General features: G+C 46.4%; 2 protein-coding genes and 1 long non-coding RNA gene across 3 annotated transcripts; all 3 read left to right on the top strand.

Annotated features, from left to right (window-relative positions):
* Positions 1-23456: 23456 nt before the first annotated feature.
* On the top strand, positions 23457-24322 carry LOC139831123 (uncharacterized). Its single transcript, XR_011745727.1, has 2 exons — positions 23457-23645; positions 24118-24322. It is a non-coding gene; the product is annotated as an uncharacterized lncRNA (long non-coding RNA).
* A 12056-nt stretch (positions 24323-36378) lies between these two features.
* LOC127302539 (probable glucan endo-1,6-beta-glucosidase B) lies at positions 36379-37931 on the top strand. The gene is made up of 2 exons (XM_051333004.2): positions 36379-36518; positions 36605-37931. Exon 2 carries the CDS (start codon positions 36691-36693, stop codon positions 37729-37731), a length of 1041 nt encoding a protein of 346 aa, XP_051188964.1. The 5' UTR covers positions 36379-36518; positions 36605-36690; the 3' UTR covers positions 37732-37931.
* Positions 37932-67433: 29502 nt separating this feature from the next.
* On the top strand, positions 67434-69069 carry LOC127302538 (probable glucan endo-1,6-beta-glucosidase B). The gene is made up of 2 exons (XM_051333003.2): positions 67434-67663; positions 67898-69069. Exons 1-2 carry the CDS (start codon positions 67534-67536, stop codon positions 69010-69012), a joined length of 1245 nt encoding a protein of 414 aa, XP_051188963.1. The 5' UTR covers positions 67434-67533; the 3' UTR covers positions 69013-69069.
* The last annotated feature ends 3020 nt before the right edge of the window (positions 69070-72089 follow it).

Genomic DNA, 72089 nt, shown 5'->3' with positions numbered 1-72089 from the left:
CCCTCTTCGTCTCTCCTTCGGACTTCTGGAAGCTTCGTGAGAAAATAGGCCCCTGGGCTTTGATTTCGTCCAATTCCGAGAATATTTCCTTACTAGAATTTCTGAAACCAAAAACAGCAGAAACAAAGAATCGGCACTTCGGCATCTTGTTAATAGGTTAGTTCCAGAAAATGCACGAATATGACATAAAGTGTGCATAAAACATGTAGATAACATCAATAATGTGGCATGGAACATAAGAAATTATCGATACGTCGGAGACGTATCAGCATCCCCAAGCTTAGTTCTGCTCGTCCCGAGCAGGTAAAACGGTAACACAGATAATTTCTGGAGTGACATGCCATCATACTCTTGATCATACTATTTGTAAAGCATATGTAGTGAATGCAGCGATCAAAACAATGTATATGACATGAGCAAACAAGTGAATCATATAGCAAAGACTTTTCATGAATAGCACTTCAAGACAAGCATCAATAAGTCTTGCATAAGAGTTAACTCATAAAGCAATAATTCAAAGTAAAGGCATTGAAGCAACACAAAAGAAGATTAAGTTTCAGCGGTTGCTTTCAACTTGTAACATGTATATCTCATGGATATTGTCAACATAGAGTAATATAATAAGTGCAATAAGCAAATATGTAGGAATCAATGCACAGTTCACACAAGTGTTTGCTTCTTGAGGTGGAGAGAAATAGGTGAACTGACTCAACATTGAAAGTAAAAGAATGGTCCTCCATAGAGGAAAAGCATCGATTGCTATATTTGTGCTAGAGCTTTGATTTTGAAAACATGAAACAATTTTGTCAACGGTAGTAATAAAGCATATGCATCATGTAAATTATATCTTATAAGTTGCAAGCCTCATGCATAGTGTACTAATAGTGCCCGCACCTTGTCCTAATTAGCTTGGACTACCGGATCATCACAATGCATTGTTTTTACCAAGTGTCACAAAGGGGTACCTCTATGCCGCCTGTACAAAGGTCTAAGGAGAAAGCTCGCATTGGATTTCTCGCTATTGATTATTCTTCAACTTAGACATCCATACCGGGACAACATAGACAACAGATAATGGACTCCTCTTTTATGCATAAGCATATACCAACAATTAATAATTTTCTCATTTGAAATTTGAGGATTGTTGTCCAAAACTGAAACTTCCACCATGGAGCATGGCTTTAGTTAGCGGCCCAATGTTCTTTTCTAACATATGCATGCTTAACCATATGGTGGTAGATCTCTCTTACTTCAGACAAGACGGACATGCATAGCAACTCACATGAAATTCAACAATGAATAGTTGATGGCGTCCCCAGTGAACATGGTTATCGCACAACAAGCAACTTAATAAGAGATAAAGTGCATAATTACATATTCAATACCACAATAGTTTTTAAGCTATTTGTCCCATGAGCTATATATTGCAAAAGTGAATGATGGAATTTTAAAGGTAGCACTCAAGCAATTTACTTTGGAATGGCGGAAAATACCATGTAGTAGGTAGGTATGGTGGACACAAATGGCATAGTGGTTGGCTCAAGTATTTGGATGCATGAGAAGTATTCCCTCTCGATACAAGGTTTAGGTTAGCAAGGCTTATTTGAAACAAACACAAGGATGAACCGGTGCAGCAAAACTCGCATAAAAGACATATTGAAAACATTATAAGACTCTACACCGTCTTCCTTGTTGTTCAAACTCAATACTAGAAATTATCTAGACCTTAGAGAAACCAAATATGCAAACCAAATTTTAGCATGCTCTATGTATTTCTTCATTAATGGGTGCAAAGCATATGATGCAAGAGCTTAATCATGAGCACAACAATTGCCAAGTATCACATTACCCAAGACATTTATAGCAATTACTACATGTATCATTTTCCAATTCCAACCATATAACAATTTAACGAAGGAGAAACTTCGCCATGAATACTATAAGTAGAAACCAAGGACATACTTGTCCATATGCTACAGCGGAGCGTGTCTCTCTCCCATAAAGTGAATGCTAGGATCCATTTTATTCAAACAAAACAAAAAACAAAAACAAACCGACGCTCCAAGAAAAAGCACATAAGATGTGATGGAATAAAAATATAGTTTCAGGGGAGGAACCTGATAATGTTGTCGATGAAGAAGGGGATGCCTTGGGCATCCCCAAGCTTAGACGCTTGAGTCTTCTTGATATATGCAGGGGTGAACCGCCGGGTGCATCCCCAAGCTTAGAGCTTTCACTCTCCTTGATCATGTTGCATCATACTCCTCTCTTGATCCTTGAAAACTTCCTCCACACCAAACTCGAAACAACTCATTAGAGGGTTAGTGCACAATATAAATTGACATATTCAGAGGTGACACAATCATTCTTAACACTTCTGGACATTGCATAATGCTACTGGACATTAATGGATCAAAGAAATTCATCCAACATAGCGAAAGAGGCAATGCGAAATAAAAGGCAGAATCTGTCAAAACAGAACAGTTCGTATTGACGAATTTTAAAATGGCACCAGACTTGCTCAAATGAAAATGCTCAAATTGAATGAAAGTTGCGTACATATCTGAGGATCATGCACGTAAATTGGCTTAATTTTCTGAGCTACCTACAGGGAGGTGGACTCAGATTCGTGACAGCAAAGAAATCTGGAACTGTGCAGTAATCCAAATCTAGTACTTACTTTTCTATCAACGGCTTAACTTGGCACAACAAAACACAAAACTAAGATAAGGAGAGGTTGCTACAGTAGTAAACAACTTCCAAGACACAAACTAAAAACAAAGTACTGTAGGTAAAAACATGGGTTGTCTCCCATAAGCGCTTTTCTTTAACGCCTTTCAGCTAGGCGCAGAAAGTGTGTATCAAGTATTATCAAGAGACGAAGTGTCAACATCATAATTTGTTCTCATAATGGAATCAAAAGGTACCTTCATTCTCTTTCTAGGGAAGTGTTCCATACCTTTCTTGAGAGGAAATTGATATTTTATATTACCTTCCTTCATATCAATAACAGCACCAACAGTTCGAAGAAAAGGTCTTCCCAATATAATGGGACAAGATGCATTGCATTCAATATCCAAGACAACAAAATCAACGGGAACAAGGTTATTGTTAACGGTAATGCGAACATTATCAACTTTACCCAAAGGTTTCTTTGTAGAATGATCAGCAAGATTAACATCCAAATAACAATTTTTTAGCGGTGGCAAGTCAAGCATATTATAAATTTTCTTAGGCATAACAGAAATACTTGCACCAAGATCACATAAAGCATTACAATCAAAATCTTTAACCTTCATCTTAATGATGGGCTCCCAACCATCCTCTAGCTTTTTAGGAATAGAGGCTTCGCGCTCTAGTTTCTCTTCTCTAGCTTTTATAAGAGCATTTGTAATATGATGTGTAAAAGCCAAATTTATAGCACTAGCATTAGGACTTTTAGCAAGTTTTTGCAAGAACTTTATAACTTCAGAGATGTGGCAATCATCAAAATTCAAACCATTATAATCTAAAGCAATGGGATCATCATCCCCAATGTTGGAAAAAATTTCAGCAGCTTTATCAAAGGCGATTTCAAAGTAGCTTTAGCAGTTTCAGGCAGTTTTTCGCGCTTTGCATTAGAAGTGGAAACATTGCTAACACCAATTCTTTTATTAGTATGAGTAGGAGGTGCAGCAACATGTGTAGCATTAGCATTACTAGTGGTGGTAATAGTCTAAACTTTAGCTATATTCTTTTCTTTAGCTAGTTTTTCATTTTCTTCTCTATCCCACCTAGCACGCAGTTCAGCCATTAATCTTATATTCTCATTAATTCTAACTTGAATGGCATTTGCTGTAGTAGTAATTTTATTATGATGATTCTCATTAGGCAAAACTTTTGATTTCAAAAGATCAACATCAGCAGCAAGACTATCGACTTTAGAAGCAAGTATATCAATTTTCCCAAGCTTTTCTTCAACAGATTTGTTAAAAGCAGTTTGTGTACTAATAAATTCTTTAAGCATGGCTTCAAGTCCAGGGGGTGAACTCCTATTATTGTTGTAAGAATTACCATAAGAATTACCATAGCTGTTGCCATTATTATAAGGATATGGTCTATAGTTGTTACTAGAATTGTTCCGGTAAGCGTTGTTGTTGAAATTATTATTTTTAATGAAGTTTACATCAACATGTTCTTCTTGTGCAACCAATGAAGCTAACGGAACATTATTAGGATCAATATTAGTCCTATCATTCACAAGCATAGACATAATAGCATCAATCTTATCACTCAAGGAAGAGGTTTCTTCGACAGAATTTACCTTCTTACCTTGTGGAGCTCTTTCCGTGTGCCATTCAGAGTAGTTGATCATCATATTATCAAGAAGCTTTGTTGCTTCACCAAGAGTGATGGACATAAAGGTACCTCCAGCAGCTGAATCCAATAAATTCCGTGAAGAAAAATTTAGTCCTGCATAGAAGGTTTGGATGATCATCCAAGTAGTCAGTCCATGGGTTGGGCAATTTTTAACCAAAGATTTCATTCTTTCCCAAGCTTGAGCAACATGTTCAGTATCTAATTGTTTAAAATTCATTATGCTACTCCTCAAAGATATAATTTTAGCAGGGGGATAATATCTACCAATAAAAGCATCCTTGCATTTAGTCCATGAATCAATACTATTCTTAGGCAGAGATAACAACCAATCTTTAGCTCTTCCTCTTAATGAGAAAGGGAACAATTTTAGTTTAATAATATCACCATCTACATCTTTATATTTTTGCATTTCACATAATTCAACAAAATTATTAAGATGGGCAGCAGCATCATCAGAACTAACACCAGAAAATTGCTCTCGCATAACAAGATTCAGTAAAGCAGGTTTAATTTCAAAGAATTCTGCTGTAGTAGCAGGTGGAGTAATAGGTGTGCATAAGAAATCATTATTATTTGTGGTTGTGAAGTCACACAACTTAGTGTTTTCAGCGTTGGCCATTTTAGCAACAGTAAATAAAACAAACTAGATAAAGTAAATGCAAGTAAACTAATTTTTTGTGTGTTTTAGATATAGCAAACAAGATAGCAAATAAAGTAAAACTAGCAACTAATTTTTTTGTATTTTGATTTAGTGCAGCAAACAAAGTAGTAAATAAAACTAAGCAAGACAAAAACAAAGTAAAGAGATTGAGAAGTGGAGACTCCCCTTGCAGCGTGTCTTGATCTCCCCGGCAACGGCGCCAGAAATTTGCTTGATGCGTGTGGTTGGCACGTCCGTTGGGAACCCCAAGAGGAAGGTGTGATGCGCACAGCGGCAAGTTTCCCTCAGTAAGAAACCAAGGTTTAATCGGACCAGTAGGAGTCAAGAAGCACGTTGAAGGTTGATAGCGGCGAGATGTAGTGCGGCGCAACACCAGTGATTCCGGCGCCAACGTGGAACCTGCAAAACACAACCAAAGTACTTTGCCCCAACGAAACAGTGAGGTTGTCAATCTCACCGGCTTGCTGTAACAAAGAGTTAACCGTATTGTGTGGAAGATGATTGTTTGCAGAAAACAGTAGAACAAGTATTGCAGTAGATTGTATTTCAGTAAAGAGAATTGGACCGGGGTCCACAGTTCACTAGAGGTGTCTCTCCCATAAGACGATCAGCATGTTGGGTGAACAAATTACAGCTGGGCAATTGACAAATAAAGAGAGCATGACCATGCACATACATATCATGATGAGTATAGTGAGATTTAATTGGGCATTACGACAAAGTACATAGACCGTCATCCAACTGCATCTATGCCTAAAAAGTCCACCTTCAGGTTATCATCCGAACCCCTTCCAGTATTAAGTTGCAAACAACAGACAATTGCATTAAGTATGGTGCGTAATGTAACTAGTGACTACATCCTTGAACATAGCACTAATGTTTTATCCCTAGTGGCAACAGCACAACACAACCTTAGAACTTTCTGTCACTGTCCCAGGTGTCAATGCAGGCATGAACCCACTATCGAGCATAAGTACTCCCTCTTGGAGTTAATAGCAAAAACTTGGCCAGAGTATCTACTAGTAACGGAGAGCATGCAAGATCATAAACAACACATAGCATAACTTTGATAATCAACATAACAAGTATTCTCTATTCATCGGATCCCAACAAACGCAACATATAGAATTACAGATAGATGATCTTGATCATGTTAGGCAGCTCACAAGATCCGACAATGATAGCACAATGGGGAGAAGACAACCATCTAGCTACTGCTATGGACCCATAGTCCAGGGGTAGACTACTCACACATCACACCGGAGGCGACCATGGCGGCGTAGAGTCCTCCGGGAGATGATTCCCCTCTCCGGCAGGGTGCCGGAGGCGATCTCCTGGATCCCCCGAGATGGGATCGGCGGCGGCGGCGTCTCTGGAAGGTTTTCCGTATCGTGGCTCTCGGTACTGGGGGTTTCGTCACGGAGACTTTTTATAGGCGGAAGGGCAGGTCAAGAGGCGGCACGGGGGCCCCACACCACAGGGCCGCGCGGCCAAGGGGGGGGCCGCGCCGCCCTAGGGTGTGGCCCCTCCGTGGCCCCTCTTCGTCTCTCCTTCGGACTTCTGGAAGCTTCGTGAGAAAATACGCCCCTGGGCTTTGATTTCGTCCAATTCCGAGAATATTTCCTTACTAGGATTTCTGAAACCAAAAACAGCAGAAAACAGCAACTGGCACTTCGGCATCTTGTTAATAGGTTAGTTCCAGAAAATGCACGAATATGACATAAAGTGTGCATAAAACATGTAGATAACATCAATAATGTGGCATGGAACATAAGAAATTATCGATACGTCGGAGACGTATCACGCCACCACCACCGTCCCGGCTGGACGAAGTTCGGGCAAAACTGAGCACCCCGCTCACGCCTGGCGCCGACCCCACCACCATCGAGGCGGATTTGGAGGCGCACCGCCAGCTCCTCCTCAAGCAAACAGAAGAACTGGCTGCTGCTAAGCGCCAGATGGAGATCACCCAGCGCGAGTACAACCGCGCCCACGGCCTCACTCCAGGCAGCGATGATCCCAGCCGAGCCGGCCAGATCCGCCGCCGGGGCCGCGACCTTGGCGCCGAGATCGCCCGCGACGGCGCTCCTTCGCCGACTCCGTTCGCGGAGCAACCCGTCTACAACACCCCCGACAAGAACATGCGCGCGGCACAAGCCGCCGCGGAAGAGCTGAACCACCTTGAAGGCGAAGAGTTACGCCGCCAGACCAAGCGGGTAACTGAGCTGCTCAACGCAGCCACCAAGCAGGCGGCCGACCCCAGGTATGTCAATGCCCCCAGAGCTTCCCACGCTCGTGGCGCTGCAGGCAACGACAGGGAAGGCGCCAGGGACACGGCCGAATCCGCCTCCCCAGCACCAAGCCGGCACCGTGACTCCCGGGCCACACACGCAAGCTCGAGCCGGCCGAGCCACCAGCCGAGCGGCAGCAGCCGCAGCCGGCCTCCTCCAAGCCGGAACCAGGAGCAAGACTCCGAGCCCCGCCACCAGCACCGGCCGGCTCCGGAAGCAAGCGGCGCACGCCAGCCGGCACGCTCCCGGCTGGGCCCGCGCATCGAGCCCGTCGACGCCAGAGATCGCCTCGATCGGCTGGTCGAATCCCGCATCGCGGAAGAGGAGGCGCCGGCTTGCCCCAAGTGCTTCGGGCCCCGCATCGCCAACGAGCCCGTGCTCGACGGTTTCCAGCTCCCCCGCGACACGCCCAAGTACGACGGCACCGCCAAGCCAGAAGACTGGCTGCAGGACTACTCCACCGCAGTCGGCATCTCTCGAGGCAACAAGCGTTGGGCGGTACGCTACTCCCCCTGATGCTGGTCGGCTCCGCCCGCACCTGGCTCAACAACCTGCCAGCCGGCAGCATCAACGGCTGGCTGGATTTCGAAGAGGCCTTCGTCAGCAACTTCACCGGCACCTATCGCCGGCCGGGTCGCCCTCAGCAGCTTGAGATGTGCAAGCAGGGCCCGGACGAGCCGGACCGCGCATACCTGACGCGCTGGTGTGAGATGCGCAACTCCTGCGAGGGTGTGCACGAGATCCAAGCCATCAGCTTCTTCATGGGAGGCTGCCGGCCCAACACCATGCTGTGGCACAAGCTGCGCCGCAGTGACCCCAAGTCAATGGCCGCCTTGATGGCCATCGCGGACAAGTACGCGCTGGCTGAGGAAGCCGGCAAGGTGCCGGCTGATATTTCACCGGCCCCAGCAAGAAGGGACAACAACAAGTCGGCTGAGCACAAGCCGGCAGACGACGCCTCTCATGGCAGCCGGCGGGACAACTACCGCGGCAAGCGTCACAGCGATCAGCCGGACCGCCGGTACGGCTCCGCCCACGTAGCCGCCGTGGCAGACAACGCGGCAGGCGGCAGCCGCCGCCAGAAGCAAGACCGGCAGTGGAAGCCGAAGTACACCTTCGAGCAGATGCTCGACTCGCCGTGCAAGTATCACAGCGGCAAGAACCCCTCCAACCACACCACCCGCGACTGCCACTTCATGAAGCGGCTGACAAGCGGTGAACCTCTCCCGCCTCCACCCCCGCCGCCCCCAGCCGGCGGGCCGGGTGGCCAAGCCGGCACAGAGAACGCCAACCTCGAGCACCACGAGGCTAACCAAGTGCACCATGGCGGCCGATACTTGGCCCAGGACGCCGCCTACATCATCTTCACCTCCGAGCCCGAGGACAAGACGAGCCAGCAGAGCCGTTCCCTCGAGGTCAACGCGGTCATACCGCCGGTCCCCCAGTACCTAAAATGGTCAGAGCAGGCCATCACCTTTGATCGCCGCGACACACCGGCTGTCCTGCCGAAGCCGGGCAGCTACGCCATGGTCCTCGACCCCACCATCGGCACAACCTGGCACAGCGTGCGTTTTTCGCGCGTCCTCATCGATGGCGGCAGCAGCATCAACATCCTCTACCGCGACACCGCCCGCAAGCTAGGCATCCAGGAAGCCGAGCTGCGTCCCACCCCCACCGTCTTCCATGGCATCGTGCCGGGCCACTGCTGCCAGCCGATCGGCCGGATCACGCTGGAGGTGATGTTCGGGAAGCCGGATCACTTCCGCACCGAGAGAATCGAGTTCGAGGTGGTGGACCTCGTGAGTCCCTACCACGCGCTCCTGGGCAGGCCGGCCCTGACCAAGTTCATGGCGGTGCCCCACTATGGGTACCTGAAGATGAATTTGCCTGGCCCCAAGGGGGTCATCACCATAGCCGGCGACTATCGCCGCTCCATGGACTGCGCCACGCAGAGCTCCAAGATGGCCCAGACGCTGGTCATCGCCACCGAGAAGCAGCTCATCCACGACGCCGTCGCCCTCGCCAAGGCCGCGCAGACAGACATGCCGGCTGCAGGCAACCCGGCTGGGACGACTCACTTCCAGCCGGCCGACAACACCAAGAAGATCCTGCTGGACCCGGCGCAGCCGGACAAGTACATCACCATCGGTGCCGGCTTGAGCAGGAAATAGGAAAGCGAGCTCACCAGCTTCCTCCGTGAGAATCGGGACATCTTCGCATGGACTCCAAAAGACATGCCGGGTGTGCCGAGGGAGTTGGCTGAGCACCACCTCCACGTCCGGCCTGAAGCCAAGCCGGTGAAGCAGCCTCTCAGGCGCTTCGCCGAAGAAAGAAGGAAGGCCATCGGTGAAGAAATCGCCCGGCTGCTCGCAGCCGGCTTCATCATGGAAGTGCTGCACCCGGACTGGTTGGCCAACCCGGTCCTGGTCTTGAAGAAGAACGGCTCCTGACGCATGTGTATCGACTACACCAGCCTGAACAAGGCGTGCCCGAAGGATCCCTTCCCCCTGCCGCGCATAGATCAAGTCATAGACTCGACTGCCGGCTGTGAACTGTTGTCTTTTCTAGATGCCTATTCAGGCTACCACCAGATTCCTTTGAATCCGGATGATCAAATAAAGACTTCGTTCATTACCCCGTACGGGGCTTATTGCTACACGACTATGCCGTTCGGCTTGAAAAATGCAGGCGCCACCTACCAAAGGTGCATGCAAAAATGCTTGCAGGATCAAATCGGCAGAAACGTTCACGCATATGTGGATGATGTCGTTGTAAAGACCAAGGAGACGACTACCCTCCTTGATGACCTGAGAGAAACCTTCACCAATCTGAGAAGATTTCGGATGAAGCTCAACCCGGCCAAGTGCACATTCGGTGTGCCGTCTGGCCAGCTCCTTGGCTACCTCGTCTCCCAGCGAGGGATCGAAGCCAACCCGGAGAAGATCAGTGCCCTGGAGAAGATGGAACTGCCGCAGTGCCTCAAGGACGTCCAGAAGTTCGCTGGCTGCCTGGCTTCCTTGAGCCGCTTCGTCAGCCGACTGGGGGAGAAGGCACTGCCCCTGTATCAATTAATGAAGAAGGCAGACAAGTTCGTCTGGTCACCACAGGCGGAGGAAGCCTTCCGTGACTTAAAGCGCGTGCTCTCAACCGCGCCAATCCTTGCAACACCGGCTTCAATGGAGCCGATGCTGTTGTACATCGCAGCCACCAACCGAGTGGTTAGCGTTGTCCTGGTGGTGGAGCGCAAAGAAGCCGGCAGGGAGCAGCTGGTTCAGCGCCCAGTCTATTACCTTAGCGAAGTGCTCTCCCAGTCGAAGCAAAACTACCCCCACTACCAGAAGGTCACCTACGGCGTCTACATGGCGGCCAAGAAGCTCAAGCATTACTTCCAAGAGCACCCCATCAAGGTGGTTGCCACAGCGCCCTTGGTGGAAATCATTGGTAGCAAAGACGCAACCGGCCGGGTTGCCAAGTGGGCTCTGGAGCTAGCCGCCCACACCATCCTCTACGAGCCACGCACAGCCATCAAGTCGCAGATCCTCGCGGTCTTCTTCGTCGACTGGGCCGAGATGCAGTACCTGCCGCCTGTGCCGGACTCCACACATTGGAAGATGCACTTTGACGGGCTCGAAGATGCGCAACGGCCTAGGAGCCGGCATCGTCATCACCTCTCCCAAGGGAGACCGGCTGGACTACGTCCTGCAGATCCACTTTGCCGCATCCAACAATGTGGCGGAGTATGAAGCGCTCATCCATGGGCTGAAGCTGGCCAAAGAGATTGGCGTACGCCGCATACTCTGCTTCGGCGACTCTGACTTGGTGATACAGCAAGCATCGGGCGACTGGGACGCGAAGGACGCCAACATGGCCTCGTACCGCTTCCACGTCCAGCAGCTATCCGGCTTCTTCGACGGCTATGAATTCCACCATGTGCCACGGGCAAACAACGAAGCGGCTGACGCCTTATCCAAGATTGGCTCAACCCGGCAAGCCATTCCGCCGGGTGTTGCCTTGACGATTCTCAAGAAGCCGTCCATCATACCGTCACCGGACTCGGATACAATATTCGTGCCGGCTGACCCGGGGGCTGCTCAGCCAAACCCGGGGGCTTCATCGCCCAAGTCGGGGGCTAACAAGACGAACCCGCCGGCTGCCATGCCGAACCCGGGGACTTCTCAGTCCAATTATCCATGAGATATACATGTTACAAGTTGAAAGCAACCGCTGAAACTTAATCTTCCATTATGTTGCTTCAATGTCTTTACTTTGAATTATTGCTTTATGAGTTAACTCTTATGCAAGACTTATTGATGCTTGTCTTGAAGTGCTATTCATGAAAAGTCTTTGCTTTATGATTCACTTGTTTACTCATGTCATATACATTGTTTTGATTGCTGCATTCACTACATATGCTTTACAAATAGTATGATCAAGATTATGATGGCATGTCACTCCAGAAATTATCTGTGTTATCGTTTTACCTGCTCGGGACGAGCAGAACTAAGCTTGGGGATGCTGATACGTCTCCGACGTATCGATAATTTCTTATGTTCCATGCCACATTATTGATGTTATCTACATGTTTTATGCACACTTTATGTCATATTCGTGCATTTTCTGGAACTAACCTATTAACAAGATGCCGAAGTGCCGGTTCTGTTTCTGCTGTTTTTGGTTTCAGAAATCCTAGTAACGAAATATTCTCGGAATCGGACGAAATCAACGCCCAGGTTCCTATTTTTCCCGGAACCATCCAGAACACCCGAGAGCCGCCGGAGGGGAGCCACAGGGGCCCCACACCACACCTGGCGCGGCCGGAGGGGGCCGCGCCACCCTATGGTGTGGGCCCCCCAGAAGCCCTCCTGCGCCGCCTCTTCGCCTATATAAAGCCTCCGTCGCGAAAACCCTGATGCGTTCGACGAAAACCACAGAAACCTTCCAGAGCCGCCGCCATCGCGAGGCCAAGATCTGGGGGACAGGAGTCTCTATTCCGGCACGCCGCCGGAGCGGGGAAGTGCCCCCGGAAGGCTTCTCCATCGACACCGCTGCCATCTCCATCGCCATCTTCATCACCGCTGCTGCTCCCATGAGGAGGGAGTAGTTCTCCATCGAGGCTCGGGGCTGTACCGGTAGCTATGTGGTTCATCTCTCTTCCATGTACCTCAATACAATAATCTCATGAGCTGCTTTACATGATTGAGATTCATATGAGTTTTGTATCACTATTCATCTATGTGCTACTCTAGCAATGTTATTAAAGTAGTCCTATTCCTCCTGCACGTGTGTAAAGGTGACAGTGTGTGCACCGTGTTAGTACTTGGTTTATGCTATGATCATGATCTCTTGTAGATTGCGAAGTTAACTATTGCTATGATAATATTGATGTGATCTATTCCTCCTACATATGCATGAAGGTGACAGTGTGCATGCTATGTTAGTACTTGGTTTAATCTGTTGATCTATCTTACATTATAAGGTTACTTAAATATGAACAAATTGTGGAGCTTGTTAACTCCGGCATTGAGGGTTCGTGTAATCCTACGCAATGCGTTCATCATCCAACAAAAGTGTAGAGTATGCATTTACCTATTCTGTTATGTGATCAATGTTGAGAGTGTCCACTAGTGAAAGTCTAATCCCTAGGCCTTGTTCCTAAATACTGCTGCGTTACTACTGCTTGTTTACTGTTTCACTGTGTTACTACTGCTGCAATACTACCACCATCAACTACACGCCAGCAAGCTATTTTCTGGCACCGTTGCTACTGCTCATATATATTCATACCACCTGTATTTCACTATCTCTTCGCCGAACTAGTGCACCTATTTGGTGTGTTGGGGACACAAGAGACTTCTTGCTTTGTGGTTGCAGGGTTGCATGAGAGGGATATCTTTGACCTCTTCCTCCCTGAGTTCGATAAACCTTGGGTGATCCACTTAAGGGAAAACTTGCTGCTGTTCTACAAACCTCTGCTCTTGGAGGCCCAACACTGTCTACATGAAAGGAGGGGGAACGTAGACATCACTGGACGGCTCCACAGCCGTCACATTCCTCAAGGAAATCATCGTGAGGTTCGGCTACCCCCATAGCATTATCACCGACAACGGCAGCAACTTCTCCCAAGGCATCTTTTCTCGCTATTGCGGGGAAATGGGGATCCGGATGGCCCTAGCCTCTGTAGCGCACCCAGAGTCCAACGGACAAGTGGAGAAGGCTAACGGCTTGGTCCTAGCCGGAATCCGGCCCCGGCTGGTGGAGCCACTCGAGCGAGCAGCCGGCTGCTGGATTGAAGAGTTGCCCAATGTGCTGTGGAGCCTGCGCACAACGACAAACCGCTCAGTCGGCTTCACACCATTCTTCCTCGTATACGGGGCCGAAGCCGTCCTGCCGACTGATATCGAGCACGACGCACCAAGGATCAAGCTCTACACAGAAGCCGAAGCCAAAGAAGCTCGCGAAGATGGAGTCGACCTGGTCGAAGAGGCCCGGCTGCTGGCAGCGTCCAGATCTACCATCTACCAGCAAAGCCTCCGATGCTATCACAGCCGGAAGGTCCAGCCCTTAGCATTCCGAGAAGGAGACCTAGTGCTCCGGCTGATCCAGCGGACAGCCGGACAGCATAAACTGTCATCCCCATGGGAGGGTCCCTTCATCGTGAGCAAGGCAGTAGGCAATGATTCCTACTATCTCATAGATGCCCAAGAGGCTAAGAAAAACAAGCCGGACAAGGCTGACGAGGAGACTAAACGTCCCTGGAATGTCAACTTACTCCGCCCATTTTACACTTGAGATCAGGAATGTATGTATCCCGTGTATCCCTTTTGTAAGTTATGAAAAAGCGCGCACCGAGAGCGCCGTTTCCAACAAGTTTTTCGCGTACTCTACTTCATTTCGCCAATTGGCTTGAACCCTCTCACGCGGCCGGCTCAGTAACGTGATCCGGTTTCCGACAGTCGGCTTCCGATCCAGCTACAGACCGCAACCCGGCTGTCCGGCTGGCGGGAGTAAGGCCTAGGGAGCCGACACGCGAAAGACGGCTAAGGGAAAGAGTAAAAGCGAGTTGACTTGCAACTTTTCATAAAAGTGCCGAATTGCCGAATTCAGCTCGTTCGACTGTCGGCCTCACCCAGCGGCCCGCTCTTGATCCGGCGACGGATCGCAAGTCGGGCGTACGACCGGCAAGAGCACAACCAAAGAGTGGGGCGGACGGGAAAAAGCGAACAAGTCGAAAGAAAGCAACTCGGCACATAAGTGATTAACAAACACATTAAAAGTGTGACATAACGAAAGGACGATAATATTCATACATATGCACCCGGCATCCCGGGGATTTAATAAATTGTCTTGGCAAAAGGAACAACAGAGACAGGTAAAACTAAGCAGCGGCTGGAGAAGGACCAGCCGGAGGAGCGTCGGCGGAGCCGGCTGCTGGGTCGTCTTCAGGCGCGTCTTCCGCCTCCTCATCCTCGGTCTCGTATTCACCATCAGACTGAGGGTTCGGGTCCGCGACGAAGAGGCCCTTGTCGACGAAGTCGGCGATGGCGCTGGCTCGGGCAAGCCGGGCGGTCTTGTGTTCGGCTAGGAGCTTGTCCTCCACGCTGGCTCACCGGTACTCGAGCTGCCCCAGGTCCACCTCGTTGTACCAGGAAAGGACAAAGGACAGCGCCATGTCGGCACCAGCGCGCGTGGCAGACTCCTTCCAGTCGAGGAAGCGATCCGGCGCCCGCTCCATCAGGGAGACGAGGTTGGAGATGTCTTGCGGCACCGCCTCCGCGGGCCACAGCATCGGGACCAGCTCCTCAGCTGCCTTCCGGAGCTCCCAGCCAAGCTTGGTGATGGGCTCGACGCGGGCAGCCATGGATGCCATATAATCCTCCATGGTGAAGTACTCCGAGCTGCCCTCGCCAGTCGCCCGCCTCCTGGTCTCGCGCGCAACGCCAACGGCTGCTAACGCCGCATCCTGCGTTTCCGGGAAGGCCGCTGCAAGAAGAAGCACGTCAGAAATCACCGAAGCCGAAATAAGCTGAAAAATGCAAATTTTCGAAGTCCTAAAGTAGGCCAGGCGGCAGCCGGCAAGAGCCGACTGCCCCCAGTCCGAAGAGGGAAATTCCGAAAGACAAAAGGAAAAGCCTGGTGACAGCCGGCAAGAACCGACTGCCCCCAGCCCAAAGATGGAGATAGCGAAGAAATCAGAGTTTCGGTCGCCAGCTGCCAACGAAAGCCGGCAACCTACAGCCGAAAGCCGGCAAAGGGAGAGGAACAAAGAAATGCACTCACCCGACAGGCCGCGGTCGAGCGCGCCAATCTCGTCGACCCAGCGCTTGGCAGTGGCTGACAGCTCCATGGTCTTGGCGGTGACCTCCTCCTGAAGCGCAAGCCACTGCTTTTCCACCTCGGTCAACCGCCGGCTCAGATCCTCCACCTCCTCCTTCTCGGTCGTCTTGAGGAGGGCAAGCTCCTTGAGGTGGTTCTCCTCAAGCCGGCGCAGCCGCGTTAGCTCCAGCTCAGCCACCTTGAGCTTGGCGGCTGCAGATCGGCCCGCCTCCTCGCTCTCGGCGCACTGGGCGCGAGCAGCCCGGAGATCCGCCTCCAGCAGCGGGACCTTGGCGGCTTCAGCTGCAAGGCAGCCGGAAAGAAACGTCAGCCAACCAAGACTAAAAAGAAAGAAGACATCGAGTCGGAAGGAGAAAGATCTTACCCTTGACGGCCTCCAGCTCGCGGGCCAAGTCGGCCCGGTCCAGCTTGGTCTTGTGGTAGTGGGTCACGGCGCGGTTGTACAGATTGGTGCGCCGATCCGCCACAGCCTAAGGAAAAAAGGAAATCAGTCAACTAGGCGAAACCCGGACCGGCTCCGAGCAGCCGGCCCACGCCTCGGAGGGCTACCAGGATAATAACCAAATCGAAAAAACAGGTGAAGCGCTTACCTTGCTGGCTTCCTCCACCTTGGCGACGTTGGCCGCGGCCTCGGCAGCCCTGGCCTTGAGGTTGGCCTGCAAGCTGGAGAAGAACATCTCCACCGATGCTTGGCCGGGGTTCCCCTCCCGGCTGGTCACCTCGTAGGAGTCGGCGCGGAGCCACGCCTGCTCCATAGTGCCAGCCGAGCCAAGGCTGGAGTCGGAGGCGGACGGCACATGCAGAAGCCGAGCGCCCTTGGCCACGTGCAGGCCCTGCTGCGGCACCGATGGGGCTCCCGTCCTCACCAGCGCGCGCGAGTTGGCGCCCTCCGTGCGCGCCGGCTCGTCCCTTGCCGGCTCCTGCCTGGCCGGCTCCTCCGTCGTCGGCTCCGGCGGTGGCGGCGCTCCGGGCGAAGCAGATGGCCCGCCGGCGCGGTCACTTCCGGCGCCGAGGTGCCCCCTCCGGGCTCTCCTCCAACACCACCACGCTTGGCCCGGCTCCGGCTCCGGTCGCAGCGGCGCAGCCATACCGGCTCCGGCTCCGGTCGAAGGCGGCATGCCCCGGCCGGCCCCGGCGGCTGGGTCCGTAAGACGAGTCCGGCGCGGGAACATGTCGTCCGAGCGTCGGCCGGCGCGTCGGCTCGGCCCGCGTGCCGCGATCAGGTGCTGAGGCCAGCGGCACGGCGAAGGAAGGCGCCCCTGTGGGAGGCGGAGTACCCGCAGGCGGCGGCGGCGTAGGTGCGCGCGATGGAGGCTGTGGCGTCGGCTCCCTCCTTTGGCGCGGAGGCGGCGACACGACGCGCGGGGTTTGCCGGGAGCCGCCGCCCTGAGCAAACTTGATGGGGGCCCTAGCCGGGCAAACAAGGAAAAGATAAGCATAAAGAGTAAGGAAAGAAAAGGAATCAAACAAGAGAGAAAGAGAACTCACCCGGCCTGCTCCGGAACCTTCTTCGGCTGCTGCCGGCGGAGCTTCTTCGCCTTCGCCTCCAAGGCGGCGGTGGAGCGGGGGTCGCCGACCCGCTTCTTCCCCTTGGGCGCCAAAGTCGCCGTGGTGCTTGGCGGCCTCGCGCGCAGGGGCACGGCGGGGATTGGCCACGTGGCGGACGTCGCCGGCTCCTCGTCCTCCTGCTGCTCCGGTGAAGGGGACGGATTGTGCTCCCCCTGGCCGCCTAGGCCAGGCGCCTGCAGCAGGTCATCGTCGCCGGCCTGGTCGCCGGCTTGGTCAGTCGGATCGGCGTGATCCGGCGTCCACCTCCTTGTCGCCAGGTCGCCGTCCTCGACGTTCTGGCGGTCGAAGAGCTAGAAAAAACAGAAGACATGAGCAAAACAGCAAGCCGGAAGTCGGCATAAAGAAAGGGAAGTCGGCCTCGCAGCCGCAAGCCGGAAGTCGGCGAAAACATAAAGCTTACCAGCTCGGGTTGGTGGTCCCTGTCGTGGGGCGCCAGCCCGTAGTTCCATTCGTCCGGCACGTTCGCCTTGGTGATGTTGTTCACCCGGCGGGCCACCTGGGCCTTGGAGAGCAGCGCCTTGGACGTCCGGTTCGGGTCGAACCGGCCGGACATGTGCCCGATTTTGTGGGTGCGCATTTGGAGCGGCAGCACCCGGCGCTCGGCGATGGTGCAGAGGAGGTCCTCGGCGGTCAGCCCGTTCGCGACGGCCGCCCCCAGAAAGTCCCAGAGCTGGTTCACCTCAGCGTCCGGGTCCGCCGTGCGGGCGTTGTAGCTCCAGTTGATCCGGCCGACTGGAGGAGCCGGGTTGAACTCCGGCAGGTTGATCCGGTCGACGAGCTGGCCCTCGTTGCGCACGTAGAAGAACGACATCTGCCAATTCTTCACCGAGTCAACGGTTGGAATTTTGGGAAAGGGCGTACCCGGCCGGGTGTAGATCGAGGCGGCGCCGCAGGCCCGCAGGCGGCCGTCGGTGGTCTGCGCCTTGAGGTAGAAGAGCCGGCTCCAGAAGTCTATGTCCGGCCACAAGCCGGCGTAGGCTCCATGAAGGCCACATAGCAGCTGAGGAGGATGCAGGCGTTAGCCAGCAGATGATGCGGCTGCAGGCCGAAGTTGTCAAGGAACTGGCGGAAGAAGGTGGATGCCGGCAGGCCCAACCCGCGATCGAGGTGCGCGCCGAAGACGACGCGCTCGCCGGCCCTCGGCTCGGGCTCCGTCTCCGCGCCGGGCGCCCTCGTGACCACCGACGACGGGATCCGGCGGAGGCGCACCAGCCGCTCGATGTCATCTTCCCTGATGTATGATCCCCTCCATGATCCGCTGGCGGAGGCCATCGTCGAGGAAGAAGAAGAGGAGGACCACGAAAGGCGGAAAGGCGAGGAGGAACCTCGCGACGGCGGCGATGACGACGGCGGCGGAGGACGCTCCGTTGAAACGCGGGGCCCCGTGGCGCCGGCTCGTCGGAGTAGCGGCGGCGGATCGGCGGAGATGCGCTCGCCGGAGTTCGCCAGTGGGAAACGTTCACCGGAGCAGCAAGAGACTCGAACGCGAAGAAGAGAGCGAGCGGAGCGGAAGCGCGAGGAAGACAAAGTGAGGCAGTGGCCGCCTCGGTACCCTCCCCCGCGGCATTTATAGCCGCCCGCGGCGGACGGTTAGCCTCCAAGTGGCGATCGAGGCCACGTCGCCCAGATCTTCGGCGCATTAACTCCCCCCGCGACCGCTGCCGTTACCGGAAACCGCCGCACCACGTCTCCCACGACCGCACCGGATCCGGAGACATTGATGTGACCAGACGAACCGGCGGCAGAGCCCAGGCGTCAGACCGGTCAAGTCGGGTGCAGGACCCGAGGCGGCGAAGATTCTGGCGCGCCGCAAGCCGGAGCCGGACACTAAATTCACCTCGGCCCGAAATTCATCCAGCAAGGCGGAGGCATCATCGAAACTTGCGAGAAAGCAAAAGCTGCATAAGTGTAAATATTGGCCGGCTAGGAGCAGCCGGCCGGAACGAGCCGGATGAGGGCGCAGCCGGCTGAATGGAAATTCTCAGTCAGCCCCTCCAAGTGCCGTCAAGTATATTCAAGAAGCCAGGAAAACCTGCCTAGATCCTTCTGAACGCAGGACCTTCCCAGCTTCGGGGGCTAATGTCGGGGGGAAGACCCCGGGTAGGGCAATGGACGCGGAGCAGCCGGCTGGCCACTGGCCGGCTCGCGGCAAAGGCCGGCTGAGGAGCAGCCGGCTGGCGCCGTGGCCGGCTGGTCCGGAAGTCGGCTGGCTCTAGGTCCTAGTCGGCCTGGCTACGGCCGCCAATGCTGTAGCTGGGCCGGCTTCTACAAGCCATATCCGACTGAGGGTTTGTACCTCAGACCGACTCGAGGCTGGCGAGTCTTGCACTAGAAGGAACCGGGTTGGTGATCCGGGTTCCTTAAGTCCACGCTGACTTCATCTTCCGTAAAGCGCGGGGCACTGTGGAGCAATAGTGCCCCACGCCGGACAGGCCATCATGGTCTACGTCGATCCGTACTGGCTACAGTGGCTGATGGCGACAGGGACACCTCCTCTCCATACCGCTGACCTCGGCAGCCGGATGGGACAGGCCATGAGGCCTCAACGGCTCCTGACGTCATTGCCTCGGGAAGGCGCGGAAGCCGAAGCCGGCCAAGCCGGCCAGTAGACTATAGGGTCTTATATGTAAAGTGTGCCGGTGCCTATATAAGCCGCACTACCCCCTCTCGTGGAGGGGATCGATCATTCTCACTTCATTTCCACCCCTAGCGCTGCCCTGTGAGAGAGACTCTAGTCTTCCTTAGCCTCCCAGGAGCAGCCGGACACAGCTCAAGGAGCAACCTTGTATTGTGTGATCATCATATACACCCTAGCAGGAGTAGAGGTGTTACCTCCATCGGAGGGCCTCGAACCTGGGTACGTCGCCGTGTCGCTCGTCCCCATACCCGCATCCGGATACCGCCGTGAGATCTCTCAGGAACCACCTTCGATTAGCCACCCTATGGCATATGCCGTGACGACACCACGACAGCCATGTCCAAATGTACATGCCATTTTGATTTAAGATGTACCTGCCAAGCTAGGTAGATCCTACTGTAAAAACCAAGTAACTTCCACACAGGGGAAATTGTGACACATATTCTACAGATAACATTTTTTAGACTGTGGTAGACCATGGAAGACAATGCTTGAAACATCTGGAGATAGTTAAGTTTGTGGTAAATAAGAGAGAAACATAGTTTAGAGAATGCCACAAGCACAAACTCGGAATCCATTTTCTTTATAGAGCACGGCAAGGGCATATACCATCTTGTTTATAGAAGGTTTGCCAGAAAAAAAAGCCTACTATCTGAAGATCAACAAGCAAAATCAAAAGGGCAAGCAGACATGATAAGCTACCAAGCAAGATCATCATCCATCTTCTCTAACTGAACACCATTCCATCTAGCAAGTCGATTCATAAATACACAAAAACTTCAGACTACAGTCTACAAGCCTGGGTATTGTGGTACATGATCCAATAGTGCACACAACTTATACATTTGCAGCGCTCAATCTCATACATTAGCAGCTTTGGGATAAATTTATAGAGGATATGGCGATATAATTCTGAAATTCGTACCAATTTCCAACTTCTCTGAAATGTATAGACCTCGCAAGTTATGATTCATGAACACTACAACTCGACAACTACAAAATCCGGTCGATCTTGAGTTGAATCTCGATGTGTGGAATTAAATGTTCACTCCTCGTAGAATAAATATAAACTGAGATCTCAGATCACCAAGTTCTCCCCAATCAGCAAGATGGCGCGGAACTAAAAACAGAAAAAAAAGAGGAGGACAAAGAAGGCCATAGGATAGGAAAAATAAAGAAAGGTAAAACAAAATCTGGAGCTAAAACAGAGGGAAACTGAAACTGTCCACTAGCTAGCCAAGGTTTAGATAAAAGCATCAGGGGGAAGGGGGCACAGCAGGCTAGTGGCACGCGCATGAGAGCCACCGCACCGTAAATCATCTAGAGCGGAGCTTCTCACCTGAATCACTGAACTGCTATACTTATGTTCTGTTTGTAATTGTACTCGTGCTTTGTACATAATTGTATTCAAGTGTTTACTGAGTTGTATTCGATCTTCATTGTACTCGTGTACTCATGCTTTGTACATAATTGTATTCAAGTGTTTACTGAGTTGTATTCGACCTTCATTGTACTCGTGCTCTGTCATAACACAATTACGTGCACTAGCCAAAGACCAACCTTTATGACATTTATCTAATTGTATTTGTGCTATGTACGTAATTGTACTCGTTCTTGTACGTAAATGTACTTAAATTTTCACGTTGTATATGTACTTCGAAATACTTGGATTTTTTCTCGAGATTTAAAGAAGTATGTGCAAGTAGTCGCAAATTTTCACGTTGTATACGTGCTTCGAAATACTTGGAACGAATTGCTACATCGTTTGGCTTTTGTCCAACTGTTACATGAGGTAGACGAGCTTCACTGGAATCTAACGAATGTAAAATTCACTATGGATTCATTGTATAAAGCATTGATTCAACCTTTACAACCGGTAATTAATATTAAAAAAATATGGAAGATGAAGATGTCATTGAACATAAAGGTTTTTGTATGCTACTTTCGTCATGGGGTATTTTTTTTCGCATGCCGTTATTTGTTGAAGACAAAGGTGTCTACAATATGCATATGCGATTTGTTCTACTCTTTTTTCGCTGGTGATTTTTATGTTTGCCCTATGTGATTCGTGAGATGTAAGCACTGAAATTTATAACTTCTTAATAAAACAAGCTGTGTGCATCGACTGATGCAGAGGCTAGGGAGAACCCCATTTCGAAAAAAAACATATTGTAGCATGAAATTTTCTTTTACATGATCATAGCATGAAACTGATGGTGCGTTACTCCAGCATAACTTCTTTGCTGCAACAGACATGTTCCTCTAAGAGAATTGCGCTCCAGCCAAATTTCTCTTGCGTGACTATGACCAGCGGATTTAGCTCCTTCCTGTGCTGAGAGGCAACTGCACCAGAGAGCTTTGGCCACCAAACTGCCATCGATGGTGTGGCATTGGGTGTGAACCGCCCGCTGGAGATGCCCTGCGGGAGCAGAATCGACATGAGGCTGCCGCGTTTCAGTGCTTTCGCCTTGCGCCATGAAAGTTGCCTATCATTCAGGATTGAGCAAACCTTATCTTATCACCTTCTCTCTTGCGTGTTGATCTGATTAGGGGTCAACGGTTTAAATGCAAGGGAGGATGAGGTCGACCGGCACCAGGGGTCAACGGCTTAAATACAGTTGACGGATGAGGTGGACCGGCACCATCGATTGCCTAGTCCGGAAGCAAGGGCACCGGAATGTAGTCGTACTTGGTGGAATGTACCAATCCAATCATGTGGCGGAGAAACCAGGCCAAATACCAGACACAACAAACGAAGGCCGAGCTAGTTCTCTGTTTAAAAAAATTCTAGGATCATAGTTTCAAATTTCAAAAAATAACGAGAAAAATCCTGAATATAGCAAATGATATATGCACTGAATGTCTAAAATTTTGATGTGAAACTCTTTATATTCTGGGCTACATAAAAATGATTTTCACATCATTGTAGGATATATCATTGGTTACATTGATACTTTTTTCATTTTAAAAAAATAAATATAATTTTTTTAATTAGGATAAATAAATGACTACATGTAGCTCGGTCTCACTTTATCCATTCCCGACCGAATACGGGATACATGTATGTGCACACAGGATATATTTGCGGATTACCGAGAGCGGGTATTTCACAACTAGTTGCACCCGCATCTCATTATCGGTTGGTGCACTTTCGAGTTTTCAAAAAAATATGTAATAAAGCATGGACAAGGATTACATTGTAACTTCTGCACGTATAAAATTTCATTCCAAAACATGACCATATGTGACATGTGGAAAAAAGAAAAGACCAAAATAAATAGTATTCCATCACTATTTACACATCATTTTTTTTTTCTTGTGCAGGGCACGCATTATCATATCTATGAGTGATACTTCGCCGATGCATATTATATAACATATTATATATCCAAGATTTATTTCACATTTTTTGAAATTTGAAAATATAAAATCCGACGAGTGGGTGCGGGTGCAAGTAGTGACAAGTTGCAGCCTGTAGTTTCCCCGGCTTACCTCTCTGCAAACCTTGTCCACAAAAATCATGAGGATGCGGTTCTCCATCTGACTGAGCCTAGATTCTATAAATGGGCCGCCTGGTAAACGCCTACTGTGAACAACAAAACCATCACCGCGCCTCATCCTCTCCTCTATACTTCTATAGCAGTAGAGCCCTCAGCAGACGGGATGCATCGTACTATCCTCATTATCCCGGCGCTCCTGCTCCTGGCCGGTGCTGTCTCGGCCTGGCTTCCCAAGGAGCACGACTTGGCTGCTTTCAAGGGCATCAACAAGATCAGGGGCGTTAATTTGGGCGGTATGTCTCGTTAAATTTATAAAAATCCACTGAAGCCTTGTCGTCTCCGCACTACAGGAATAGCGACGTACGCCGAGGGCCGTGGCATACGCCGACGGCCAAATGTCGGGGCCGTCGGCGTATGGCCCGGCACGGCCAGCCAGCGAGTCTCACCCTCGGCGTATCGTAGCCGTCGGCGTAGCGAAGTCTACGCTGAGGGCAGCCCTCGGCATATGTTTGGCCCTAGGCGTAGACAGGGCTACGCCGACGGCCACCCTCGGCGTAGACTATTTGTCAAATTTGTCTAATTTTGTAAAAATCATAACTAATTCATATGATGTCAGAAAAATGCGTATAAGGTATCAAAATGTTCAGAAAAACATCCTCTATCCGTTTATGTCAAAATCATGCATATTTGAATCATGTATATCATGTTAATATAGTAACAATTCAAACACTTTCTTATATGTCATCGTTTTCCCGTTTTGGCCAGATGGCGATTTAAACGAAGTCAGAAAATCCCGCGGAGCCACATGGCGTCATTTTATGTGTCCTAGTAACCACTCCAAAAGACGGAATTGGGTTACGGCAGTTATTTTGGAACACCCTTCACAAACAGGGCTATCAAGTTCGGAGTTCTATGACTTTTAGGGGAAATGAGAAGGAAACGGTCCGTGACACCGCATAGTTTGTCGGAACGGGGCCATATTTTGCACGTGCGTGGTCCCTGGGATGGGAAGCAATGCCACGGAAGCGGATTTCCAATCCGACCCATGGCCGATGGTTTTTTCATTTTCGGGGTGCCAAAACTGGTTTTTTTGTGAACCAGCTACATGAGGCGTATTTTTGTATTGCGTGAGACCTCCGCGTAGTAGTAGGACACCGCCTCCGCACCACATATCACATGTCATATGTGCGTGCTAGCTATCTGGGAATCCCTGCGGCTTCCTGCTGTGTCCCGCTGAATCCGCTGAAAAGTGACCGGATTTGAACTAGGGCTACACTTTCCGTCGCTCAATAAATTCTGGGAAAAATGTTTTTAGGTCTACAACTCATCACTTTATGTGCTAAATTTTTTCTGTTTAGCACGATGGTGAATGGGTGCAACAGCGCGCCCGGTACGGCCATACCGCATCTCCGTGGGGGGGCCGTTTTGGCCGGATGACAATTTAACTAAGTTAGAAAATCCCTTGGAGCCGCATGGCGTCATTTTATGTGTCCTAGTAACCACTCCAAAAGACGGAATTAGGATACAACAATTATTTTGGAAAACCCTTCACAAACAGAGCTATCACGTCCGGAGTTCTATGGCTTTTAGGGCAAATGAGTAGGAAACGGTCCGTGACACCGCATAGTTTGTCGGAACGAGGCCATATTTGGCACGTGCGTGGTCCCTGGGATGGGAAGCAATGCCCCGGAAGCAGATTTCCAATCCGACCCATGGCTGATGGTTTTTTCATTTTCGGGGTGCCAAAACGGGTTTTTTTTGTGAACCAGCTACATGGGGCGTATTTTTGTATTGCGCGAGACCTCCGTGTACTAGTAGGACACCGCCTCCGCACCACATCTCACATGCCATATGTGCGTGCTAGCTATCTGAAAATCCCTGCGGCTTCCTGCTGTGTCCCGCGGAATCCGCTGGAAAGTGACCGGATTTGAACTAGGGGTACACTTTCCGTCACTCAATAAATTTTGGGAAAAATATTTTTAGGTCTAAAACACATCAATTTATGTGCTAAACTTTTTCCGTTTAGCGCGATGGTGAACGGGTGCACCAGCGCGCCCGGTACGGCCATACCGCATCTCCGTGGGGGGCCATTTTGGCCGGATGGCAATTTAAACTAAGTTAGAAAATCCCTTGGAGCCGCATGGCGTCATTTTATGTGTCCTAGTAACCACTCCAAAAAATTAGAATTAGGATACGGCAATTATTTTGGAAAACCCTTCACAAACAGAGCTATCACGTCCGGAGTTCTATGGCTTTTAGGGCAAATGAGTAGGAAACGGCATGTGACACCGCATAGTTTGTCGGAACGAGGCCATATTTGGCACATGCGTGGTCCCTGGGAAGGAAGGCATGGCCCCGGGAGCGGATTTCCAATCCGACCCATGGGCGATGGTTTTTTCATTTTCGGGGTGCCAAAACGAGTTTTTTTTTGTGAAGCAGCTACATGAGGCGTATTTTAGTATTGCGCGAGACCTCCGCGTAGTGGTAGGACACCGCCTCCGCACCACATATCACATGCCATATGTGCGTGCTAGCTATCTGGAAATCCCTGCGGCTTCCTGCGGTGTCCCGCCGAATCCGCTGGAAACTGACCGGATTTGAACTAGGGGTACACTTTCCGTCGCTCAATAAATTTCGCGAAAAATGTTTTTAGGTCTATAACACATCACTTTATGTGCTAATTTTTTTCCGTTTAGCATGTTGGCGAATGGTGCACCAGCGCGTCCGATACGGCCATTTCGCATCTCCCGAGGGGGCCGTTTTGGCCAGATGGCAAGCTGGACGTCATATTTGGATTACTCTAATTTTTAGGTTCAAATGATGATATGGATGTTATATTTAGATTCCTCTCATTTTTCTGATCGATTTATACATATTATTTGTGGAATTTCAGTTTTTCGATTTAAAGATATTAATTATTCCATATTAAATAGAAAAAAACCAAAAAATAAAATTATTTTATTGTTATTTGAATTCAATATTATTATTCATTGTTACTTATATATTCATTGTTGTTTACTTAAGTAATTTTTTGGAATTCAAAAATAAAGAGTTGTGACATCACAGTGCAAGGGTTAATAGGGTTGATAGACTATTATTATCAGTAAGGTGTCAATTCTTTAAGGGAAGCTCATCCGAATGGAACCAAGAAGTTAATCATGCTGAGGTTGAAGTAGTGTGAGGATGGGTGACCGACTGGAAAGTTTAGCCATGATTGTAATTTGACCTAAGATTAAGTGTACTAGAGTTAAAAGTGTATAGGTGAAAGATAAACAAGTAAAAAAAAGGATTTGGCGATGAGGCGTCCGATTGGCAGCCCGGTCGGGCCGGCCCAGCAGCCGGGCGGCAGATAGCGGCCGCGCGGGGGCGAAGGGAGCCCAGGCCGGCGGGGTGACCGGTCGGGCCGGAGGAGGCAGCCGGGCGGGCCGGACCGTGGCCGGCACTGGGCCGGACCAGGCCGCGAGGCCCACTGGATGCCGCCCGGAAGGCACAAGCGCCCGGGCCGGTTTCGGCCGGGTGGGCCGGCGCGTGGCCCGGCCGGCCGGTTGCCCCTCCCCCTTTTTTTTATTTTCTTTTTATTCTTTTCTCTTTTTCCTTTTTCTTTAATAACTAATGCTCCCGAACTCCGATTCGCATGAAACCAATTTTGTTGGAAAGATAACGACGAATAGAACCCCAACATTTTTAGATGATTTTAGAGAGGGAGTCTCCCACCGTCAAGAAACGGTGAAGACGTCCAAACTCGAAAACGCAATAGAAGATGCATGCGGATTCCGTTTTCGATGAACTTGGGCTTGTTGTAAAGCTAGCAACAAGCTCAAGAACCTCACACAGAGAAACACCAAGAAGCAATACGGATATGCAAAGTATGCAAAGGATTGAGCTCCCTAAGACGATGCGATCAAGTTACCCAACCGAAAGCCCCTCTTGATAGTGCGGCTATCTATCCTATAATCCGGTCTCCCAACAACCACCTTGAGACCGGTAAAAGGAAAACCTAGAAAGGCCATACCTTTTCCTTGCGCATCCGCTTGATCTTGATGATAGCTCTTCAAGCTCCACTCAAGCCGGAATGCCTCACTTGATCATCGTCGCTTCGTGAAGACTCACAAATGCTCCCCCATACACCATGATGGGAAAGCTCTATTGATGCACATCTTCACATGTCCATCATCACCAAATGGACGGCAAGCTTCAAGCATGTGATCCACTCAAGATGCTCATCTTGAACTTGCCCAACTCAACCTTGTATCTTCTCATACTCTATCATACTATCTTGAGGTGTATAAAGAATTCTTCACTTGGAATCAAGCTCTCAAGATCTTGATCATTCATTGCTTATCTCATAGGATAGAGCATGGCCAGTATTGAGTTCCACATAAGAACTCCTTCTTCATTTCTTCTTCTTGATCATATCACATATAGATCTTCAAATTTATGATCTTGATGCCAATACACAAGATGTATCTTTATTTACATGGCATCCATACTTGAATCCAACACATGGAATACAAGTAGAACCTATGGAATATTCCTTCATATAAACTCAATGAAAACATTAGTCCATAGGGGTTGTCATTAATTACCAAAACCACACATAGGGGCAATATACCCTTACATTACGTCACCCGTCCAGGAATCCATCGTTACCCTGAGTTCTGGTAAACACTGTTCTTGTCTTTTTCTTCCGTGTAGAATGTGTACCCGTTGATATCATACGCTTGGTAAGTCATGATGTTGGGCGCGGGGCCATGTGACAAGGCCAATACTAGTTTAACCTTGTCAGAATCCATTGGTGGGGGATTAGCATCAATGTGGTCTTTGAACCAGCGCGCGAAAGAGGAGTTGTGCTCTCTGTATATTTCTGCTTCCGTCATCATCGGCTTGCCACTGTTCTCTATCATGGTTTTGTGCTCTTTCAACCAAGGATCGATCAAGTCAATGTGTTGTAGCGCTACTAAGTTGGCCCTGTCAAAGTCGGAAGTCCGACCAGACATGTGCACGTGTAGTTCCTTCCTTCCATTTTTGTGGCCTACTCCCTCGAACCTGCGGAGGTGCTTGTTTTGAGGCAAACCAACAGGGTCCTCGATGTCTAGATAATTCGTGCAGAAAGAGATGCACTCTTCGGTGAGCTAGCCCTGCACGATGCTTCCATCCGGATGTGATCTGTTACAAACGTATCCTTTAATGACCCCATTCATTCTTTCAAACGGCATCATGTTGTGTAAGAATGCCGGCCCTAGACTGATGATATCATCCATGATATGGACCAACAGATGGACCATCACGTCAAAGAATGCAGGCGGGAAGTACATCTCAAGCTCACATAGGATCACCACGATCTCTTCCTGGAGCCTTGCGAGTTTCTTCACGCTTATCGACTTCCGAGTTATGACGTCGAAGAAGTTACAGAGCCCAGTCAGCGTTGCACGGACATGGTCATCCAATATACCTCGGATTGCAACCGGAAGAATCTGCGTCATCATCACGTGACAGTCATGAGACTTCATGCCACTGAAGTTTCGTTTCTTGGGGTCCATGTATCTGCTTATTATCCCGGAGTAACCGAAGGGCACTTTGACTCCTAGAAGGCAATTGAAAAATTGATCGACCTCAGCCGGACTAAAAGTGAAGCAGGAGGGGGGACAGTAATAGTCTGGCTGCTTAATCCTTTTGTGCTTCTGACCGCCGTCCGCCTCCTCCTCCGACTGTCCCTCTTGGGCCGCCGGGATCTGAAGCTCTTCCCTGATGCCCAAAACTTTCAGGTCGTGTCTTGCTTTCGGCCCATCTTTGGCCCGGTCCGGCATGTTGAGAAGAGTGCCAAGCAAGCTCTCGCACACGTTCTTTGTAATATGCATGACATCAAGGCAGTGAGGTGTATCGAGAATTTTCCAGTACGGCAAGTCCCAAAACACGCACCTCCTTTTCCATACACCAATGAGCGGCGTCGTTTCCTTTTTCTTCTTCTTCTCTCTAGGCTTTTGACGAATCTTTCCCGGCGCAGGGCACTCCTTCCAACCTTTCAGTAATGTATCGATCTCTTCGCCGCTCTTCTTACGTGGAGGTCCTCGGGGTTCATTTGTACCATCGAACAGATCTCCACGTTTTCTCCATGGGTCAGTCTTGTGTAGCCACCTTCGATGCCCCATGTAAACTATTTTCGAAGAGCCGGGATCCTTACCAAGCTGCAAAAACATCGTCTCTTCCATGCACCTGACACGAAATATAACCGTATCCGAGGTAGTCCTGCACCGTCGTGATCAATGCAACTCTCAAAGGGAAATATTCTTCAGAGACGGCGTCCCATGTATCTACCCCTTCCTCCGCCCACAACGTTTCAAGCTCCTCCTTTAATAATTCGGGATACATGTTGATATCGTTTCCTGGCTGTGTCGGCCCTTGAATTAGCATACTCATCTGTATGTACTTCCTCTTCATGCACAACCAGGGCGGGAGGTTGTAGATCCATACAAACACGGGCCATGTGCTATGTGTGCTGCTCTGGTTTCCGAACGGATTGAATCCGTCCGTGCTCGCACCCAACCTGATGTTTCTGGGATCTGCCCCAAAACTTCCGAATTCATTGTCTAATGCTTTCCACTGGCTTGCATCCGAAGGGTGCGTCAGCACTGGGTGCTCAATCCACTCTTCATCATTCAACACTGCCTCCTTTCTTTCAGCGTGCCAGCGCATGAGCTTTGCTTCCTTGCGGTCCGCGTAGAACCGTTGAAGCCGGGGGGCGAGCGGGAAGTACCACACAACTTTCCGAGGAGCTTTCTTCTTCCCTTTCTTGTACCATTCAGCGTCACACACAGGACATTTGGTCTTGTCCACGTGCTCCTTGCGATACATGATACAGTCGTTGATGCAGGCGTGATACTTTTCGTGGGGTAAGTCGAGAGGGCACACGATTCTCTTGGCCTCAGCTAGACTACCAGGACACGTGTTCCGGGCAGGAAGGAGATCTTTCACGTATTCCAGAATGTCGTCGACGCTTGTGTCCGTCCATCCGTGTTTCGCCTTCATCTGCAGCACATCGAGCGCTACTCTCAAGCGGGACTCCCCAAACCCGCGACCTGAGTCGTACAACGGAGTATTCGAGTCTATCTCCAGTTGCTCAAGCTTTGATTTCCGCTTGGCGCCTTTCATCTTTTCGAGAAGCAGATCTTGAAGATGAGGGTCCCGCACGACTGAAGCTAGCGGCTCCTCTTCGTCATCGTCAAGGTTACTGTCATCGTCAAGGTTACTGTCGTCGTCAAGGTTATCGTCCTGTGCGACAAACTCTTCATCGTCATCGATATCATGATGCCCTCCTTCTTGCCGGCCATTACCACCTGCTACCGTCGCCCCATTGACCTCCGCGCCATCATCACTCATCCATTGAGTGTGTCCATGCATGAAACCATTAGTGAGCAGGTGCCCCTGCAATTTGCCTGAATAGGGGTCAAACCATTTCACTCGTTTGCATCTTCGGCACGGACACAATACCTCCGTGCGGTTATTGTCATACATGTCGATGATCGCGTATTTCAGATATCTCATCACGACGCTTTCACTCATCTCGATAACCATTATCGCCTGCACGGTAAGATTATATAATTGATTAGAACCATCCATCCGTCGGTAGTTTTCACGGAAAATTTCGGCATGACCTTCCTACACGGTAGGACATAGGAGCGCCAGAAATGTGCCGAAACAGAAACTTAAAGAATCAACATTTCGGCGCAATGTTGGCAACTCATTTTCAACGCCAACACACACAAGCACAAACACAACATATGTATATGCCACACACGAGAGCTTTGCTTCAAATGTCCAACATACGTCGATTTCATTACTCAATTTGTTCATTAATCACCTATTTGTTTGATATATTCGTCGATGAGATCGAGACGACGCGCCGCGATAATGGCGTATGGAAGCCAACTTTCTAGATCTAGATTGAGCGGTCAATGCGCGATAGATAGATCTAGATCTACATAGGGATGTGGGAGATGCATGTAGGAAGGGAAGATTTGCTCAAAAAATATGATTTTGTTTGGTCAAATTGGCTAAATTTGGGGTAGAAATGGGCAAAAATTAGGTGGGTTGGGAGAAGGGTCGGGTTGTGTGGATGAGGAGTGAGTGTAGTGGCTGTGTGAGTGCTGGTTGGTGGCTGTAATAAGTCCCAGGTTACTACCGGTGCACCAGGACCTGGGTGGGCCGGCAGTATATAGCCCATCCAGCTATATCTGCTCTAGACCAGGCCCACGAAGCATTGCCGGCGCACCAGCCCATGAGCGCGCCGGCAATAGTAAATTACCGCCGGCGCGCTCATGGGCTGGTGCGTCGGCAATGCTTCGTGGGCCTGGCCCGAGTTGGGCGAGGTATTGCCAGGAAATAGCGCCGGCGCGTCGGATCAGAAGGTGCGCCGGCAGTGAGCGTCCATCGCCGGCGCGGCGCTTATTTGGTGCGCCGGCAACAAGTTCCACCGGCGCATGCCTATGGTGGTGCGCCGGCACCACTTGCCTCCACCTATAGGCTTTTCCCTAGTAGTGAGGGAGCGTCTACCGGTCCCTCCACTCCTCGGGTTGTATCGTCCCCGGGCAAGACGTCAACTGGGTCTGCTTTGCGCCTCACAAGGTGCGGGTGTTCTTTTGGATAGTGCGCCTCCACAAGACAAGGACGCGAGCGCTGCTACACCGCATTGGATGTGTGCCCTCCCTGGACTGCCCATTCTGCCCCAATCGACCGGAAGATACCTCGCATTTGTTTGTCGGCTCCCCCCTCTGCCCCCTTTGGAGTGTTCTCTCTCCCTCAGGTCTCCCCCATGTGGACGCTGACGTTTCGGTCCTCCTCGATGCTCTCTCAGAAGACTTACCTCCCATGCACCCGGAGGCGCGCAACAGGGTTAGGGTCATCCTGGCCCTCTTGTGGACCGTCTGGAAATCCCACAACAGAATGGTGTTTGATGCGGATTTCATGTCTACTCCACGCATTGTAGCTTTGTTAGTCGACCATCTCCGCTTATGGGTCGTCCGCGCCCCCTCTAGGGTCGACACGAGCGCTCTGCTGACCTGGTGCCAGGCTATCTCTTAGATTTTGGCTCTTACCTCGCCATGTACTCCCCCTGTATCCAGCTCCCCCATCTCACTTTGTTGGGCACGGTATGCCACCCCAGACCTATGTTGTTGGCTTTACGCGCCCCCCTGTAACCCGCCCCCGCATTAATGAAAATCGAGTTCAGGTGGGTGATCCCACCACCCCCCCCCCCCCCCCCCCCCCCCCGCGGTTGTTTCCTCAAATTTTTTTTTGAGAATTAGCCCAAATACTGAGCATATTTCCCTATTGTATCACCTGGAGCCTCGGATAAACAGCCATGTCCAAATGTACATGCCATTTTGATTTAAGATGTACCTACCAAGCTAGGTAGATCCTAGTGTAAAAACCAAGTAACTTCCACACAGGGGAAATTGTGACACATATTCTACAGATAACATTTTTTAGACTGTGGTAGACCATGGAAGACAATGCTTGAAACATCTGGAGATAGTTAAGTTTGTGGTAAATAAGAGAGAAACATAGTTTTGAGAATGCCACAAGCACAAACTCGGAATCCATTTTCCTTATAGAGCACGGCAAGAGCATATACCATCTTGTTTATAGAAGGTTTGCCAGAAAAAAAAGCCTACTATCTGAAGATCAACAAGCAAAATCAAAAGGGCAAGCAGACATGATAAGCTACCAAGCAAGATCATCATCCATCTTCTCTAACTGAACACCATTCCATCTAGCAACTCGATTCAGAAATACACAAAAACTTCAGACTACAGTCTACAAGCCTGGGTATTGTGGTAGATGGGGTATTGTGGTAGATGATCCGATAGTGCACACAACTTATACATTTGCAGCGCTCAATCTCATACATTAGCAGCTTTGGGATAAATTTATAGAGGATATGGCGATATAATTCTGAAACTCGTACCAATTTCAAACTTCTTTGAAATGTATAGACCTCGCAAGTTATGATTCATGAACACTACAACTCGACAACTACAAAATCCGGTCGATCTTGAGTTGAATCTCGATGTGTGGAATTAAATGTTCACTCCTCGTAGAATAAATATAAACTGAGATCTCAGATCACCAAGTTCTCCCCAATCAGCAAGATGGCGCGGAACTAAAAACAGAAAAAAAAAAGAGGAGGACAAAGAAGGCCATAGGATAGGAAAAATAAAGAAAGGTAAAACAAAATCTGGAGCTAAAACAGCTGAAACTGTCCACTAGCTAGCCAAGGTTTAGATAAAAGCATCATGGGGAAGGGGGCACATCAGGCTAGTGGCACGCGCATGAGAGCCACCGCACCGTAAATCATCTAGAGCGGACCTTCTCACCTGAATCACTGAACTGCTATACTTATGTTCTGTTTGTAATTGTACTCGTGCTTTGTACATAATTGTATGCAAGTGTTTACTGAGTTGTATTCGACCTTCAAAGATTTATTAGATAATCGAAAACAAAGGATCTTGAGTACTATTAGAAATTTAGAAGAATTGCGTAGAGGGACCATTGAGAAACTCGAAAAAGCTCTGTACTCGTGTACTCGTGCTTTGTACATAATTGTATTCAAGTGTTTACTGAGTTGTATTCGATCTTCTCATTGTACTCGTGTACTCGTGCTTTGTACATAATTGTATTCAAGTGTTTACTGAGTTGTATTCGACCTTCATTGTACTCGTGCTCTATCATAACACAATTACGTGCACTAGCCAAAGACCAACCTTTATGACATTTATCTAATTGTATTTGTGCTATGTACGTAATTGTACTCGTTCTTGTACGTAAATGTACTTAAATTTTCACGTTGTATATGTACTTCGAAATACTTGGATTTTTTCTCGAGATTTAAAGAAGTATGTGCAAGTAGTCGCAAATTTTCACGTTGTATACGTACTTCGAAATACTTGGAACGAATTGGGCTTTTGTCCAACTGTTACATGAGGTAGATGAGCTTCACTGGAATCCAACGAATGTAAAATTCACTATGGATTCATTGTATAAAGCATTGATTCAACCTTACAGCCGATAATTAATATTAAAAAAACATGGAAGATGAAGTTGTCGTTGAACATAAAGGTTTTTGCATGCTACTTTCGTCACGGGGTAATTTTTTTTTCACATGCCGTTATTTGTTGAAGACAAAGGTGTCTACAATATGCATATGCGATTTGTTCTACTGTTTTTTCGCTGGTGATTTTTATGTTTGCGCTATGTGATTCGTGAGATGTAAGCACTGAAATTTATAACTTAAAAACAACCTGTGTGCATCGATTAATGCAGAGGCTTGGGAGAACCCCATTTCGATAATAAACATATTGTAGCATGAAATTTTCTTTTACATGATCATAGCATGAAACTGATGGTGCGTTACTCCAGCATAACTTCTTTGCTGCAACAGACATGTTCCTCTAAGAGAATTGCGCTCCAGCCAAATTTCTCTTGCGTGACTATGACCAGCAGATTTAGCTCCTTCCTGTGCTGAGAGGCAACTGCACCAGAGCTTTGGCCACCAAACTGCCATCGATGGTGTGGCATTGGGTGTGAACCGCCCGCTGGAGATGCCCTGCGGGAGCAGAATCGACATGAGGCTGTCGCGTTTCAGTGCTTTCGCCTTGCGCCATGAAAGTTGCCTATCATTCAGGATTGAGCAAACCTTATCTTATCACCTTCTCTCTTGCGTGTTGATCTCTTTAGGGGTCAACGGCTTAAATGCAAGGGAGGATGAGGTGGACCGGCACCAGGGGTCAACGGCTTAAATACAGTTGACGGATGTGTTAAGCTTCATGCACTAGCCACTTGAACCAAAAGTCCGAACTGATGAAAAGGGCTAGGCAATCCACATATACACTTCACAACACCCCCACTCGCGTGTGACGGGAGAAGAGAAAGTCAACACGTAAAAGAAGAAGAACTGCATACTCTAACCAATGCAACCAAAAGACCGAACTGATGAAAAGGGCTAGGCAATCCACATATACACTTCACAACAGGATGAGGTGGACCGGCACCATCGATTGCCTAGTCCGGAAGCGAGGGCACCGGAATGTAGTCGTACTTGGTGGAATGTACCAATCCAATCATGTGGCCGAGCTAGTTCTCTGTTTAAAAAAATTCTAGGATCATAGTTTCAAATTTCAAAAAATAACGAGAAAAATCCTGAATATAGCAAATGATATATGCACTGAATGTCTAAAATTTTGATGTGAAACTCTTTATATTCTGGGCTACATAAAAATGATTTTCACATCATTGTAGGATATATCATTGGTTACATTGATACTTTTTTCATTTTAAAAAAATAAATATAATTTTTTTAATTAGGATAAATAAATGACTACATGTAGCTCGGTCTCACTTTATCCATTCCCGACCGAATACGGGATACATGTATGTGCACACAGGATATATTTGCGGATTACCGAGAGCGGGTATTTCACAACTAGTTGCACCCGCATCTCATTATCGGTTGGTGCACTTTCGAGTTTTCAAAAAATATGTAATAAAGCATGGACAAGGGTTACATTGTAACTTCTGCATGTATAAAATTTCATTCCAAAACATGACCATATGTGACCTGTGGAAAAAAGAAAAGACCAAATTAAGTGAATAGTATTCCATCACTATTTACACATCATTTATTCTTTTCTTGTGCACGGCACACATTATCATATCTATGAGTGATACTTCGCCGATGCATATTATACAACATATTATATATCCAAGATTTATTTCACATTTTTTGAAAATTTGAAAATATAAAATCCGACGAGTGGGTGCGGGTGCAAGTAGTGACAAGTTGCAGCCTGTAGTTTCCCCGGCTTACCTCTCTGCAAACCTTGTCCACGAAAATCATGAGGATGCGGTTCTCCGTCTGACTGAGCCTAGATTCTATAAATGGGCCGCCTGGTAAACGCCTACTGTGAACAACAAAACCATCACCGCGCCTCATCCTCTCCTCTATACTTCTGTAGCAGTAGAGCCCTCATCAGCAGACGGGATGCATCGTTCTATCCTCATTATCCCGGCGCTCCTGCTCCTGGCCGGTGCTGTCTCGGCCTGGCTTCCCAAGGAGCACGACTTGGCTGCTTTCAAGGATATCAACAAGATCAGGGGCGTTAATTTGGGCGGTATGTCTCGTTAAATTTGTAAAAATCCACTGAAGCCTTCTCGTCTCCGGCAACAACTACTAACACACAATGGTTGAAATTCCCAGGCTGGCTCATATGTGAGCCGTGGATGATGCGTGACGAGTGGGACAACGTCATGGGTTGAAAGGGGGCTGCCTCCGAGTTCGACTGCATGCTGAACAATTACGGTGGAAGCAAACGAGACGCAGGCAACGACAAGTTCGAGGCTCACTGGAGGACTTGGATCAACGCCGCCAGCATCCAATCAGCCCACGATGTTGGCCTGAACACGATCCGCATTCCCATCGGGTACTGGTCTAACGTAGACATTGTCGACAAGGCCAGCGAGCCTTTTGCCGACGGCAACAGGATGCTCCCCTACCTGGACGCCGTCGTACAAAAGGCCGCTGACCTCGGCATGTATGTCATCATCGATCTGCATGGAGCTCCACGCGGTCAGCAAGAGGACGTCTTTACCGGCCAGAACAACAAGCCAGCCGGTTTCTTCAACGACTACGACTTTGACCGCGCCCAGAAGTGGATGTCGTGGATGACCAAGCGCATCCACACAAACCCCGCCTACGCTACCGTCGGCATGATTGAGGTTCTCAACGAGCCCGTCTCTAGGCATGACAAAAATGGCACACGGTACCCTGCCCCCGGTGAGGTGCCCGGGCTGATCCAGAAGTACTACCCAGGCGCTCTGAAGGCGGTCCGAGATGCCGAAGCGTCGCTGGGCGTGCCTGAAGGCAAGAAGCTCCACGTGCAATTCATGTCCCTGAAATGGGAATCAGGCAATCCACGCCACGACTCTGCCGTGGCCAACGACAAGCTGACGGCGTTCGATGACCACAACTACATTAGCTTTGGCTTTGATGCCCCCCAGGACAAGGGCAACCGGGTCAAGCTCATGAAGAGGGCCTGCACGGACAGTCGGGTCGTGGACGAACAGACGTTCGCCATTACCGGCGAGTGGAGCATGACATCGAACGTGAGCCCCGACGACACAGACTTCTTCCACAAGTTTTTCACGGCCCAGCAGCAGCTCTACGAGAAGCCTGGAATGAGTGGCTGGGTGTACTGGACGTGGAAGACGCAGTTGAATGATCCTCGTTGGACGTACTCTGACGCCACGTACCGTAAACTGATACCCACAGACGCCGCTGGCTTGGAAATGAGTGTGTATCAAGATGTCTGCTCCAATTATACATGATAGAGTCAGACACGTACTTTTTAGATGACGTCTAATTGATACATCTTAGTATTAATTAATGTGCCATCAGTTTTTCCCTTAAGCTAGCATGCATGCAAATTTTATAGTTTGGGATTTGAATTTCTACGAGGAAATTGAAACCTATTCCTGTAAAATCTTACCAGATTTCAATGTTCCAAAATTCCAGAATATTTCAGCCAGATATTCATGCATTATGTATTGATCAGTACGTAATCCATAAGTTCAAGTCTAATAACCTTATACTAAGATATAAGAACCAAAAAGTACTAGTACATAAAAGTCATAATCTTACTGAGCTATAGAAAAAAAATACTAGTACTATCTAGCAAATGAAGGTCTAAAGTTCGGTTGCTGCCAGCAGCAGGGCGTTGGCCTGATGCGAGGGCACCGTGAGGATTTTTTGGTTTGTGTCGATTCCCGCAGGAGCTGGCTTCCAGTCTTCCACCTGTCACTTTACCCCTTGTCGTCCATTTGAATCCCGTCCACGGCGCCATGCCATCCATACAAACCCACGACAAGTCCAACATAACTTTGAACAACACAGGCAGCCTAACACTGGCCTTTGAACAGAATCGTATATCCTGACAAGTTGAGAGGCCGCTGTCACCTCCAGCTTACTTAGTGGGTTCCATACAAAGCTCTCAAATGACCAGGAAACGGAGCAAGGATGGGATGGCTTCAAATGGAAATGTGTTACTACCTTCAATCCATAAAACAAGGCATATAAATTTCATCAAATATCAACATTATCTAAGTTTGATTAAGTTTAGAGACAAAAATATAAACATCTACGTTACCAAATCTATATTTATAGATCCACTATATGATGCATATTCTTGGTGTATTTATCAATTATTATAGATAATGATATTTTGTGTACATCTTCAGTCAAACTTGATATGCTTTAACTTTTGACTAAAAATATATGGCTTGTTTTAGGGAAAGGAGGTAGTAGCTGCCAAGTGTTCAATCACTCAATCTAGCAACTGTTATAAGGATTTGATGGAGAACTGAGATTAGGCATGCAAGTGGACAGTCCGGCGGATATGGTGGACAACCTGCGGGGTTAGGTTTGTGGTGCAAATTAGCTAAAGACTAGTGACATTAGGTGATTAGAGAATGAAGTGATGAGGCGGACAAGCCTCGATGGCTTGGCGGGCGTCGGCCTACATCCCTAATTGAGATACACATGACCAACAAAATGGGAAGCGACCAAGCGGAAAAAAGAGCGGAGGTGGAAGGAGCGGAAGCTGCCGGTGCCCGATCCAACTTGGATGGCCTAAGCCTCATCTCCTTCAAGTATATGCAATGTGGTGTGCAAGCACTACTTCTAGCTCGCTGCGAGTACTTTTTTTTCAGACAAGCTCACTACGAGTCCTAGCATATGTGCTCGCCCACATCGGGCCACTTATAGACCGTGGCCCATGAAGGTGTTTTCCTTGCTTTCTTTATTACTTCCTTTTCTGCGAAAAGGACCCTGCCGTTAAAATAATCATACAACAATACAAAACATTTCAATAAAAATAAAAATTACAACAAATTTTTTGAGATGCTCTTCGTCTTCAACCTTCAGATCGTTGATACGTCTCAAACGTATCTATAATTTATTATGTTCCATGCTAGTTTTATGACAATACTCACATATTTTATATACACTTTATATCATTATTATGCATTTTCCGGCACTAACCTATTAACAAGATGCCGAAGCGCCAGTTCCTGTTTTCCGCTGTTTTTGGTTTCAGAAATCCTACACAGAAAATATTCTCGGAATTGGACGAAACAAAAGCCCACGGTCTTATTTTCCACGGAGCCTTCCAGAAGTCCGAAGAGGAAAGGAAGGGGAGCCAAGGTGGCCCCATACCACCTGGCGGCGCGACCAAGAGGGGAGGCGTGCCGCCCTAGGGTGTGGGCCCCTCGAGCCTCTCCCGACTCTGCCTCTTCGCTTATATATTCTCTCCGTGACGAAAACCCTATTACCGAGAGCCACGATACGAGAAAAGTTCCAGATACGCCGCCGCCACCAATCCCATCTCGGGGGATTCAGTAGATCGCCTCCCGCACCCTGCCGGAGAGGGGAATCATCACCTGGAGGACTCTACATCACCATGATCGCCTCCGGACTGATGTGTGAGTAGTTCATCCTTGGACTATGGGTCCATAGCAGTAGCTAGATGGTTGTCTTCTCCTCTTGTGCTATCATGTTTAGATCTTGTGAGCTGCCTATCATGATCAAGATCATCTATTTGTAATGCTACATGTTGTGTTTGTTGGGATCCGATGAATATGGAATACTATGTCAAGTTGATTATCAATCTATCATATATGTGTTGTTTATGATCTTGCATGCTCTCCGTTGCTAGTAGAGGCTCTGGCCAAGTTGATACTTGTGACTCCAAGAGGGGGTATTTATGCTCGATAGTGGGTTCATGCCTCCATTGAATCTGGGACAGTGACAGAAAATTCTAAGGTTATGGACGTGTTGTTGCCACTAGGGATAAAACAACGATGCTTTGTCTAAGGATATTTGTATTGTTTACATTACGCACAGTATTTAATGCAATTGTATGTCGTTTGTAACTTAATACTGGAAGGGGTGCGGATGCTAACCCGAAGGTGGACTTTTTAGGCATAGATGCATGCTGGATAGCGGTCTATGTTCTTTGTCGTAATGCCCTAATTAAATCTCATATTAGTCATCATGATATGTATGTGCATTGTTATGCCCTCTCTATTTGTCAATTGCCCAACTGTAATTTGTTCACCCAACATGCTATTTATCTTATTGGAGAGACACCACTAGTGAACTATGGACCCCGGTCCATTCTTTTACATCTGAATACAATCTACTGCAATCATTGTTCTCTGCTGTTCTTTGCAAACAAACATCATTCTCCACACCATACGTTTAATCCTTTGTTTACAGCAAGCCGGTGAGATTGATAACCTCACTATTAAGTTGGGGCAAAGTATTTTGATTGTGTTGTGCAGGTTCCATGTTGGCGCCGGAATCCCTGGTGTTGCGCCGCACTACACTCCTCCACCAACAACCTTCACGTGGCCTTCATCTCCTACTGGTTCGATAACCTTGGTTTCTTACTGAGGGAAAAACTTGCTGCTGTACGCATCACACCTTCCTCTTGGGGTTCCCAACGGACGTGTGCTTTACGCGTCATCAAGACTGTTTTCTGGTGCCGTTGCCGGGGAGATCGAGACACGCTGCAAGGGGAGTCTCTCACATCCAATCTCTTTACTTTGTTTATTGTCTTGCTTTACTTTACTTTATTTTCTGTTTTGTTTGCTTTCTTTATATCAAAAACAAAAAAAAATAGTTACTTGCATTTACTTTATTTTGTTATCATGACTAGTCCTGTAGCTGTTACTCTATCACCTGAGGAATTGATCTTTACTTTTAAACAAGGGGATGAGGAGAGTTTTAAGGGAGCTTGGTCTAGAATTTTTGATTCTTATGGTAAAACTGAACCTAAAATGACTCTAAGCCTGCTTCTTAGTAACTTTTATTTTGGGCTTATTCTTCGCTATAGATATGCCTTGGATGCTGTAGTGGGAGGAGATTTCCTTCATAGTGATGGGGATCAAGCTTTTAATGCCATAAAAAAATTGGTTGCATCATCTAGCTCAGCTAATAATTTTGATCCATCTCTTGCTAGTATTTATAATAGATTAAACACTCTAGAGACAATTATATCTTGTTTAAAAGAAGCGTATAGTAAGATTCGTGAGAATTTTGATTATGTCCCAGTAAACTTTGAACCTTCAATGTGGGACCCTACTATTAAAATTGCTATTTGTGGTGAAACTTTTTATGCCCGTTGTGATATTATGTCTGAGTTTTGCCTTATGCCTAAAAGTATTTATGAATCTTTGACACTTTGGGGACTTACTGAAGGAGGAGAAGGAATAACTCTTACTGATAACTCTGTTATAATTCCTAAGGGAATAGCTGAAGGTGTGTTCACAACCTTTCTTGGAAGAACAGTATCCACTGATTATCTCGTTATTGAATGTGTAGGGACAGGACAAATCACACTTGGAAGTTCCCTGCTGAAACTCGTGTGAGCAACCATAGATGTGGGGAAAGGCACTCTAAATTTTACCTCTACACCCAGATGCGGTCATATATTCCCTAAACCAAAGAGTAAGAATAAGAGTAAGAAGGGTAGGCGCAAAGCCCCTGGTAATAATGTTAATGCTTCATCTTTTGATAATACTTGATTTACACTTTCTGCGCCTAGCTGAAAGGCGTTAAAGAAAAACGCTTATGGGAGACAACCCATTATTTTACTTCTGCAATTTTTGTTTTATATTTGTGTCTTGGAAGTTGTTACTACTGTAGCAACCTCTCCTTATCTTTATTTTATTGCATTGTTGTGCCAAGTGAAGTCTTTGATAGTAAGGTTGATACTAGATTTGGATTTCTGCGCAGAAACAGATTTCTTGCTGTCACGAATTTGAGTAGATCTCTCTGTAGGAAACTCAGAAAAATCTGTGAAACATCATGAGTAATCCTCAGATATGTACGCAACTTTCATTCAATTTGAGCTTCTTCATCTGAGCATGTTAAGTGCCTCTAAAAAATTCGTCTTTACGGACTTTTCTGTTTTGACAGATTCTGCCTTTTATTTCACATTCCCTCTTTTACTGTGTTGAATGGATTTCTTTGTTCCATTAACTTTCACTAGCTTTAGGTAATGTCCAGAAGTGTTAGGAATGATTGTGTTACCTCTAAACATGTGAATTTTTGATTATGCACTAACCCTCTAATGAGTTTGTTTTGAGTTTGGTGTGGAGGAAATTTTCAAGGGTCAAGAGAGGAGGATGATACAATATGATCAAGAAGAGTAAAAGTCTAAGCTTGGGGATGCCCCCGTGGTTCATCCCTGCATATTTCAAGAAGACTCAAGCATCTAAGCTTTGGGATGCCCAAGGCATCTCCTTCTTCATCGACAACTTATCAGGTCACCTCTAGTGAAACTATATTTTTATTTGTCACATCTTATGTGCTTTACTTGGAGCGTCTGTATGTTTTTATTTTTGTTTGTGTTTGAATAAATTCGGATCCTAGCATTCCTTGTGTGGGAGAGAGACACGCTCCAATGTTTCATATGAACACTGGTGTTCTTAGCTTTACTTTTAATGTTCATGGCGAAGGTTGAAACCGCTTCGTTCATTGCTATTTGGTTGGAAACAGAAAATGCTTCATGTGGTAATTGGTATATTGTCTTGAATAATTTGATACTTGGCAATTGTTTTGAGCTCTCAAATAGATCATGTTTAAGCTCTTGCATCATGTAGTTTAAACCTATTAATGAAGAACTACCATAGAGCTTGTTGAAATTTGGTTTGCATGATTGGTCTCTCTAAAGTCTAGATATTTTCCGGTAAAAGTGTTTGAACAACAAGACAGTGTAGAGTCTTATAATGCTTGCAATATGTTCTTATGTAAGTTTTGTTGTACCGGTTCATACTTGTGTTTGCTTCAAACAACCTTGCCAGCCAAAGCCTTGTACTGAGAGGGAATGCTTCTCGTGCATCCAAAACCTTGAGCCAAAACTTATTCCATTTGTGTCCACCATACCTACCTACTATGTGGTATTTCTCTGCCATTCCAAAGTAAATTGCTTGCGTGCTACCTTTAAAACTTCATCTCTTGTCTTTGCAATATATAGCTCATGGGAAAGTAGCCTTAAAAACTATTGTGGTAAAGAATATGTAGCTTATGTATCTTATTTCATATAAGTTGCTTGTTGAGCGGTAACCATGTTTCTGGGGACGCCATCAACTATTACACTTTTGTTGAATATCATGTGAGTTGCTATGCATGTTCGTCTAGCTTGTATGAAGTAAGGGTGATTTATCATGATTAAATGGTTTGAGTATGCATATTGTTAGAGAAGAACATTGAGCCGCTAACCAAAGCCATGTATCATGGTGGAAGTTTCAGTTTGGACATTAATCATCAATCTCTTATGAGAATATTATCTGTTGTTGAATGCTTAAGCATTAAAGAGGAGTCCATTAGCTATTTTCTATGTTGTCCCGGTATGAATGTCCTCAAGTTGAGATCTATCAAAAACGAGAAATCAAATGCGATCTATCTCCTTGGACCTTTGTACAGGCGGCATAGAGGTACCCCTTTGTGACACTTGGTTGAAACATATGTAATGCAATGCCAATGATAATCCATGGAAATTCAAGCTAATTAGGACAAGGTGCGAGCACTATTGGTATTCGATGCATGAGGCTTGCAACTTATAGGTTGTCTTATGCATAACACATATGAATTATTACTACCGTTGACAAAATTCTTTCTATGTTTTCAAAATAAAAGCTCTAGCACAATAAAGAGTAATCCCTGCTTCCCTCTGCGAAGGGCCTTTCTTTTACTTTATGTCGAGTCAGTTTACCTACTTCTTTCTATCTTAGAAGCAAACACTTGTGTCAACTGTGTGCATTGATTCCTACATACTTGCTTTTTTGCACTCATCATATTACTTTGTGTTGACAATTATCCATGAGATATACATGTTGAAATTGAAAGCAACTGCTGAAACTTATATCTTCCTTTGTATTGCTTCAAAACCTTCTACTAAGAATTTATTGCTTTATGAGTTAACTCCTATGCAAGACTTATTGATGCTTGTCTTGAAAGTACTATTCATGAAAAGTCTTTGCTATATGATTCAGTTGTTTAGTCATTGTCTTTTCCATTGCTTTGAATCACTTCATTCATCTCATATGCTTTACAATAGTATTTATCAAGATTATGATAGTAGCATGTCACTTCAGAAATTATCCTTGTTATCGTTTACCTACTCGAGGGCAAGTAGGAACTAAGCTTGGGGATGCTTGATACGTCTCAAACGTATCTATAATTTCTTATGTTCCATGCTAGTTTTATGACAATACTCACATGTTTTATATACACTTTATATCATTATTATGCATTTTCCGGCACTAACCTATTAACAAGATGCCGAAGCGCCAGTTCCTGTTTTCTGCTGTTTTTGGTTTCAGAAATGCTACACAGGAAATATTCTCGGAATTGGACGAAACAAAAGCCCACGGTCTTATTTTCCACGGAGCCTTCCAGAAGTCCGAAGAGGAAAGGAAGGGGAGCCAAGGTGGCCCCACACCACCTGGCGGTGCGGCCAAGAGGGGGGGCGCGCCGCCCTAGGGTGTGGGCCCCTCGAGCCTCTCCCGACTCTGCCTCTTCGCCTATATATTCTCTCCGTGGTGAAAACCCTATTACCGAGAGCCACGATACGAGAAAAGTTCCAGAGACGCCACCGCCGCCAATCCCATCTCGGGGGATTCAGGAGATCGCTGCTGGCGCAAAGTTGACGTGGGAGTTAGAGATCTCTGTGGTGTAACTTTTCTTCACGTCCCCAGCAACGGCGCGAGAAAATCTGCTTGATACGCGTACAGCACGCGTCCGTTGGGAACCCCAAGAGGAAGGTGTGATGCGTACAGCGGCAAGTTTTCCCTCAGTAAGAAACCAAGGTTTATCGAACCAGTAGGAGCCAAGAAGCACGTTGAAGGTTGATGGCGGCGGAGTGTAGTGCGGCGCAACACCAGGGATTCCGGCGCCAACGTGGAACCTGCACAACACAACCAAAGTACTTTGCCCCAACGAAACAGTGAGGTTGTCAATCTCACCGGCTTGCTGTAACAAAGGATTAGATGTATAGTGTGGATGATGATTGTTTGCAGAAAACAGTAGAACAAGTATTGCAGTAGATTGTATTTGATTAAAAGAATGGACCGGGGTCCACAGTTCACTAGTGGTGTCTCTCCCATAAGATAAATAGCATGTTGGGTGAACAAATCACAGTTGGGCAATTGACAAATAGAGAGGGCATGACAATGCACATACATGATATGATGAGTATTGTGAGATTTAATTGGGCATTACGACAAAGTACATAGACCGCTATCCAGCATGCATCTATGCCTAAAAAGTCCACCTTCAGGTTATCATCCGAACCCCTTCCAGTATTAAGTTGTAAACAACAGACAATTGCATTAAGTATGGTGCGTAATGTAATCAATAACTACATCCTCGGACATAGCATCGATGTTTTATCCCTAGTGGCAACAGCACATCCACAACCTTAGAACTTTCTGTCACTGTCCCAGATTTAATGGAGGCATGAACCCACTATCGAGCATAAATACTCCCTCTTGGAGTTAAGAGTAAAAACTTGGCCAGAGCCTCTACTAATAACGGAGAGCATGGAAGATCATAAACAACACATAGGTAATAGATTGATAATCAACATAACATAGTATTCTCTATCCATCGGATCCCAACAAACACAACATATAGAATTACAGATAGATGATCTTGATCATGTTAGGCAGCTCACAAGATCCAACAATGAAGCACAATTAGGAGAAGACGACCATCTAGCTACTGCTATGGACCCATAGTCCAGGGGTGAACTACTCACACATCACTCCGGAGGCGACCATGGCGGTGAAGAGTCCTCCGGGAGATGATTCCCCTCTCCGGCAGGGTGCCGGAGGCGATCTCCTGAATCCCCCGAGATGAGATTGGCGGCGGCATCTCTGGAAGGTTTTCCGTATCGTGGCTCTCGGTACTGGGGGTTTCGCGACGAAGGCTATAAGTAGGCGGAGGAGATAGGTCAGGGGGCCTGACAGGGGGCCCACACACTAGGCCGGTGCGGCCAGGGCTTGGGCCGCGCCGCCCTAGCGTCTGGCCACCTCGTGGCCCCACTTCGTGACTCCTTCGGTCTTCTGGAAGCTTCGTGTGAAAATAGGCCCCTGGGCGTTGATTTCGTCCAATTCCGAGAATATTTCCTTACTAGGATTTCTGAAACCAAAAATAGCAGAAAACATCAACTGGCTCTTCGGCATCTCGTTAATAGGTTAGTGCCGGAAAATGCATAAATATGACATAAAGTATGCATAAAACATGTAGATATCATCAGTAATGTGGCATGGAACATAAGAAATTATCGATACGTCGGAGACGTATCAGCATCCCCAAGCTTAGTTTCTGCTCGTCCCGAGCAGGTAAACGATAACAAAGATAATTTCTGGAGTGACATGCCATCATAACCTTGATCATACTATTGTAAGCACATGTAATGAATGCAGCGATCAAAACAATGATAAATGACATGAGTAAACAAATGAATCATATAGCAAAGACTTTTCATGAATAGTACTTTCAAGACAAGCATCAATAAGTCTTGCATAAGAGTTAACTCATAAAGCAATAATTCAAAGTATAGGTATCAAAGCAACACAAAGGAAGATTAAGTTTTAGCGGTTGCTTTCAACTTGTAACATGTATATCTCATGGATATTGTCAATGTAAAGTAATATAACAAGTGCAATATGCAAGTATGTAGGAATCAATGCACAGTTCACACAAGTGTTTGCTTCTTGAGATGGAGAGAAATAGGTGAACTGACTCAACATAAAAGTAAAAGAAAGGCCCTTCACAGAGGGAAGCATCGATTGCTATATTTGTGCTAGAGCTTTGATTTTGAAAACATAAAAAGAGCATAAAAGTAAAATTTTGAGAGGTGTTTGTTGTTGTCAACGAATGGTAGTGGGCACTCTAACCCCCTTGCCAGACAAACCTTCAAAGAGCGGCTCCCATTTTATTTTATTTTTGTGTGGCACTCCTTCCAACCTTTCTTTCACAAACCATGACTAACCGAATCCTCGGGTGCCTGCCAACAATCTCATACCATGAAGGAGTGCCTTTTTATTTTAGTTTTATTATGATGACACTCCTCCCCACCTTTGCTTTCTCAAGCCATGGCTAACCGAATCCTTCGGGTGCCGTCCAACAATCACATACCATGGAGGAGTGTCTATTTTTTTGTTAATTAATTTGGGACTGGGAATCCCATTGCCAGCTCTTTTTGCAAAATTATTGGATAAGCGGATGAAGCCACTAGTTCATTGGTGAAAGTTGCCCAACAAGAATGAAAGATAAACACCACATACTTCCTCATGAGCTATAAAACATTGACACAAATCAAAGGTGATAAATTTTGAATTGTTTAAAGGTAGCACTCAAGCAATTTACTTTGGAATGGCGGAGAAATACCATGTAGTAGGTAGGTATGGTGGACACAAATGGCATAGTGGTTGGCTCAAGGATTTTGGATGCATGAGAAGTATTCCCTCTCGATACAAGGTTTAGGCTAGCAAAGTTATTTGAAACAAACACAAGTATGAAGCGGTACAGCAAAACTCACATAAAAGACATATTGTAAACATTATAAGACTCTACACCGTCTTCCTTGTTGTTCAAACTCTTTACTAGAAATTATCTAGACCTTAGAGAGACCAATTATGCAAACCAAATTTTAGCAAGCTCTATGTATTTCTTCATTAATAGGTGCAAAGTATATGATGCAAGAGCTTAAACGTGAGCACAACAATTGCCAAGTATCACATTATCCAAGACATTATAGCAATTACTACATGTAGCATTTTCCGTTTCCAACCATATAACAATTTAACGAAGAAGATTCAACCTTCGCCATGAACATTATGAGTAAAGCCTAAGGATATATTTGTCCATATGCAACAGCGGAGCGTGTCTCTCTCCCACACAATGAATGCTAGGATCCATTTTATTCAAACAAAACAAAAACAAAAACAAAGCGACGCTCCAAGCAAAGTACATAAGATGTGATGGAATAAAAATATAGTTTCACTAGAGGAACCTGATAATGTTGTCGATGAAGAAGGGGATGCCTTGGGCATCCCCAAGCTTAGACGCTTGAGTCTTCTTGAAATATGCAGGGGTGAACCACCGGGGAATCCCCAAGCTTAGAGCTTTCACTCTCCTTGATCATATTGTATCATCCTCCTGTCTTGATCCTTGAAAACTTCCTCCACACCAAACTCAAAACAACTCATTAGAGGGTTAGTGCACAATCAAAATTTACATGTTCAGAGGTGACACAATCATTCTTAACACTTCTGGACATTGCACAAAGCTACTGAAAGTTAATGGAATCGAAAAATCCATCAAGCATAGCAAAACAGGCAATGCGAAATAAAAGGCAGAATCTGTCAAAACAGAACAGTTCGTAAATACGAATTTCTAAGAGGCACCAGACTTGCTCAAATGAAAATGCTCAAATTGAATGAAAGTTGCGTACATATCTGAGGATCACTCACGTAAATTGGCATAATTTTCTGAGTTACCTACTGAGAATTAGGCCCAGATTCGTGACAGCAAAGAAATCTGTTTCTGTGCAGTAATCCAAATCTAGTATGAACCTTACTATCAACGACTTTACTTGGCACAACAATGCACAAAACTAAGATAAGGAGAGGTTGCTACAGTAGTAACAACTTCCAAGACTCAAATATAAAAGTACTGTAGTAAAAACATGGGTTGTCTCCCATAAGCGCTTTTCTTTAACGCCTTTCAGCTAGGCGCAGAAAGTGTATATCAAGTATTATCAAGAGATGGTGCATCTACAGCGGGGTTTGGAGTTTTCTCAACCATGCATTGTATTTTGGATACATAAGTTTCAGAGGCTCCCTTTTCATTAGTCTTGGGCTTGCTACTCTCATCAAACAAATTTTGAGGGACAAGGCAAACATAATTATCATCTAGAGCTTCATGCATAGCTAGGAGTTTGCAAGGTATTGGTGCTTTAATCTCCCCACCGTCATTAACATTATTAGTGTACTTAATTCTATCCATATCCATCTTTTCAAGTGTTCTTTTAAAATCGGTGATCATACCAAGCCTTTCATGCTTACTAAAAACTTTTCTAGCTTCTTTGGCTATATCCTCAAATTCTCGCACTAGGACTTTTAGAACAAAATCTCTCTTCTCTCCCCTCTCCATATCAGAAAGTGTAAGGAACATGTGTTGTATCATAGGGTTGAGACTAATAAATCTAGCTTCCATCATGCGTACCAAACAAACAGAGGCATCTTCATAGGTAGGGACAGCTTTTGCAAGGGGTATATCTTTAAGATCTTCATGCATACTAACATGGGTGAAAAATTCTTCTATATTATCTCTTCCAATTATAGACCCTTGTCCTACCGGTATATCTTTCATAGGTAGGAAACATGATGAAGTAAGTAAAGCAAATGCAAGTAACTAATTTTTTTGTGTTTTTGATATGGCAAACAAGATAGCAAGTAAAGTAAAACTAGCAACTAATTTTTTTGTATTTTGATTTAGTGCAGCAAACAAAGTAGTAAATAAAATAAAGCAAGACAAAAACAAAGTAAAGAGATTGGAATGTGGAGACTCCCCTTGCAGCGTGTCTTGATCTCCCCGGCAACGGCGCCAGAAAATCTGTTTGCTGGCGCAAAGTTGACGTGGGAGTTAGAGATCTCTGTGGTGTAACTTTTCTTCACGTCCCCGGCAACGGCGCCAGAAAATCTGCTTGATACGCGTACAGCACGCGTCCGTTGGGAACCCCAAGAGGAAGGTGTGATGCGTACAGCGGTAAGTTTTCCCTCAGTAAGAAACCAAGGTTTATCGAACCAGTAGGAGCCAAGAAGCACGTTGAAGGTTGATGGCGGCGGAGTGTAGTGCGGCGCAACACCAGGGATTCCGGCGCCAACGTGGAACCTGCACAGCATAACCAAAGTACTTTGCCCCGACGAAACAGTGAGGTTGTCAATCTCACCGGCTTGCTGTAACAAAGGATTAGATGTATAGTGTGGATGATGATTGTTTGCAGAAAACAGTAGAACAAGTATTGCAGTAGATTGTATTCGATTAAAAGAATGGACCGGGGTCCACAGTTCACTAGTGGTGTCTCTCCCATAAGATAAATATCATGTTGGGTGAACAAATTACAGTTGGGCAATTGACAAATAGAGAGGGCATGACAATGCACATACATGATATGATGAGTATTGTGAGATTTAATTGGGCATTACGACAAAGTACATAGACCGCTATCCAGCATGCATCTATGCCTAAAAAGTCCACCTTCAGGTTATCATCCGAACCCCTTCCAGTATTAAGTTGCAAACAACAGACAATTGCATTAAGTATGGTGCGTAATGTAATCAATAACTACATCCTCGGACATAGCATCGATGTTTTATCCCTAGTGGCAACAGCACATCCATAACCTTAGAAATTTCTGTCACTGTCCCAGATTTAATGGAGGCATGAACCCACTATCGAGCATAAATACTCCCTCTTGGAGTTAAGAGTAAAAACTTGGCCAGAGCCTCTACTAATAACGGAGAGCATGCAAGATCATAAACAACACATAGGTAATAGATTCATAATCAACATAACATAGTATTCTCTATCCATCGGATCCCAACAAACACAACATATAGCATTACAGATAGATGATCTTGATCATGTTAGGCAGCTCACAAGATCCAACAATGAAGCACAATTAGGAGAAGACGACCATCTAGCTACTGCTATGGACCCATAGTCCAGGGGTGAACTACTCACACATCACTCCGGAGGCGACCATGGCGGTGAAGAGTCCTCCGGGAGATGATTCCCCTCTCCGGCAGGGTGCCGGAGGCGATCTCCTGAATCCCCCGAGATGGGATTGGCGGCGGCGTCTCTGGAAGGTTTTCCGTATCGTGGCTCTCGGTACTGGGGGTTTCGCGACGAAGGCTATACGTAGGCAGAGGAGATAGGGCAGGGGGCCTGACAGGGGGCCCACACACTAGGCCGGCGCGGCCAGGGCTTGGGCCACTCCGCCCTAGCGTCTGGCCACCTCGTGGCCCCACTTCGTGACTCCTTCAGTCTTCTGGAAGCTTCGTGTGAAAATAGGCCCCTGGGCGTTGATTTCGTCCAATTCCGAGAATATTTCCTTACTAGGATTTCTGAAACCAAAAATAGCAGAAAATAGCAACTGGCTCTTCGGCATCTCGTTAATAGGTTAGTGCCGGAAAATGCATAAATATGACATAAAGTATGCATAAAATATGTAGATATCATCAATAATGTGGCATGGAACATAACAAATTATCAATACGTCGGAGACGTATCAATCGCCTCCGGCACCCTGCCGGAGAGGGAAATCATCACCCGGAGGACTCTACATCACCATGATAGCCTCCGGACTGATGTGTGAGTAGTTCATCCTTGGACTATGGGTCCATAGCAGTAGCTAGATGGTTGTCTTCTCCTCTTGTGCTATCATGTTTAGATCTTGTGAGCTGCCTATCAGGATCAAGATCATCTATTTGTAATGCTACATGTTGTGTTTGTTGGGATCCGATGAATATGGAATACTATGTCAAGTTGATTATCAATCTATCATATATGTGTTGTTTATGATCTTGCATGCTCTCCGTTGCTAGTAGAGGCTATGGCCAAGTTGATACTTGTGACTCCAAGAGGGGGTATTTATGCTCGATAGTGGGTTCATGCCTCCATTGAATCTGGGACAGTGACAGAAAGTTCTAAGGTTATGGATGTGTTGTTGCCACTAGGGATAAAACAACGATGCTTTGTCTAAGGATATTTGTATTGTTTACATTACTGATACGTCTCCGACGTTTCGATAATTTCTTGTGTTCCATGCCACATTATTGATGATATCTACATGTTTTATGCACACTTTATGTCATATTCGTGCATTTTCTGGAACTAACCTATTAACAAGATGCCGAAGTGCCGATTCTTTGTTTTCGCTGTTTTTGGTTTCAGAAATCCTAGTAACGAAATATTCTCGGAATTGGACGAAATCAACGCCCAGGGTCCTATTTTGCCACGAAGCTTCCAGAAGACCGAAGAGGAGACGAAGTGGGGCCACGAGGTGGCCACACCCTAGGGCGGCGCAGCCCAGGCCCTGGCCGCGCCGACCTATGGTGTGGGCCCCTCGTGCCGCCTCTTGACCTGCCCTTCCGCCTACTTAAAGCCTCCATCGCGAAACCCCCAGTACCGAGAGCCACGATACGGAAAACCTTCCAGAGACGCCGCCGCCGCCAATCCCATCTCGGGGGATTCAGGAGATCGCCTCCGGCACCCTGCCGGAGAGGGGAATCATCTCCCGGAGGACTCTACGCCGCCATGGTCGCCTCCGGAGTGATGAGTGAGTAGTCTACCCCTAGACTATGGGTCCATAGCAGTAGCTAGATGGTTGTCTTCTCCCCATTGTGCTTAACTGTCGGGTCTTGTGAGCTGCCGAACATGATCAAGATCATCTATCTGTAATTCTATATGTTGCGTTTGTTGGGATCCGATGAATAGAGAATACTTGTTATGTTAATTATCAAAGTTATGTCTATGTGTTGTTTATGATCTTGCATGCTCTCCGTTACTAGTAGATGCTCTGGCCAAGTAGATGCTTGTAACTCCAAGAGGGAGTATTTATGCTCGATAGTGGGTTCATGTCTCCGTGAATCTGGGGAAGTGACAGAAATCTCTAAGATTATGGATGTGCTGTTGCCACTAGGGATAAAACATTGGTGCTATGTTCAAGGATGTAGTTACTGATTACATTACGCGCAATACTTAATGCAATTGTCTGTTGTTAGCAACTTAATACTGGAGGGGGTTCGGATGATAACCTGAAGGTGGACTTTTTAGGCATAGATGCATGCTGGATAGCGGTCTATGTACTTTGTCGTAATGCCCAATTAAATCTCACTATACTCATCATAATATGTATGTGCATGGTCATGCCCTCTTTATTTGTCAATTGCCCAACTGTAATTTGTTCACCCAACATGCTGTTTATCTTATGGGAGAGACACCTCTAGTGAACTGTGGACCCCGGTCCAATTCTCTATACTGAAATACAATCCACTGCAATATCGTTTCATCGTTTTCTGCAAACAATCATCATCCACACTATACATCTAATCCTTTATTCTGACAGCAAGCCTTTGAGATTGTCAACCTCACTGTTTCGTTGGGGCAAAGTACTTTGGTTGTGTTGTGCAGGTTCCACGTTGGCGCCGGAATCTCTGGTGTTGCGCCGCACTACATCCCACCGCCATCAACCTTCAACGTGCTTCTTGACTCCTACTGGTTCGATTAAACCTTGGTTTCTTACTGAGGGAAACTTGCCGCTGTGCGCATCACACCTTCCTCTTGGGGTTCCCAACGGACGTGTCAACCACACGCATCAAGCAAATTTCTGGCGCTGTTGCCGGGGAGATCAAGACACGCTGCAAGGGGAGTCTCCTCTTCCCAATCTCTTTACTTTGTTTTTGTCTTGCTTAGTTTTATTTACTACTTTGTTTGCTGCACTAAATCAAAATACAAAAAATTAATTGCTAGTTTTACTTTATTTGCTATCTTGTTTGCTATATCAAAAACACAAAAAAATTAGTTACTTGCATTTACTTTATCTAGTTTGCTTTATTTACTACTGCTAAAATGGCCACCCCTGAAAATACTAAGTTGTGTGACTTCACAACCACAAATAATAATGATTTCTTATGCACACCTATTGCTCCACCTGCTACTACAGCAGAATTCTTTGAAATTAAACACCTTTCTTTGAATCTTGTTATGCGAGAGCAATTTTCTGGTGTTAGTTCTGATGATGCTGCTGCCCATCTTAATAATTTTGTTGAACTATGTGAAGTGCAAAAATATAAAGATGTAGATGGTGACATTATAAAATTGAAATTGTTCCCTTTCTCATTAAGAGGAAGAGCTAAAGATTGGTTGCTATCTCTGCCTAAGAATAGTATTGATTCATGGACTAAATGCAAGGATGCTTTTATTGGTAGATATTATCCCCCTGCTAAAATTATATCTTTGAGGAGTAGCATAATGAATTTTAAACAATTAGATACTGAACATGTTGCACAAGCATGGGAAAGAATGAAATCTCTGGTTAAAAATTGCCCAACCCATGGACTGACTACTTGGATGATCATCCAAACCTTCTATGCAGGACTAAATTTTTCTTCGCGGAATTTATTGGATTCAGCTGCTGGAGGTACCTTTATGTCCATCACTCTTGGTGAAGCAACAAAGCTTCTTGATAATATGATGATTAATTACTCTGAATGGCACACGGAAAGAGCTCCACAAGGTAAGAAGGTAAATTCTGTCGAAGAAACCTCTTCCTTGAGTGATAAGATTGATGCTATTATGTCTATGCTTGTGAATGATAGGACTAATGTTGATCCTAATAATGTTCCGTTAGCTTCATTGGTTGCACAAGAAGAACATGTTGATGTAAACTTCATTAAAAATAATAATTTCAACAACAATGCTTACCGGAACAATTCTAGTAACAACTATAGGCCATATCCTTATAATAATGGCAACGGCAATGGTAATTCTTATGGGAATTCTTACAACAATAATAGGAACACACCCCCCGGACTTGAAGCCATGCTTAAAGAATTTATTAGTACACAAACTGCTTTTAACAAATCTGTTGAAGAAAAGCTTGGGAAAATTGATATACTTGCTTCTAAAGTCGATAGTCTTGCTGCTGATGTTGATCTTTTGAAATCGAAAGTTATGCCTAATGAAAATCATCATAATAAAATTGTTACTACAGCAAATGCCATCCAAGTTAGAATTAATGAGAATATAAGATTGATGGCCGAATTGCGTGCTAGGTGGGATAGAGAAGAAAATGAAAAACTAGCTAAAGAAGATAATATAGCTAAAGTTTGGACTATCACCACCACTAATAATGCTAATGCTACACAAGTTGCTGCACCTCCTACTACTAATAATAAAAGAATTGGTGTTAGCAATGTTTCCACTTCTAATGCAAAGCGCGAGAAACTGCATCAAATGCTAAAACTGAAATCGCCTGTGATAAAACTGCTGAAATTTTTTCCAACATTGGGGATGATGATCCCATTGCTTTAGATTATAATGGTTTGAATTTTGATGATTGCCACATCTCTGAAGTTATAAAGTTCTTGCAAAAACTTGCTAAAAGTCCTAGTGCTAGTGCTATAAATTTGGCTTTCACGCAACATATTACAAATGCTCTCATAAAAGCTAGAGAAGAGAAACTAGAGCGCGAAGCCTCTATTCCTAGAAAGCTAGAGGATGGTTGGGAGCCCATCATTAAGATGAAGGTTAAAGATTTTGATTGTAATGCTTTATGTGATCTTGGTGCAAGTATTTCCGTTATGCCTAAGAAAATCTATAATATGCTTGACTTGCCACCGCTGAAAAATTGTTATTTGGATGTTAATCTTGCTGACCATTCTACAAAGAAACCTTTGGGGAAAGTTGATAATGTTCGCATTACCGTTAACAATAACCTTGTCCCCGTTGATTTTGTTGTCTTGGATATTGAATGCAATGCATCTTGTCCCATTATATTGGGAAGACCTTTTCTTCGAACCGTTGGTGCTATCATTGATATGAAGGAAGGTAATATAAAATATCAATTTCCTCTCAAGAAAGGTATGGAACACTTCCCTAGAAAGAGAATGAAGTTACCTTTTGATTCTATTATTAGAACAAATTACGATGTTGACACTTCGTCTCTTGATAATACTTGATACACACTTTCTGCGCCTAGCTGAAAGACGTTAAAGAAAAGCGCTTATGGGAGACAACCCATGTTTTTACTACAGTACTTTGTTTTTATTTTGTGTCTTGGAAGTTGTTTACTACTGTAGCAAACTCTCCTTATCTTAGTTTAGTGTTTTGTTGTGCCAAGTAAAGTCGTTGATAGTAAAGTTCATACTAGATTTGGATTACTGCACAGAAACAGATTTCTTTGCTGTCACGAATCTGGGCTGTTTTCTCTGTAGGTAACTCAGAAAATTATGCCAATTTACGTGAGTGATCCTCAGATATGTACGCAACTTTCATTCAATTTGAGCATTTTTATTTGAGCAAGTCTGGTGCCTCGATAAAATTCGTCAATACGAACTGTTCTGTTTTGACAGATTCTGCCTTTTATTTCACATTGCCTCTTTTGCTATGTTGGATGAATTTCTTTGATCCATTAATGTCCAGTAGCTTTATGCAATGTCCAGAAGTGTTTAGAATGATTGTGTCACCTCTGAACATGTTAATTTTTATTGTCCACTAACCCTCTAATGAGTTGTTTCGAGTTTGGTGTGGAGGAAGTTTTCAAGGATCAAGAGAGGAGTATGATGCAATATGATCAAGGAGAGTGAAAGCTCTAAGCTTGGGGATGCCCCGGTGGTTCACCCCTGCATATTCTAAGAAGACTCAAGCGTCTAAGCTTGGGGATGCCCAAGGCATCCCCTTCTTCATCGACAACATTATCAGGTTCCTCCCCTGAAACTATATTTTTATTCCATCACATCTTATGTGCTTTTCTTGGAGCGTCGGTTTGTTTTTGTTTTTGTTTTGTTTGAATAAAATGGATCCTAGCATTCACTTTGTGGGAGAGAGACACGCTCCGCTGTAGCATATGGACAAGTATGTCCTTAGGCTCTACTCATAATATTCATGGCGAAGTTTCTTCTTCGTTAAATTGTTTTATGGTTGGAATTGGAAAATGATACATGTAGTAATTTGCTAAAATGTCTTGGATAATGTGATACTTGGCAATTGTTGTGCTCATGTTTAAGCTCTTGCATCATATACTTTGCACCCATTAATGAAGAAATACATAGAGCATGCTAAAATTTGGTTTGCATATTTGGTCTCTCTAAGGTCTAGATAATTTCTAGTATTGAGTTTGAACAACAAGGAAGACGGTGTAGATTCTTATAATGTTTACAATATGTCTTTTATGTGAGTTTTGCTGCGCCGTTCATCCTTGTGTTTGTTTCAAATAGCCTTGCTAGCCTAAACCTTGTATCGAGAGGGAATACTTCTCATGTATCCAAAATCCTTGAGCCAACCACTATGCCATTTGTGTCCACCATACCTACCTACTACATGGTATTTCTCCGCCATTCCAAAGTAAATTGCTTGAGTGCTACCTTTAAAATTCCATCATTCACCTTTGCAATATATAGCTCATGGGACAAATAGCTTAAAAACTATTGTGGTATTGAATATGTACTTATGCACTTTATCTCTTATTAAGTTGCTTGTTGTGCGATAACCATGTTCACTGGGGACGCCATCAACTATTCTTTGTTGAATATCATGTGAGTTGCTATGCATGTTCGTCTTGTCTGAAGTAAGAGAGATCTACCACCTTATGGTTAAGCATGCATATTATTAGAGAAGAACATTGGGCCGCTAACTAAAGCCATGATCCATGGTGGAAGTTTCAGTTTTGGACATATATCCTCAATCTCATATGAGAATAATAATTGTTGCCACATGCTTATGCATTAAAGAGGAGTCCATTATCTGTTGTCTATGTTGTCCCGGTATGGATGTCTAAGTTGAGAATAATCAATAGCGAGAAATCCAATGCGAGCTTTCTCCTTAGACCTTTGTACAGGCGGCATAGAGGTACCCCTTTGTGACACTTGGTTAAAACATGTGCATTGCGATGATCCGGAAGTCCAAACTAATTAGGACAAGGTGCGGGCACTATTAGTATACTATGCATGAGACTTGCAACTTATAAGGTATAATTTACATGATACATATGCCTTATTACTACCGTTGACAAAATTGTTTCATGTTTTCAAAATCAAAGCTCTAGCACAAATATAGCAATCGATGCTTTTCCTCTATGGAGGACCATTCTTTTACTTTCATTGTTGAGTCAGTTCACCTATTTCTCTCCACCTCAAGAAGCAAACACTTGTGTGAACTGTGCATTGATTCCTACATACTTGCATATTGCACTTATTATATTACTCTATGTTGACAATTATCCATGAGATATACATGTTATAAGTTGAAAGCAACCGCTGAAACTTAATCTTCCTTTGTGTTGCTTCAATACCTTTACTTTGATTTATTGCTTTATGAGTTAACTCTTATGCAAGACTTATTGATGCTTGTCTTGAAGTACTATTCATGAAAAGTCTTTGCTATATGATTCACTTGTTTACTCATGTCATATACATTGTTTTGATCGCTGCATTCACTACATATGCTTTACAAATAGTATGATCAAGGTTATAATGGCATGTCACTCCAGAAATTATCTTTGTTATCGTTTTTCTTTACCAACAGACGAGCGAGAACTAAGCTTGGGGATGCTGATACGTCTCCGACGTATCGATAATTTCTTGTGTTCCATGCCACAGTCTTGATGGTATCTACATGTTTTATGCACACTTTATGTCATAGTGGTGCCTTTTCTCGTACTAACCGATTTACAAGATGACGAAGTGCCGATTGCTATTTTCTGCTGTTTTTGGTTTCGAAATCCTAGTAACGAAATATTCTCGGAATTGGACGAAATCAATGCCCCGGGGTCCTATTTTCCCACGAAGCTTCCCGAAGACCGAAGAGGACACGCAGTGGGGCCACGAGGTGGCCACACCCTCGGGCGGCGCGGCCCAAGCCCTGGCCGCGCCGACCCATGGGGTGGGCCCCACGAGCCGCCTCCGGACCGGCCCTTCCGCCGACAGAAAGCATCCGTCGCGAAACCCCCAGTACCGAGAGCCACGATACGGAAAACCTTCCAGAGACGCCGCCGCCAATCCCATCTCGGGATTCGAGATCGCCTCCGGCACCCTGCCGGAGAGGGGAATCATCTCCCGGAGGACTCTACGCTGCCATGGTCGCCTCCGGAGTGATGAGTGAGTAGTCTACCCCTGGACTATGGGTCCATAGCAGTAGCTAGATGGTTGTCTTCTCCCCATTGTGCTTAATTGTCGGGTCTTGTGAGCTGCCGAACATGATCAAGATCATCTATCTGTAATTCTATATGTTGCGTTTGTTGGGATCCGATGAATAGAGAATACTTGTTATGTTGATTATCAAAGTTATGTCTATGTGTTGTTTATGATCTTGCATGCTCTCCGTTACTAGTAGATGCTCTGGCCAAGTAGATGCTTGTAACTCCAAGAGGGAGTATTTATGCTCGATAGTGGGTTCATGTCTCCGTGAATCTGGGGAAGTGACAGAAATCTCTAAGATTATGGATGTGCTGTTACCACTAGGGATAAAACATTGGTGCTATGTTCAAAGATGTAGTTACTGATTACATTACGCGCAATACTTAATGCAATTGTCTGTTGTTAGCAACTTAATACTGGAGGGGGTTCGGATGATAACCTGAAGGTGGACTTTTTAGGCATAGATGCATGCTGGATAGCGGTCTATGTACTTTGTCGTAATGCCCAATTAAATCTCACTATATTCATCATAATATGTATGTGCATGGTCATGCCCTCTTTATTTGTCAATTGCCCAACTGTAATTTGTTCACCCAACATGCTGTTTATCTTATGGGAGAGACACCTCTAGTGAACTGTGGACCCCGGTCCAATTCTCTATACTGAAATACAATCTACTGCAATACTGTTCTACTGTTTTCTGCAAACAATCATCATCCACACTATACATCTAATCCTTTGTTACAGCAAGCCGGTGAGATTGACAACCTCACTGTTTCGTTGGGGCAAAGTATTTTGGTTGTGTTGTGCAGGTTCCACGTTGGCGCCGGAATCTCTGGTGTTGCGCCGCACTACATCCCGCCGCCATCAACCTTCAACGTGCTTCTTGACTCCTACTGGTTCGATTAAACCTTGGTTTCTTACTGAGGGAAACTTGCCGCTATGCGCATCACACCTTCCTCTTGGGGTTCCCAACGGACGTGTCAACCACACGCATCAATTACGCACAGTACTTAATGCAATTGTCTGTTGTTTGCAACTTAATACTGGAAGGGGTGCGGATGCTAACCCGAAGGTGGACTTTTTAGGCATAGATGCATGCTGGATATTGGTCTATGTTCTTTGTCGTAATGCCCTAAGTAAATCTCATATTAGTCATCATGATATGTATGTGCATTGTTATGCCCTCTCTATTTGTCAATTGCCCAACTGTAATTTGTTCACCCATCATGCTATTTATCTTATTGGAGAGACACCACTAGTGAACTGTGGACCCCGGTCCATTCTTTTACATCTGAATATACAATCTACTGCAATCATTGTTCTCTGATGTTCTTTGGAAACAAACATCATTCTCCACACCATACGTTTAATCCTTTGTTTATAGCAAGCCGGTGAGATTGACAACCTCACTGTTAAGTTGGGGCAAAGTATTTTGATTGTGTTGTGCAGGTTCCACGTTGGCGCCGGAATCCCTGGTGTTGCGCCGCACTACACTCCTCCACCAACAACCTTCACGTGTCCTGGTTCGATAACCTTGGTTTATTACTGAGGGAAAACTTGCTGCTGTACGCATCACACCTTCCTCTTGGGGTTCCCAACGGACGTGTGCTTTTCGCGTCATCAATCGTGTCGATGGCGCGTCGCCTCTATCGCTCCTCCCTGAGCCAGCCTAACATTTTTGGGTGCGGATATTAAATTTATGCATTAGCCAAGTTTTTCAAAAGTCCAAACTGATGGAAAGGACTAGGCTATATATATTCTAATATCCCCTCTCACGCCTAGGCTAGACAAATGCGAAAACACTAGACGTGAGTAATCGGGGACCGCAACTATTTAGAGTAGATTAAATAGTGCATTAGTCGGGCCTTGAACTTAAGACCTCCTGGCTCTGATACCATATGAAATTGCATGCTCTAGTCAGTTCAACCATAAGACCGATCTTCTAGAAGTGACTAAGCAATTATATTTAACACCTCTCCTCACTTCTAGGCTGGTGGGTCTTTTTTTTAGATCCCGCATGGGCCTTAGACATGTATCATTGGATTTTTTAGGGGGGGGGGGGCGCAAATATGTATTTTTAAATACTGCGTTGGTTAGGATTTGAACCCAGGACCTTGTAAGTCTGAAACAAGCTCCTCGAGCATGGTTCTATCGGGTCAGTGGTAAATTGCACACACTTGGTTTTACTCCTTCGAAAGCTGACATGTCTCTCTATTTCTTTCGACATGCGATAGTGGTCATTTTGTTTTGGTCTATGTTGATGATATCATTGTTGCTAGTTCCTCTTCGGATGCCACCATAGCCCTTTTGCATGCTTTGCAATCTGATTTTGCTCTCAAGGATTTGGGCGATCTTCATTTTTTTCTTGGTATTGAGGTCAACAAAGTTGTTCATGGTATTCACTTGTCTCAAGGCAAATATACTTCTGATATTCTCCAGTGTGTTGGTATGGGTGCATGTAAAGCCTCGCCTACTCCCTTGTCAGCTTTTGATATGCTCTCCAGGGAGGGGGATTACTTGGCTCGGATGAGGCCACCTGCTATAGGAGCATTGTGGGAGCACTTCAGTATCTTACTCTTACACGATCTGATATTGCTTTCCATGTTAATAAAGTTTGTCAATTCTCACGTGCTCCTACTGAACTCCATTGGACATCGATTAAAAGGATATTGAGATACCTTAAAGGCACTTTGGGACTTGGCTTACGAATCAAGAAATCACCCTCCGTACTTGTGAGTGCATTTTCCGATGTTGTTGGTCGTCCAGATGATCGTCGATCAAAGGTGGTTTCGTAGTCTTCTTTGGTACTCATCTTTTATCTTGGAGTGTGATGAGTGCATTTTTAGCATGATTTTTTTGCATTACTATTTCATCAAGTTATCATCAAGTAGTGGTAGGATTTTGTATTTCACCGCGCTACCGCGTCCTTTTATGTTTGTTTTCACAGGATCTCAAAATAACAAGTCAATAATGAAATATCAATGAAAACTATAATTTTCTGGCATTTTGATGTGATAGAAATCTTTTTTGTACTTAATAATGCGCTTGGGCGAAAGGACAATTCGAGGATAGCTTCTAGGGAGTTTAACGGGCATCGGTACGGGCAGAGCTCGCCCGTACCATCCGCCCGTACCACCCGCCAGGAGCACCGCCTCGTCAAATACTTTCACCTCCCGCAGACGGATGAGAGATCAGACACACACAGCTCCGCGAAACCGAAAAACACCGCCCCATATCAGATCTCAAGAAGGAACTTTGGAGAAGACAAGATCCGGGCTACTACGTGGATCCTCGGAGGACAATGCATCATCCCCTTCATCATCATCAACCGATGCACCTCCATCACCATCATTCTCCAACCATAGTTGTAATCTTGATTGCTATTGTGGATTTGTAATCGAATTCTTTCCATTCCTCTCATTCATTCCACAAGATTATGATGATGTTCTTGATTGTCTCCATGTGTGAGTAGTTTTATTAGTTCTTGGGGAGATGGAGAAACCCTAGCATGAATATGAGATGAATCTAAGATGATTTGTAGTTTCAAGTATTAATGCGTGTTAGTTTTCGCTCTTGTTATCACATGTTGTGCACCATGTAATATTGCCTATTGGTCTTGAGAGGGAACTACTTTTTGAAGTGTGGTAAAGAGAACGACGAGAAATGACATTACCCTATCGGAGCTTTGACACATGGATAAGGGGGATAAGAGGGATTCATAAACCTCATACCAATGACCATGGGGTTTACCCCTTAATAGCACTAGTCCATATGTGCCCGCAGAAGGCTAGATGATATGGTTATTTAGAGAAGCGATGATCGATGGCTTTCTGGGCACATCTTATTACGGAGCTCTCCCACACACCACATGCTTGAAAGCACATTTTCATCTTGATTAACATGAGTCCTAGTGCTAGTGGTGGATCCAATAATCCCTGAGAACACTTTGTCTAATAAAATTATAACCTTTTTCATATAACGTTTTTGCTGCTTTATTTACTTTTCCTGCAACCATTTACTACACCCTTTTTTATCATTTTAAGATTAGAAAACAATTAAGTAATCTTTAGTAGAAAGTAGCAAGGGGTGTCAAGATCATTACTAGTAGCTCCTCATGGTTCGATACTCTTATTTCAAAACTAGCTACAACTAATTTGTATACCTGTAGCCATCAGAGTGCACGTCAAATAGAACCATACGACAAGGGAGGGAGCGCCTCCTCCTCTCGAACCTAGCCGCCGCCTCCTCCTCTCCCGCCCCCCTCCCGGGCGGCGGCGGAGGATCTACCTGCCCTGCTCCGAGCAGCCGCCCCCGGATCGCCGCACCTCAGCCGCCGCTGCTGCCGGCCTCGGGCCCGGCCCCGGCCTTGGCCTTGGCCCCGGCTTCGGCCCCGGCCCGGCCAAAGCCCCGGCCCCGGCCTCGGCCACGGCGGCGGTGGCGGTGCCCCTTCCGTCGAACGACGAGGGGGAGGAGAGGGTTTCCACGGTGGCGTTCCATGGGTCATGATGGCAATGGAGCGGGTTTGGACAGATATACCAAAACCAGATCCATGCCCAAATCCATCAGCCTTGCTCCGCCCACGAAAGTATCCGTGGGTACGGTTGTCACTCCAAATCCAAATCCGTCGGATATCCGGATATCCATGGATATCCATTTGTTTACGCACTATGTACATGAAAATAAAATATTTTAGCATAACAACAACATTTTAGCAGCACTTCGATAATATTTTTGTAGCATTTTAGCAATAATTATGTGGGCAATGAATAGGAGGAGGCGGAAGGGAGATGGGATGAGAGCAAGCCCACTGCATGTCGGTGCGTTTCCCAGGAAGAGGAGAACCGGACTTCCGGAGAGGTGGAAGGGATGGCCATCGACCAAGCCCATAGGGGGGCATGAAAGAATAGGTAATCGAGGGTTACGTCTTAGTTTCAGCGGGCCTTTGATGATTTTGGCCTCAAGAGAGAGGAAACTAGGCCTCGGTAAAATCCTATGTCTCACTAACATATGGGACTCACATATTAGCTGGATATCTATTGGATATCCATGGGGCAAATCTCTACCCATGCCCACCCCATGAGTTATCGGATATCCGCCCCATGAAATTCATGGACATAATTAACCCTCCATATCCATGCCCGTTGGGCCAGATATCCGTGGATACCCAGATCCGTGGAAAATTGCCATCCTTATCCATGGGAGGTGATGAAGCGCAGGTGGAGGAAGCCAGGCGGCACGACTACTTGGCCGGGGCCGGATGCTCTCCGTCGGTAGCCATGGAGGATTCGGAGGAGCGGTGGCGGCCTCCGCCCCCGGTGACGGTTCAGCGGTGGTACGCATGATCCGCGCCGCCGTCTTCTTCCCTGGTGATCCGGCAGGAGGGACTGGCGATGTGGGGGCTGCTGGTCTTGCTTTGTTTTTGGTGGCGGTCCTCGGGTTTCTCGCAAGCGAAGATGAAGATCTACCGGAGGTCAGTTTGGTTTGATCTGGCTGGAGAGATGAGTTCTGGAAAGCTCCGCTGGCGAATGGAACAGTGCATATTTTGCCCGCAGTTTGCTGGATCGGGTGGTATTCGGTCGCGCGCACCCATGTTTTTATTCCGACCGTTTGGTTCCGGAGGGAGCGCCGTGAAGCTATATTCTGTGTTGACATCTGGTGACTTTTTGGTCCATGGTGAAGTCAGAAGAAGGAATATCATGAAGGCCGGATTGGTGGACTGACTAAAGGAGGTTCGAGTAAACGTGATGCTGAGGGATGTGCTTGGCGTTCCGGGCTTGCAGCAGTGGTATGCATGTGGGGGCGGCAGCACAGGAGAAGTTCGGAGTCTTACCTCTCAGGGTGAAAACCCAAGATCTGGCCTTAACTGGTTGTGCCTGGCAATGTTCTTGTTGGAGGCATTGTTTTGAGAGTGGGGACTATCTTCAGGGAGAAATCTTAAGACCTTTGGTCGGGCGACGATGGCGCTGGTGCACTGTTTCCTTCTTGGAGGCGTCGCTTTTGGAGGGTCTGTACTTCAGGTGTTGTCACGGTGGTGGTTGTATTGCTGTTGCTAGGTCTAGAAGGCTGTAGCGGGACTTTTATTTCTTAGTTTTCTTTTTTTTTGGCTGTGTGCATCCGTACTGCCATTAGGGTGGGGTGTTGTTGCAGAGACTAGGTATAATTGGGTTTTGATATTAATATATTCCCTTTATCAAAAAAAAATCAGAGGGCAGGTAAACAAGCTATGGTGTCAAGTCAAGCACAGAGGCCATCAGAGTGCACGTAAACTGATCTGTATATTTGCAGCCATCAGAGTGCACGTAAACTGATTTGTATATTCGGTTTCTTCTATCCGGTTATCAGGTAGCAGATGGATTGACGAAGGCTAAGTGCATTTTTAACTTAGATAAGTTATAATTGAGGGAAAATTTTAAACAAGAACACACATCCATCCAGGAGACAAAGAGGAAGAAGTAACCATCGATGAAGCTCATTGACGATCTGAATCCGCACAGCCAGAAGAACCTTTCAAGAACCTCACCACTCCCACAACCTTCTCGACGTCACCGCGGAGATGGGGCTAAATCCGGGTACACTTTATTGAACGAGGCACCGACGCCACCACCCAAGCGGCGCCCCAACAAAGCTTAACCCTAACACCGAGCCCTCACGCCGACGAGGACCGAGATCCACCACGCATCCATGGCCCAAAGGCCACAGAGGCGGCGCAGATCTGCGGCGGCTGCACCGACGGGAGCCGGGAAAACCTTAACCGCGTGTGTAGGGCAACGAAAAAAATAGCGCGCTATTTCACGCTAATAGCGGCGCCATAGCGTATTTGCAAGTAGAACGCTACGTTATGCATTCTAGGCATGCTATGACGCTACACGCGCTAGCATAGCACCTATTTTGCAGAGTAGATTTTAGTAGCTCATTCCACATTTTGACCCACTTGCGTATCCTAAATCCCTATAATCCAGGCAACCCTAGACTAAGAAACTAAGATCGCGCACTCCCAAACTCCTTGTCACCTTCTATGCCCGGCAGACGACGACGTGATGGCGCAGCTCCGCCCTCCTTCTCCTCTGTCAATCGGTGGTAAGCGACCACGCCTAGCTTCACCTTCACGTCTTCACCCCGTGCCTCCGTTCCCCTCCTCCAATCCTTCTAGTTCGGGACAATGTGAATGTGAACTATGGTTTGTGATTTTGAGACTATATCATATCAAGTTATGGACTATGTGAACAATCTCAGGTTGATGTTTGGCTGCAAAATATCATATCCGAGATTTTATAGCTGCAAAGTGCTATATCTATTATTATATGGGTCCTGAATTTTCAAATTTTTTTTTGTTAAACGCTATTTTGAAAAATAGCACGCTATTAGCACGCTATAGCGTCTATAGCGTTTTTCTGAAGCCCACACTATTTGTGTTAGCGCGCTATTTTTTTCGTTGGTGTAGGGAGCTCTCGGGACAAAGGAGTATTTTCTGTTTCCTGCTGACGGGGATAAGGCGAGATATGCAGGATGGCGATGGCGTGGCGGCTAACTCTTGCGTGTTTGACCGATTGGCAGGGAGCATAACATAGGTACTTTAGGTAGAACCACAGTTCGATGCAAGGAAATGCATTTGCGTATGCTCGGAGCCAGGCCAAAACAACACGTGCCCAAGAGGATCTGCAGATATATATATATATAGAATAAAGACAGAAAATTTCCTTGCGTTCGTCCCCTGTGAAAGACCAAACGATGAAACGACGACGAGAAATCAAACCCAGCACACGTTATTTTTTTGTTTCGAGGGTGCAAACCCACCACACGCTTTCTAAGATCAAAATAAACAGGAAGGGGGCAGGCAATGTCTTCATCATCTACAGAACTTACGCGGTTTTGCTCAACAGTCAGCACACATTTCGGCATCAGCCAGGCAAGTCTCTACGCACGCGGTATCGCGGATAGCAAGTGGCCTAGTGGCGGCCAAACTATTTTGTTCTATTTATGCGGCTTATCTTCAAAGTCACACTTACTTGTCCATCAAAGTCATGACGATAAGCCTGTCTGACGGGGCACAGATTCTATAAAAAGGCCAGCTGTGAACATCATCCTCATCCCTCATCATCCTCTCCTCTAGAGCTCTCAGCAGCAGATCACGAGATGCATCGTTCTATCGTTACTATCACGACGCTGGCGCTCCTTGCCGGTGCCGTCTCGGCATGGCTTCCCAAGGAGCACGACTTGGCTGCTTTCAAGGGCATCAACAAGATCAGGGGCGTTAATTTCGGCGGTATGTCTCCTTTGCAACTACTTCCTCCGTCGTCCCATAATATAAGTCACATTCTTTTTCCAAAACTATATGTATCCAGAACGTATAAATGTTTGCATTCGTCTTGCAAATCTCTTTCGTTTCATATATATTTATACAGATTTCGTGGATATATTTTATAAGTGTAAATCATATATAGTGAATATTGTAAATTGTTGACAAGCGTCTAAGTTTAACATGGGTTGAAATTCTCAGGCTGGCTCATCTGTGAGCCATGGATGATGAGCGACGAGTGGAACAACGTCATGGGCTGCAACGGGGCTGCCTCCGAGTTCGACTGCATGCTAAACAATTACATGGGAAGCAATCGAGCTGCCGGCAACGACAAGTTCGAGACTCATTGGAGGACTTGGATCAATGCCGACAGCGTCGAGTCAGTCCACTATGTTGGCCTGAACACGATTCGCATCCCCATCGGGTACTGGTCCTACGTGGACATTGTCGACAAGGCCAGTGAGCCCTTTGCCGATGGCAACAGGATGCTCCCATACCTGGACGCCGTCGTCCAAAAGGCTGCTGACCTTGGCATGTATGTCATCATCGATCTTCATGGGGCTCCCGGCGGGCAGCAACAAGACGCCTTCACCGGCCAGAACAACAAGCCGGCCGGTTTCTTCAATGACTACAACTTTGACCGCGCCAACAGGTGGATGTCGTGGATGACGAGGCGCATCCACACAAACCCTGCCTATGCCACCGTCGGCATGATTGAGGTTCTCAACGAGCCCGTGTCCGGACACGACTCGGACGGACGGTACCCTGCCCCCGGTCAGGTCCCCGGGCTGGTCCAGAAGTACTACCCGGGCGCTCTCAAGGCGGTCCGAGATGTCGAAGCGTCTCTCGGAGTGGCTGACGGCAACAAGCTCCATGTGCAGTTCATGTCCCAGAAGTGGGACTCGGGCAACGCGCGCGACAACTCTGCCGTGGCCAACGACCAACGCACTGCGTTCGATGACCACAACTACATTGGCTTCGCATTGAAAGACGGGGGCGACCGGGACAGCCTCATGAGGAGCGCCTGCAATGACCATCGCACCGTGAACGGGCAGGCATTCACCATTACCGGCGAGTGGAGCATGACATCGAGCGTGAGCCCGGACGACAAAGACTTCTTCAGGAAGTTCTTCACGGCCCAACAACAGCTCTACGAGGAGCCTGGGATGAGTGGCTGGATCTACTGGACGTGGAAGACGCAGTTGAATGATCCTCGATGGACCTACTCTCACGCCACGTACCTCAATCTGATCCCCACAGATGCCGCTGCCCTGGAAAGGAATGTGTATCAAGATATCTGTTACCCTTATAGATAGAGACACATACTAAGTACGACTTTTTAGATGAGGTCTATTAATACCTCTTATATTTTACTAATGTGCCGTCAGTTTTCCCCTTAAGCGTGCAAATTTCATAATTTGGGATTTTAATTTCCATGAGGAAATTGGAAATTGTTCCTGTAAATTCTTATCAGATTTCAGTGTTCCAAAATTCCAGAATATAGCCAGCCAAATGTTAAAGCATTGTGTATTGATCAGTACGTAGTTCAAGTATAATAATCTTACGAAGATGTAAGAACAAAAAAGTAATAGTACATGAAAGTAATAATCTTACTAAGCTGTAGAAAAACCTTCCCGACACGGACTTTTGGGACATGGCAACGCCTGAGGTCGATATAAAAAACATTAAAACATACTTGAAAATTAACACTTAATATGGGTCATCTTAAATGCTGACAAATTAGCGAATTAATTGCAGTGAAATACGTAAGCTGGGGCTATCATGTAGTATGATTTTTGTGGGCGGGCAGAGATTCTGGTGAGTCGATGTCACGATTGTGTGGTTGGCCACAAGCTCATTAACAATGGTTCAGCCATCTAACGCAGCTGCTATGCATGTATTTAGCAACATCTATGATAAGATTTTCCCGCTTCTACGATATCAATAGTTGTCTAGTTCCTCCTAGAAACTGTTCCATTTTTTATATAATTTTGAAAAGCATTATTTGTTAATATATGGAAAGATCAGTTTGTGGCTATGACAATTAACTATCAATGGTCGGTTTGAAACACAATTTTTTAATCAATGGTGCAGATAGAAAAATTCGAATCAAACATTTTGAACTAATGATGCAAATAGTCAAAAGATGTTAGTTTCTACTTGTTGGTTGAAACGATAGCCCCTGTTGAGGGGATCGGTTACATGTTTATAAGAGATGGAAAAGCCATCAGTGGCATTACAAGGAAAGTATTAACCGGTGGTTTATATTGTACCATAACGGCTAATACAGAAAAAGGAAGGTACAACATTTTTGTCTAGCACATAGATGGAAGCTACAACGGTATTGTCTAACACCCCCCTTAATCTAAGCCTTGGAAGAACTGGAAATGTTGAGATTACGCCTGAATTCCGAAAAGTCCTTGATTGGTAATGCCTTGGTGAAGCCGTCAGCAATTTTATCTTTGGTTGAGATGTGCCGAATGGCAAGGAGCTTCTTGGCAACCCGTTCGCGAACAAAATGAAAATCAATTTCGGTATGTTTTGTGCGAGCGTGAAACACCAGGTTTGCCGATAGGTAAGTGGCACCAAGGTTATCACACCACAAACATGGCTTTTCTCTGAGAATAATACCGAGTTCTTTTAGCAGTGCTTCGACCCAGATGAGTTCGGCTGTAGCATTGGCAAGAGCTTTATATTCTGCTTCGGTGCTTGAGCTAGACACGGTGGCCTGTTTGCGAGCACTCCAGGATATTAAATTGGGGCCAAAGAAGATGGCGAAGCCTCCAGTAGAGCGCCTATCATCAAGACAACCGGCCCAGTCTGCATCTGAAAAGGCACTAAGAAGAGTGGAGTGAGATTTTTGAAAAGTAAGACCAACATTGATAGTACCTTGCCCGTATCGCAGAATCCGCTTTGCGACTGTCCAATGGGCCGTGGTTGGAGCATGAAGATATTGACAAAATTTTTTGACGGAGAAGGATATGTCTGGACGTGTCAGAGTGAGATATTGAAGACCTCCTACAATGCTCCTGTACTGAGAACTATCAGTAGTCTCAAGAGGAGTGCCATCAGTTAAGAACAGTTTTTCCGAACTAGAGAGCGGAGTAGGAGAAGATGTGCATCGAGACATTCCAACACGTGCAAGCAAGTCATTAGCATACTTCTCTTGAGTCAATAGTAGTCCATTTGGTGTCTTCTTAACCTCAATGCCCAGGAAAAAATTCAAGTCACCAAGATCCTTTAGGGCAAAAGTCGTGTCCAAATCATGAAGAAGAGCCGAAATAGCTTTATCTGAAGAGCTAGTCACAATAATATCATCAACATAAATTAACATAAATATGGTGAGGAATTTTAAACCCAGGTGGTTGTTTCATATAGACTTCCTCTTCCAGAACGCCATGTAAGAACGCGTTCTTGACGTCGAGTTGGCGGAGACTCCAACCACAAGAGACAGAAATAGCCAAGACGAGCCGAATAGTGGCGGCTTTAACAACAGGGCTGAAGGTGTCTTCATAATCAATTCCATAGCGTTGCTTGAAGCCTTTTGCAACTAATCTTGCCTTGTACCTATCAATGGTTCTATCGGAATTTTTTTAATACGAAAAACCCACTTACAGTCAATGATGTTCTTGGTGGAGGTGGGGGGAACAAGATGCCAAGTTTTGCTCTGAATGAGCGCATTGTACTCTTCTTGCATAGCTTCTTTCCACTTCGTATCACCCAATGCTTCAGATAATTTGGTTGGTGCACCTGTAGATGTCAACATGCCATAGCGTATAGTGCCATCAGTATAAATTTTTGGATGACGGATACCTTTTTCGAGTCGTGTCCGGCCTTCGGGTAGAGGTGGTGGTGCAGGTGGTGAGGTAGATGGCACAGATGTAGAAGATCCGGAGGATCCAGATTCCTGTGCATGCAGATCCGGTGCATCTGATCCTGTGGCTGATGGTGTGGCGGAATCAGCAGCAGTAGTCGGCGTAGAAGATCCGGAGGAGGGGTCCCCGGCTGTCCCTGCGGAGGATGACGTGGCGTCGCGGGAGTGGGGCGCCATCGGTTAGTTGACCAGGAAAAGCTGGCGCGGCGCGGGACGCGAGGCTGTGGGCGATGCGGTTGTTGACGTGGAGGCGCGCGGTTGGCGCGGAGGCGTGGCCCGGCCCGGCACCAACTGGTGCGATGCAGGGCTGGCGGCAGGTGCGGCAGAGGGGGACCAGGTTGGTGGCGCAGATCCCGGAGAAGATTGCTGCACGTGATCCGAGGCCGATCCGGTTGGCAGGGCGGGAGAATCAGCCCCGGAAATCATGCTGATGCTGTCGTTTTCGGTAGAATCTGAATGGAGACCGTTTGAGACGATTTCTTCACCGTTTTGGCTGATTTCTTCAGCGCCAGATGGCTA

Source organism: Lolium perenne, chromosome 5 (assembly GCF_019359855.2).
Source record: "Lolium perenne isolate Kyuss_39 chromosome 5, Kyuss_2.0, whole genome shotgun sequence".
NCBI classification, from domain to species: Eukaryota; Viridiplantae; Streptophyta; class Magnoliopsida; order Poales; family Poaceae; genus Lolium; species Lolium perenne.
The sequence above is the reverse complement of the archived record's forward strand: the minus strand, read 5'-3'. Positions and strand labels throughout refer to the sequence as shown.

What these genes read in the sequence shown, in the direction of transcription:
- LOC127302539 (XM_051333004.2), top strand. Translation starts at nt 36,691, where the DNA reads ATGCTGAACAATTACGGTGGAAGCAAACGAGACGCAGGCAACGACAAG.
- LOC127302538 (XM_051333003.2), top strand. Translation starts at nt 67,534, where the DNA reads ATGCATCGTTCTATCGTTACTATCACGACGCTGGCGCTCCTTGCCGGT. An exon ending in CAGGGGCGTTAATTTCGGCG is followed by an intron (nt 67,664 to 67,897) that starts GTATGTCTCCTT and finishes TGAAATTCTCAG; the next exon opens with GCTGGCTCATCTGTGAGCCA.